The 72,089-nt window shown below is 33.4% G+C and overlaps 1 protein-coding gene across 1 annotated transcript; it reads right to left on the bottom strand.

Annotated features, from left to right (window-relative positions):
* Nucleotides 1-39,961: 39,961 nt before the first annotated feature.
* On the bottom strand, nucleotides 39,962-45,832 carry LOC119599719. Its single transcript, XM_037949616.1, has 3 exons — nucleotides 45,666-45,832; nucleotides 41,888-42,104; nucleotides 39,962-41,058 (listed from the first exon to the last, which is right to left on the bottom strand). The coding sequence occupies exons 1-3, from the start codon at nucleotides 45,830-45,832 to the stop codon at nucleotides 40,309-40,311; spliced, it is 1,134 nt and encodes a 377-aa protein (XP_037805544.1). The 3' UTR covers nucleotides 39,962-40,308.
* Nucleotides 45,833-72,089: the final 26,257 nt, after the last annotated feature.

A 72,089-nucleotide genomic window follows, 5' to 3' on the forward strand; every position in this document is an offset into this window, starting at 1 on the left:
TACATACTACATACATACATACATACATACATACATACATACATACATACATACATACATACATACATACATACATACATACATACTACATACATACATACATACATACATACATACATACATACATACATACATACATACATACATACATACATACATACATACATACAATAACAAAATCTCACTAAAAAATCATCAAAATGCTTAAATTTAAATCAATTTTAATTTAAAGAAAATATCTAAATTTATAAGTATAGTGATTTATAATTTTATAAATTTTAAATTAATTAAGAATTTCTATTAGCAATAATTATCAATTACTTTATTTACTTTTGTTAACTTTAAACACAAAAACATACAATATACTAAAACAAATTGCATACAATAACAAAGTCTTACTGAACAAACAACCCATTAAGTTTTATTGTTCAGTCGGCTTGATTTGTACTAACCAGTCAAACTATCAGTTTTTTTACGTCCCTTAGTAAGAAAACGAAACCAAGAACTAAGCAATACGTAAGCAGCAGTGCTTTGACACAGTTGACTGACTTGACTGGTTGTTTGTATGGCTTTAGAAATGAGCTACAAAACATTATTCTTTTAAATTTTTAAATATTGCTAATAATGCTGTACTAACTGCTAAATTAGACGGAAGCGTATTCTATTTTATCCCAAAATATCGTAACTGTACAAATTGGAATTGTGATATGGCAAACTTTGAATTATTTCTACAAGAGCTTAAAGCTACAAATTTCTGCATACTTGGTGACTTAAATGCTAGAATCGCTGAAGAACAAGTTTTAGATGACAACTTTTTGCATGGTTTATCCCATATTAGTCAATTTGGAAACTCAAAAGATAAAGAATTAAACGCCCAAGGTAAAAAACTGTTAGAATTGATTGGAAATGTCGGCGGCATATTGAATACAGCTTTTGTGGTGCTATGGGTAGTTCTGTTATTGATTACTTTATTTGTTCACATAGTCTTCTACTGCAATACGTTGAGGATTTTTCTATAGCATCCAAACCCTACTCTGATCATATGCCATTATGTTTAAAAATAAAGACTAATTGTCACAACGTAAACAGAAACGTAAATTCAACTTTACAAAAATTAAAAACTTACATCTAAATATGTAAAAAATCTCAATTCTCTTTCATGTGAAGTGGATCTCAAACAAATATATCGGTGGATGATCTAGTGTCTACAATAATACAGAAAATAAAAGATGCAAATCCTACTAAAAGAAATAAAAGCGTTTTTGAACCGAAAAAGAAATCGTTTGACTGGAAGTGTGCTCGGTCTCGTAAAAATATGCTCAAGAGGTTACGAATGTATAAAAAACATCACTCAAACGTGAATAACTCGCAATATTTTGCAGCTAGAGCAAAGTATATGAAAATTTGCAGCACAAAGAAATTAGAATTGTATAATAAAAATTTAGTACAGCTGAACTCTATAAAATGTAGCAGCGAATGGTGGAAGTTATCTAAATCGATGAAAACGCAAACACATACGATTAGGGGTACTGTGCTGTGTTGAGTAGAGGAAAATCTTAAAATTTGAAGTTCTTATAAATCCCAATTTTTTTTATTGTTTTATTTAATCACCTTTTTATTTAAATAATTAGTTTAACTTTTAACGGTTTAACAATTGCAATTAAAGTAACCATTATTTAAACTCAATTCCGAGTCCTGATTTAAGATGTAGTCGCGGCTTAGATTTTTTTCATTCAGAACGCTTACTATTTCATTCATGCTTTTTTGATATATAAAATTATCCCATGTGCGATCGGGCACTTTTGGTTATTTTCGGGTTGGAAAAAAAAAGTTCATTGATAATAAGGTTTAATTAAGCTACTATTTAAAAAAAAAGTTTAGTACAATATTTCGATATACATATTGATATATATATCCATACAACAATATTGGAAAAGGAGAAACCATCTTTCCTAACTTGCTATTTAATTATTTATAAAAGGCAAGTTGTGCCAACAAAATTGTATCCATTGGTGAAACTTTCGAAGTAATTTGAGCCGCTCCAGATTAAATTCTGTAAGATCCCACGTGATTGCTTCTTCAACTGAACTCTGCAACTAGATGAACTTGTTTCCGCATATTCGAAAAGGGAGTAAATAGTGCTCATCTAATTGTTAAGTACACTATATAAATATAAATTCTATAAATTTATCATTATTTTTCACTCCACGAGCATAAATAAATAACTTAATTAAGTTTTTTTTTGTATCAAACCTAGGAATGTAAATCTATTGTTAATCCTAATTTTTTTCTAAAATATATTCTTGTTGAACATTTTGTGTGGTAACAGCGAACATCGAATCAGTTGTTAAGTATTTTTGTTTTTGTAATTAATTGTTTAAATTTCATTAAGTTTTAAAACTTTAATCAAATAGACTAGCTCTATATTTTTAAAAGTTATCAAAAACCGATATAAAATAATATGTATGATAAGTTATGTAATAAGTCCCGTCTCTGATTCGCAATTCATTCATAAATAATTTTTGATTTTTCATTCATAAAAATTTACTTGTTTTAACTAAGTTAAAAAGAAACCAATAAAAATTAATTTAAGCAAAGAATAGAAAAACGTCAAACAAAAATATGTACCAAGAAGGAAGATATAGAATATGTTAAAATTTTTTTCTTTATTATATAAATTATTAATCCATAACTTCTAACTCTTAAGCTGTTCATCTACGGAGAAGAAGGCCTTCAATCCAGCGACGAATATAAAGAGAAGAGATTTTTTTATTCTTTGTAATTCTTTATTTTGCTTGCTGATAATTGATCAATATCAATTTTTGTTTTGATTACTATGTTTATCAATAAACTCTGAATTATTTTCATTTACTTTCATATTTACTTTACATCAATTATTCTTTAAAAATTATCATTTTTGTTTTGATTATTAATTTAAGTTTCCTTATTGTTTTCTTATAATAATTTCTCAATGAATTTCTTAAATACTATAAGTACACTTGAGACTTTATTATTTCCCTTGTATTAACACTTTCTTATTAACGAAGGAAATGTCTAAATTTCTATGTAAATTAACTTTTAAACAATGAATTTGTAAATAAAACTAGTTTGGTTCGAAACTATTTAAAAGGTTAATTGTTCTGATTTATAGTTTGGGTCTTTATGAACATCTTAAAAGACATGGATAGGGTAGGGTACAGAGCAGACACAAAATTCGTACTGCTGACTAATTTCTCTTCCCCCTTAATCCGTCCGCTTTCCTTGGTATTGTCTAAAATCTATGTTCTAGTGTGCATAATTATCTTAATTTTTTTGTTCGACCTGATTTTGGATTGACTGACTGTAAGCATAACTAACTCTCGACTGAAGCAGCCGGTAACCAGCAAGGTGCACACCATTACAGAAAGTCACAATTTCCATCTAATCCACCACACCAATGAAGACCAGTTCCATAACAGTACCTTAAAATCAGATGACTTTCTGATGCACTTTAGATCAATGTTACAAAATTCTGGAGATACGCCAACAGTAAGTTGGTCTATGCCATATTTTACGGACCCACTATTAGATTCTCCCATTGAATTATGTGAAATTTCGTCGGTTATCAAAACCTGTTGGAGGAGATCATATTTTTTGTCACCGACTGTTTAATTACTTGTTTGTTTTTTCGTTCGTACTTTCCAATACCCTTAATGTTGTTGGTATTAATATTGCGTCTGTTAATGCGTGTATTATTGTTAGTGCAAATTTTTGTCATTCTTCTTTCTGTCGTGTACGTACATGCATTTGTTATTTATTTAAATATAAGTAAGCATAATGTGTGTACCAACAATAGTTGAATATTTTTGTTTTTGGATAACGGACCACTTGATATTTATAATTTGTAAATTCTTTGTGGTCCATAAACATTATTTTTTAATTTTAAAGAAAAAATTTAAATTTAAAGAAAAATTTTTTAGTAGAACAAAATAAATTGCTTTATTTTGTAATTACAATAATTTGTGGCTCAAATAAATTAAATTTATTTGCTAAACAAAATTTGTGGAAGAAAACAAGTTAATTTTTGTGTTTCAATATTTTTGTGGTTCAAGAAATACTTGGTACAAATAAAACATACAAGATTTGTAATTTTTTTTTTTTTTTTTGAAGATTTCCTATAAAACATTTTGTTATAAATTTTCGAAAAGTTTATATAAAAAACAAGGACAAAGATATGCCAGAATTAAATGATTCTGGAAGTCCAGAATTGGCCTCTTTGAAACAACAAAGGGCCACAATGAAAAGAAACATTACTTGTTTAGAAAAGAAAATCGATAAGGATGGAGATACTGCTGCACAGTGGGGCAGAATCGGAATTTTTTGGAAATAAATCTGGCATTTCTAAACGGCTGATCCGATCGGTATAAAATTTGGCGTGAGCGTAGCCAAGGAGTATTCGAGTTTAAGTTTTGAACAGGGTTTAATATTTAGTTTTTAGTTTTATTTTTTTAAATGTCGACTGAACTGAAGAAAGTTCAAGTATTTATTTTTCCCTCACAAGCTAACTGAAGTCAGTCAACTGTGTCAACGCACTGCTGCAATAACTTGCAAGTGGTTTTGTTTTTCTTCAGCAGCCAAACACACAAGTAGCGGCCATTTTAAGTTTTTCAACTCAGCCGAACTGAACACAACGACTGAACAGTAAAAACAGATTTGCGTGTGCTGCTTACGTATTGCTTAGTTCTTGGTTTCGTTTTCTTACTAAGGGACGTAAAAAAAACTGATAGTTTGACTGGTTTGTACAAATCAAGCCGACTGAACAATAAAACTTAATGGGTTGTTTGTTCAGTAAGACTTTGTTATTGTATGCAATTTGTTTTAGTATATTGTATGTTTTTGTGTTTAAAGTTGACAAAAGTAAATAAAGTAATTGATAATTATTGCTAATAGAAATTCTTAATTAATTTAAAATTTATAAAATTATAAATCACTATACTTATAAATTTAGATATTTTCTTTAAATTAAAATTGATTTAAATTTAAGCATTTTGATGATTTTTTAGTGAGATTTTGTTATTGTATGTATGTATGTATGTATGTATGTATGTATGTATGTATGTATGTATGTATGTATGTATGTATGTATGTATGTATGTATGTATGTATGTATGTATGTATGTATGTATGTATGTATGTATGTATGTATGTATGTATGTATGTATATTAGGGTGGGTCGAAAATAGGCTTTTCGCTCGGATCAACATCTAATAGTGAAATTATGTTGTATTTTAACGTCAAATGGAAGACTGTAAGATATTATTCAATTATTTTTAGGGTAAGAGCCCGCGCATCGCCGCCAAAGTTTGTAAATGCGTTTATATGGGAAAAATGGCACTTTTTGGAGTTTTTTCACAAAATGATGATTTAAGTATTAATTATTGCACCATTTTATAGCAAAATCGTAATGTCTACAAAATTGTCTTTCCAAAAAGATGGAAAAACTCAAAATTCGTTAAACAAATTTTGAGTTATTAAAATTTCCCCCGAGAATTTTGTGATTCTGAAGACATATAAAAGTAAATATAAGAAAATTTTTGTTAGTTTTGAAAAATTTTACAAAAAATATTATGTTTATCTTTATAAGGTTCATAAATGTGCTAGTACGAATTTTTGTTCAAATTGGATAACGCTTACTCGGTTTAGTCTGTGGTCAAAAAAGGGCCATTATTTTAACAGCATCTCCAAAACTCCATTTTCAAACTTTAAAAAATTTTGTTACATGGATTATTAAAAATTAAATTTTTCTATGCTGGATATTATAAAGGATATATATAAGAATTAAATACCTCTCATAGTTTTGCCGTACCTGCGATGTGAATTTGAAGGATTTCGGGAAAATGGCAATTTTTGCCAATAGTTAAGTAAAAATTATATTATTACCAATTATTGCTTAATTTTGATCAATTAAATTGCGATTATTATTTCCGAGTCCATGAAAAGTTATTTCTGATAAAATTTCCGAAATTAAAAATCATTAACCCTCTAAAAACTGGGGTCAAAATCAAGTTTTTGTATATTTAATATTCTTCATTAAAAATAGCAAAATATTGTGTATTTAATTATGAATTCATTTTGACAAACTACACGAAAATATATCCAGAAATCTAGGAATCAAACTTCTTTAAAAATTAACCCTCTGTCATACTTGGGGTCAATTCAAGACCGATTTTTTAAACACTACAAAAAACACTTTTAAAAAGGAATTTTCTAAAATTAATTTTCTTAAAGATTTAATGGATATATATTAGGGTTGTCAATTACTCGTGTTTAAAATTATTCGAATAAAAATGTACTATATTTTTTTTATTCGAGTAGTCGATTAAATTTTAAAAATTATTCGATTATTCGAACGAATAACGAATAAAAGTTTTTATTGGAATAATTTAATAAAATATAAATAAAATTTGCAAAACACCTTCAAAATCTTAGATGAATCTCAACCTTTTTTAAATTTCTCAAAGAATTTAAAAGTGGAAGCTGAGGCCTTTATAATGATATATACGATGTTTAGCTAACCTGTTTTGCAGACATTTTTACAAACTGTTTTATATAAGAAAATCGTACTATTTATTAATGTATTAGAAACTGGCCACTATCGGGCCCGTTGTGCGCTGCTTTTCATGGAAGAAAAAGGTTTTTTGGTAAAAAAACAACATAGTGTCGACTGAATGTATTATCTTTCAATGTTCTGAAACTCAGTTTCCTGGCCGTAATCCCTAAGAATTTCCCAATCAAATGTTCCGCTTGATCAAGACATTCTATCTGGACTCAGTGTTTCAAAGTTTCTGACATATTCTGTGTCTGGCATGCGATCAGGAGACGATTGTTTATAGCTTTCCAATGTGTCCAGTATACATTGATGACGTGTCCTATAACTGATTTTGGACATTTCACCTAAAGTTATGTGACGTTCGGTTGTAAGTGCCGCCTCATATTTTAAATATGTTTCAATCGGTGGAATATCTAGCAACGTTTCTGGAGCCATGCTTGCCACTTGTACCCAAGCAGCAAGTATGCTGACCTTTCAGCAATGTCATAACAGAAACTTCTTCCTTCTGGAGATGCTGAATATGTAATGAGAAAAAGTCGCAATTCTCAAATATAAACAAAAGCAGAAGTATTAATGAAGAAGTCCTGTCTTTCGGAATTTCACCACTTCATGCCAGAATACGATTTTTGGATTACTTTTTACACATAGCATACGACCTCAAATATAGAAGTGTGCCAGAGAATCTTACTAAATCAACAAAAAATAATGAAGAATTGAAAGAACTGAGAGCTGCGGAAAAAAGCAGAATCCAAGAAGAATTTAAAGTTCAGATGGGATTAAACATCGACAAACCACTTCCAAGTTGCGGTAGTACAAATGACGGTAATACAGCGAGAAGGTTTTTTCGTGATTTTGAAATTACTTCAAAAATAACTGGAATCGACAAGGAGTTGCTTCGAAGAGTTAACACTATTTTAATGGCACTGAATAGTAAACATAAAATTAATGGAAATCGATTTGGGGAATATACATCTGAAATTTCTAAATTACTTGTATCTCTGTATCCATGGAGGGAACTAACACCAACAGTATACAAAGTATTGTGTCATGGTCAAATAATAATTGAATCGAATATTCTTCCACTTGGAGAGTTAACAGAAGAAGCCCAGGAAGCGAGGAATCGAGATTTTAAGCATGTTCAACTATTCAGCTCAAGAAAATGCTCCAGGCAATCACAGAATGAAGATATTTTTAATAGTTTACTTCTATCTTCTGATTCTGTTCTTTCAACTATGCGAAAAAGATGGATTTGTTATGAAACTCTATCATCTCAAAACAAGGAAGATTTAAAGGACTTATATTACCTTCTGGATATGTATACCGATATGACAGATTATTTTATAAAAATAAGTAGTGTTAGGAATTAACTATATAAGTAGGCTGTAAGAATTAATTGTATTATGTTTAAGATAAACAGTTCAAATAAATAAAGCTGTTATACTAACTGATGATATTGTATTAAATTGTGTTTTATATTTCGGTGGGCGGGAAAGGTGGTTTGTGTGGGGTGATTTAGGTGTTGTTGTGCGTGGCTCATAATAAAATTATAATTTTTTTATTGTATATACAATGTTACAGTCTTTAATAAAATAATTAACTAAATAATTTTTAAAAATTGTCCAAATATTTATTTCTTTCAGGGCTGGGAAAATACTTTTGGAGTAAATAGAAAACATATTGAGGTTTCCAAAACTGCTTTCAGTTTTCTGATCCCAGCTTTGGGATTTTAGAACATGTCGCCCAAAGTTGAAGTTTTGATCAAAAATAGGTCATATTCGGAAGGACGCAGTGGCCACATTTTCAAAAAATAGGACAAGTTTTTTACGCCAAAGCGTTCTGCGAAAAGATACCTTTTAGAAAACTATAAAATTGTTATATGTTCTTAAAGAAAATTTTATTTTATTAATAAAAGAGTTAAGACACATTTTTGGCAAAAAACGGCAGAAATCTAAAATTTTTGGAATTTTTGAATTAAAAAACGTATATTTTTGGATCTGTAAATGATATTGATCTGAAATTTTTTGTATTTTTTTTTTCTATCACTAAATTTTAAATGCCTATAACTCGGATATTATAAGAGATAAGTAGTATGTCCAAGCATGTTTTTTCAAGATCTCGTCGAGCGAGTGTGAAAAACAAAAAAATGGCACGAGTTTAAAAATTGTACATGTCGTAGGTACCCTACTTTGAGCCGCCACAGCGCCGTCCATGGGGCATCTGCGGGGTTCATCTTCAAAACTTAAACTCGAATACTCCTTGGCTACGCTCACGCCAAATTTTATACCGATCGGATCAGCCGTTTAGAAATGCCAGATTTATTTCCAAAAAATTTTGATTCTGCCCCACTGTGTGCTCCAAGAGATGTGTGTCCAGTTTGACATTGATGTGGCTCCAAATTAAAGCAGATTTGGAACATATTCATAAAATCACAATACCTCGATATGTTTTTACTTCGGAAAACATACTCGGCGAAATACATGGCTTCGCCGACGCTTCGCAACGCGCATTTGGGTGCTGTATTTACTATCGCGTCTTAGAAAATGGTTCTTACAAAACTACTTTGTTAATCGCCAAATCGAAGGTGGCTATAATAAAATTATAACATAAAATTATAGATAAACATTCGTCGTACTATAAAATTCTTCGGATACTTACATACATTTTTCGAATTTGTAATAGGTGCAAGGTAGACCCTTTGTTGAAAGCCAATAACATCGTTCATCTCCCACTCCAGGAGTTGGGGAACACATTTTGGAAATTAGTAGCACATATACAAAGTAAAAACTTCGTTTTGGAGTTAAATGCCATTTTAAACAATAATTTGGTACAACCGTCCTTGCAAAAACTGGCTCCATTTGTACATCAAATGGAAACTGACAACAAAACTATTAATTTGATTCGAGTGGGTGGAAGATTATCGAAAGCTCCAATCCCATATGATGCTCGCTTTCCCGCTTTATTGCCGAAAAATCATCGCTTTGTAAAGCTATACATTGAGCATTTACATCGTCTTCACTTACATGCTGGTCCCAAAGTATTGCTGGGAATACTTCGACAAAAAATATGATCTCCTCCAACATTCTCCCCCCGTTGAAAGGTCTGCGTTTCAAGATCCTATAAATTAGGTAAAGGCGCCACCTTATGTATAGGTCGCCGACAAGAACCATAGCAAGAATTGTTTTTGTGACTCTTACTCAAGCTCGCATTACATTTGAAGAACTACAAACTTTAATTGTCGAAATAGAAGCTATATTGAACTCTCGTCCTATAGCTCCAATGTCAGATGACCCTAATGATGGAGAAGCACTTACTCCCGGTCATCTGCTGATTGATTCATCGTTGATGTCCATACCTCAGGAAACTTTTGATTCTTCAAAGTTATCGGCATTAAATCGATGGCAACAAATTTCGTATCTCAAAAATCAATTTTGGCAACTGTGGTCCCGAGATTATCTTTTATCGCTACAACAACGTTCGAAATGGTCTAAAACACAACCAAATATCAAGATTGGACAACTAGTCATTATCCATGTAGATAATACTCCACCACAGAATTGGCTCCTTGCAAGAGTCACAAAAACAATTTTTGGTACTGATGGACATGTACGAGTTCTAATGGTTCTTGTCGGCGACCTATACATAGGTGGCCCCTTTACCTAATTTATAGGATCTTGAAACGCAGACCTTTCAACGGGGGGAGAATGTTAGAGGAGATTATATTTTTTGTCACCGACTGTTTAATTACTTGTTTGTTTTTTCGTTCGTACTTTCCAATACCCTTAATGTTGTTGGTATTAATATTGCGTCTGTTAATGCGTGTATTATTGTTAGTGCAAATTTTTGTCATTCTTCTTTCTGTCGTGTACGTACATGCATTTGTTATTTATTTAAATATAAGTAAGCATAATGTGTGTACCAACAATAGTTGAATATTTTTGTTTTTGGATAACGGACCACTTGATATTTATAATTTGTAAATCCTTTGTGGTCCATAAACATTATTTTTTAATTTTAAAGACAGTAGTAATCGAACCTGCACATGAGCAACAGCATATGTACGGCAAATCTCTCGCGCATTATTAAAATATTTATTTTTGTAATAAGTATTTTTTATTGCGACAAAACCCTAAAACTAAACAAAGCTTCTGGTCTAGATGGTATTAGTTATGAATTCTATAAGTATGCGCCAAATTGTTTTATTAAAGAATTATTATCTGTTTTCAACAAAATATTTTTATACGAAAAAATTCCATCAAGTTTTCGAACTTCAATTATACTACCACTTTTTAAGAAAGGATAACCAAATTTGCCTACTAATTACCGAGGTTTATCGCTGATCGACACACTCAGCAAGATTTTTAATACTATAATGCTGAACCGTATTACTGAATGGATTGACAACAACAACATATTAAACGAATATCAAGCCGGATTCAGAAAAAATTATTCAACTGTATACAACATCTTCAGCCTTGCAAATATTGTACATTTAAACCTCAATAACGGTAAAAAGACATACGCTCTTTTCGTTGACTTTTCTTGGGCATTTGATACTATACAAAGAAACTGTTTATTTTATAAACTCTCCTGCATGGGATTATCATCTAAAATTATAAGAATTTTACAATCTGCATATGATAGTACTTTTAGCCGTGTGTGGGATGGTAATAATTTGTCCGAGTCATTTCCTGTTGAAATTGGTGTCAAACAGGTATGTATATTAAGCCCAGTCTTATTCTCACTATACCTCAATGTTTAAGATATTCTACCTGGTGGTGTAAATGTAGCTGATATAAATGTGAAGATTTTACTTTATGCTGACGATATCGTTATTCTTTCTGAAACTCCAACTGGTTTACAAGATATGATTGATGCTTTGCATAGTTATTGTCTTACATGGCGATTAAAAGTTAACCTTAATAAATCTAAAAATCTAGCAATCAATTCAACCTGGTCCAAATACTTAAACCACCCAAAAATCTCGAAAAACAACAAACTTAAAATATTTGAAGCTGCTTCCAGATCCATTATGTTTTACGCTGCACAAATTTGGGGTTACCTAAAATACGATGAAGTTGAAATTTTTATTCAGATTTTTTATAAAAAAGATGCTATATTTACCATGTTCAACACCAAACTATATGTTATATCTGGAAACAGGTCAAGACCCTTTATATGTTTCTACCCTAAAATTGCACTTTGATTGCCTAAACAAAGTCTTAAAAATGCAACAAAGTAGACTGCCACGTATACTTGCGGAGAAGGTTATAGCCCTTAATGTGTATTGGGCACAAGAATGGTCAACTATATGTCAAACTCTACAATTTTCACCAGTACATCTTAGCTTGCTCTGCACACACTATACACAAATATTAAATCTATTAAAAATAAAAGAAAGAAATACTAATATTCTTAATGCATCAAATTCACAATTTCACGATCTGCATTCTAAACTTGATTACAATCTTATCCCATCACTCATAGAGAATTTTTCAGCAAGAGCAACCAGTTTAATTGTACGAGCTCGTGGTGGATTACTTGGATTACTTGATTAATGCAAGAGCCTTTACAAATGACTTAGTGGGCATATGCACAATTTGTAATTTGGATGAATCTGAAAACACTCAGCATCTCATCGGTACGTGTCCAATTTATAAAGAATTTAGATTTAAATATTTTGTTAAAACACAATTAAATAGTAATGAAGTTTTAAATTTACTAAATGGCATAAATCCATATGCTTTATATAAATACCTTGAAATTTGCTTAAAGTATAGGAAATTAATAATAAATGAATTTGATTTTTAATCACCCTCTGTTAAAATCAGTTTGTAATTATAATAAAAGAAATATGTTAAATTAATTATAATTAAAAAAGAAAATAAAAATACTATTACTAGAATAGTGCCAATCTGGCTAACAACAATATAGATTAGTAAAAACATTGTAAATTACCTGAAATGTACAAAATTTACTTATATCTATTAATAAATAATAATAATAATTTTTATTTTTTTTTAAGAGTTTATCTTTTTTTGTTAAATTTGAAATTTCTTCAAAGTTTGTTACATCACAGCATCTAATATAAAGTACTCCGAAGAATAATTAATACAGAGATCGATTCGTTTTTCGATTCCCTATCAATAACGTATTTCAGATTTAGTACTCAAAAAGGATTTTCAACTTTATTACCATATTTCAATATTTCACAAATAAATCAATGAGTTTGTTATGGTTTGTTTTCTTTTTGTTTACGTTTTTTATGTATATTTTGCTTTGTTTACATTTTTTATGTACTTTTCCACGTGGATACACAAAAAAGTACCATTCTATGCAACTCTGAAAAAAGTTTGACAAAAAACCGCTGTTTGTTTTCTTGTGCGTAACATAACCCTACAAGAACAGTGACAGTCATTTGATCGACTGGCACTACTGATGTATTATTTCTATCACAGCGTAGAACAAAGTTTCTATCAGATTCTTAAGGCAAATGGACAAAAGTGATGGAAACATTTGTGTAAATGTGATTTTTCAAGGATGACATAAATATTAGTCAGGATTACAGTTAACAAATTAAAAATGATGTATTTATCGGTCATTGTTGACTAATCATATTTGATGAATATATCCGTCAAATGTGACGGCTATACCAATTTATAATATAACACGATTTATTAATATTTTAAGATATATATTTTTTAATTTTATTGATATAATAAGCATATACATAAATTAACAATCATTTCACCATTTTACATACCTCGCAGGATCTTAAATCCGCTGATGCTCTTTTTAATTTGTGGAAATAAGTTGTCTGTAAGAAATACATACAAATATCGAAATATAAAAATTAAAAGTAAGTAATCATGTTACCATAGATTGATTAAACTCCGAAGTGTTTATCTTCAGCTCCACTTCCTGCACTATTTTTAAATTCTGTTTATAATAATTCTCTTTATTTTTAATAATTTATAGTCTTTGTAAATTTTTTAATTTTTCGCTTCTTGATCTTTGGCTTTTACAGAAATGATTAATTTATAACATCGAAAAATATAACTCCGAAACAAAATAACAGTCAAAAGTAGTTGTTTCACTCTTTCATATGCAAATGAAACCCTTTACCACACTTTGGGTACATCAACAGTCATTTTACCGGTCATTTGACTGTCATTATTGATGGAATTATCCATTAACTATTTTTTTTTTTGGCAATTTTATAAAGAAATGTTGCAAGAGTGTTAGTGAAATCATTTTGTATGCGTTAGTTTCGGTCATACATTTCTTGTAGGGAATTAACTGATTTTGAATTGGATTAAAATCCATGCAGAGAAAAATACCCATTTTGTTTTAAAATCCGTTAAGCAGTCAGTGAACTTGTTTTTTCCTTCTCTTATCAATGTTAAAATAGAGTTAATATTACTGATGTTAACAAAAATCTAATAAAAAATACTTTGGTTTCATCTAGGGCTTCGTTCCCGGAAAGCGTCGGGAAAAAATTCCCGGGAAATGTAGTGATTTTTAGGTAGGTAGGTAGGTCGATAGGAGGATGTATACTACAGAAATACACCTAGGCCACTATCGGGCCTGTTGTGCGCTCCTTATCATGAAAAACTGAAAGAATTATTTTTCAGTTTTCAGAAACTCAGTTTCCTGAACGTAATTCCTAAGAATCTTCCAATCAGTGTTAGTCAGGAATGTTATTTCCGGAATAACATCACTTCCAAGATACTTGGATCTAACTTCGACGAATGCCTGGCAGTGGCAAAGAAAGTGCTCAAGAGTTTTACTGTCCTCTCCACATGCTCTACATTCGTCTGAATCCGCACGTCCAATTTTGCTCGTAGTCCTGTGTGTCCACTCAGAATACGTACAATCATACTAACTTCAGACTTGCTCATTTTGAGGAGATTTTTCGTCTTGCTCTCATCAGGGTCACCCCATAGGATCTTCGTGGTTCTACCCACTGTTTCATTATTCCAAGAGGCCTTATGGGATTCTCTCACCCATATTTTTAGTTCAGCTTTTGTTGCGTCGAATGGTTTTGCGTTTGTCAGGTTAACTGCCTCGAGCTCCCTTCCCTTTAAAGCTATTACATTCGCCCTTTCGTTACCGACTACTCCCGAGTGGCCTGGTACCCATATGATGTGAACCTTGCCTCTGGGAGAGTATTCAGTTAAAGCTTTCTTACAATCCAATACGGTCTTAGATTTAGTTCTATCGCCTGATATCGCCCTAATTGCCTATATATATATATTTATATATATTTAGCGCTGTGGGCGCCATATTTATTCTAATCCAATTTACGCATTCCGTTATTGCTCGTACTTCTGCCTGGAAGCTTGTGTTATGATTTGGTAAACGGTGGTATATTTTTCTGTGTCTTCAATATAGAAACCCAGCCCCACTTTGTCCCCCAATTTAGAGCCATCCGTGTAACAACGGATTCTTAATGGTATTTGCTCTAATGTTCCGCTTGACCAAGACATTCTATCTGGGATAAGCGTTTCAAAGTTTCCGACATATTCTGTGTCTGGTATACGATCAGGCACGTCCGATGATTGTGTATAACCTTCCAATGTGTCCAGTAAACATTGATGACGTGTCCTATAACCGCTTTTGGCCAGTTCACCTAAAGTAAAGAGCCGTTCGGCTGTAAGCGCCGCCTCATATCTTAAATATGTTTCAATGGGTGGAATATCTAGCAACGTTTCCAGAGCTCTTCTACACAAGTAATTTGGATCCTTTCCCTTTAAAAGTATTACGACATCGTCTGCATAACAGACAGGGGTAAGTCCTTTCTCAGTTAGGGTCCTTAGGAGACTATTAATCGTGGTAACCCAGAGTAAAGGTGACAAAATGCCACCCTGTGGTATACCGCGAAATACCTTTTTCCTGATACTTATATTGTATATCTCGCAGCTTATCCATCTGTTCCTTAGCATGTGGTTGATCCAGTTACGGAGCACCCGGTCAACATAAAACTGGTCTAGGGATTGGATAAGAGTATCAGTGTGCACGTTATTGAAGGCGCCTTCGATGTCAATGCATACCGCCAGTGTATACAGTTTGCTTTCAAAGGATGCACCTATGTAGTGGACAACTTCGTTTAAAGCGGTTTCCACCGATCGTCCCTTTACATAAGCATGCTGCTTAAATTTTAAGTCTTTGTCGGGTATACTGCTTTTCACCATACTATCAACTATCCGTTCCAAAGTTTTAAGTAGGAAGGACGTAAGACTTATCGGTCGCTAAGACTTAGGTGTCGAATATCTAGGTTTCCCTGGTTAAGGTATAAATATTACCCTTGCATCCTGCCATTTAATGGGGGTATATGTGAATTTCAAGCATGCAGTGAATATCTGAGACAGTTATACGGAAACCAGTCCCGCCTCCATCTGTAAGAGTGCCGGGAAAATGCCATCCGGCCCTGCAGCTTTATAGGGAGCGAAGCTCTTGATTACCCCTTTAACCATATCAGATGTAATTACAATTTCCGTGTTAGCCTCCCCTTCCTCCAATATCGGTTCATCTATGTTATTCGATATACCGGGTGGAAAATGAGAGTCCATTAGGAGTTCCATTGTCTCCTTCATATCCTCCAGCCTCCTGCCCGTATCATCGACCATAGATTCCGGTTGGACATGAGTTTTGGATAGGAATTTTTTATCTTCGATACGTCATTTACGCTGTCTATCTGTTCACAGAAAAGTTTCCAGGAGTCTCGGTTGGCTTTACGAACAATTTTCTTATATTCACCAAGTTTACTACTATACTCATCCCAGTATACTGCGGTCTTTTTACGCCGTGCCCGGTTAAATAGTTTGCGAAGAGTCTTACCAAGGTTCCGGATCTCGCCGGTTACCCAGGGTTTCTCCTGGGCAGATCTCGCTCTCGCAGAGGGCAGCTGTCCTCGAACGATTCAACCAAGGCACTTGTGAGCATTTCTACTTTGGCGTCTATGTCCTCTTTAGTCCGACATTGAAAAGTGTTCTGACATAAACGGTTCTTTAGTAAGGAACCGAACATTGTCCAATTAGTTTTAGACTTATTCCGAAACTTTATCGGCTTTGGTGGCGGCCGTAGTATTTTGAATCTTATGTACCGATAGTCAGAAAAGGAGTGCTCGTCCGAAACTCTCCAATCCTGAATTTCGTTTATAAGCTCTTCTGAACATATAGTTATATCTAATACTTCTTCTCTGATTCTATTGACGAAGGTAGCTTTATTACCTAAGTTCGATGTGATCAAGTCTTTAGTATTAAGGTAATCCATAAGGGTTTGTCCCAAAGCTATATGGTGGGAGTTGGCATCACAACCTATTACAATTTTCTTATTTTGCATTTGTGCCTCTTCGACAAGTTTCATCAGCTCCGACGTTGGTGGTAGTGTCGGAGAATCGAAAGACAGGTAAACAGATGCAAGGTATATGTTGCCACGACCTTGCTTCAGTACCGTTGCATCCGATGTGGATAATCCTGTTGAGAGGAGAAAACATAAATTCTTGTGACATAAGATACATGTTCTCGGTCGAGACCCTATATCAGCGTAGAAAAGTTGGAAATTTACGTGATTTAATCCAGAAACCTTGTTGCGAATCGTCCAAGGTTCCTGGATTAAAGCTATATGTATCTTACCTGTGTTAATTTTAGCCATCAGAGCGTTGGTAGCAGTCTCGCTCCGATGGAGGTTTATTTGGATAACCTCAATCATTGTCATCCATTTAAACTGTCTTCCAGCGAGCTAGTGATCACATCCCCGCTCGTTAGATTTGACTCCTCCGGGTAACCTGAAGTGGCTATCCGGCATAGGAAGAGCAGTCTTTTTAATCGACATTTTCCCAATTTTGGACAGCACTGCTGTTCTGTCTTCTGGCGAGTGAGTGATTTCCTTCCGCTTTTAGGATTTGACTCCTCAAAATTACCAGTACTTGCTAATGATGCTTTGGGTACCGTCTTAGGTGTTTTAGTGTCCTTATCGGGACCGGTTTTGACATCCCTTTCAATCGGCACCTCCCCAATTTTGGAAAGGGCAGCTGCACCTCCTTTTGGCGTGTTAGTGGTATCTTCCTCGCTTTTAGGATTTGACTCCTTAACGTTATCAGTAGTTGCTACTGATGCTGTGGTCTTAGGTATTTTAGTGTCCTTTCCGAGGCTTGTTGTAACAGCCCTTCCAATACCTTTATTCTTGGCAAGACCAGCCATAGATTTCTGGTCGATACCTATTACAAATAAAGTTCCCTCAGGTTCTTCTTTCATGTAAAAGACGTCCCATTTTTCCATGGCCAGCTCAGCATTTTGACCACCAAGAATTTCCAGTATACGTTCATTAGCCAGTTTACTGCCCCATCCTTTTATGTAGACAGTGGACTTTAAGAGCACCGGAAGCTCGCTCTTCTTTGCTAGTCCCAGCTTAGCGCCGTCCCAGGGAGGAAGGATACTTTCCACCAAGTTCTTTAGGGTGCTCACACATTGGTGAGATACCAACCTCATCAACATCACGCCCATTCTGAACTCGCAGCTCACGCTCTCTAGTGGTTGTTGGCCCTTTGAAGCGATTGCGTGGTCCACTATCTTATTGTTCACCAGATCTTCTACCTTACTCTGTTGGTCTATTGGAATTTTGCCTGTCGGATTACCGGCATCGTAACTGCATAACGGTGTCTTCTTTTGGCAACTTTGGCGTAAGATGGCGGCTCTATTCCTTTTCCACTGTCAAGCCTATCTTTCCTCGCTTTTCGGGGTTTCTTTTGCGGTACCCTTACCTTCGAGGTTGATTTCGCCGACGTGGTCGTCTTCGGGATATCTATCTTAGCGTTGTCACCCCTACTCTCAGGATTCTGACTTGAGGTTCCTTTGAGTGAAGTATGGCTTGGCTTCGACTGTGTATTAGAAGACGGGGAGCTCTTTTTCTTCTTTGGTTTATTCTCAGTTGTCAACTCTTCGGGAGACCTGATCCTCTTTGCCTCAGATCTTGTGAGAGAGTCCGATTTTTCCTTTGGAGTGTCGTTGGATTGACTAACTATGATTTCCTGAAGCATCTCTTTCAGCTTCCTCCTCTGTGCTCCAGATAGTCTTTTCTTAGTAATATGTAGTTTAGCTATGCTATCACTCACCTGTTTCACCATTTGCCCTATTTCATCCTTTTTGGGATTTGCTATAATGGTGTTGTTATTATCTTCTGAGGATTCAGAGTCGGAACCCTCACCTATATTTAATGGCTGAGGTAGCTTAGAGCTCTCTCCGAGTACATCCTTCTCTTTCACCCCTATGTTTTTGCTAATGGCATGCTGTACACTTGACGCATTGTCCGCCACGGAGGCCAAGGTACCCACCTCCGTAGTAGTATTTTGCTCACGATTGCAGGATGACGACGACACGTGACTCGCGAGTGGATCAACACTTGCCGCCGGTACTGGGTTATTTAGGCCCTGCACCGTAACTTTCATCTTTTTATTTTTATTTTCCATGTTGTTTTCTTTTCTTTTTTTCCAGTTTTTGGTCCGCGGGGAATATAATATTCCCAGGTGGTGGACAATCTGCCCTCCCTCAGCTTGATTCAAACTAAAACTGGGGGAGGAAAGATGGTCCATCACCACCCCCTATCCGCCACCCGGGGACGCGCTCGGTAGGAAAAACGGGAAAGCTCCTCCGAGAGTGATTTTTAACTTCCTGATTCCCGGTAATTTTAGTCGGCAATCCCGGGAATTAAAAACTAGTAAAAATGCAACCATGCTTACCGCAACACATTTTATACAACAACAAGTGAGAGTGTTATATTCGGCTATGCCGAATCTCATATACCCACCATCAAACCGTATGGCATAAAAGAAATGCTTCCCTATAAACATCTGGGTGATATTACTCATCAAATTAACTGAAGAGGACTTTATATGTAATGATCGTTAAAGTTATTTTTGAAGAGCACTTATTTGGGGGGGGGGTAGGGTCAATTAATGGCCAATCCACATAAAACTTTATAAAGAAATTTTGGATTATATGAAACTTAGGTTAGGTTATTGAGGCAGTCGGCCATTTGACCGACTCACTTGGGTCCTAATGGTCCCGTTGTGATACCCAATAGAGGATCCTGTAAAAGAAAACCAACCTATGGGACATTACATGTCCGTGATTAACATGGTATTAAACCAGCCAGAGGCACGAATGAACGATTCTATCTTATATATGTCTATATTAGATAGAGCCGCAAGTTCATGCAATATTGGACTGCCTAGAAACTCAGTCCTGATATTAGCTAGGGCAGGGCAGAGAAAGTGTTCTACAGTTTCCTCTTCGTCCTCACTTTGACAGCTCCTGCAATAGTCATTGTATGGAAGATTTAGTCTTCTTGCATGCGCACCTATAGTACAGTGCCCTGTTAGGATGGCTACCAGTACACGTAGTCTCATCCTTGGAAACCCCATCAGACAGAAAGATCTTCACTCATCATAGAGAGGCCAGGTCATTCTTGATGTAGAGAAATAGGTCAATGATGACCATCTGGTCTGAGCAGACCCATAGAGTTCATGCTGAATCAAGGCCTTACAGCATGAAAGCGGAACGCCGACTAGTGTGTCAGTGTCCCCTAGGTGAAGGACAGCTTTTGCTAGTTCGTCTGCTTTACTATTTCCGGGAATATTAGAATGACCCGGTACCCAGAGTAGTTCCAGGCACGAATGGTTCGCCATCTCGTCAAGAGACAACCGACATTCGCGAAGCAGTCTGGATGTCGTGTAGACACCAGATAGAGACTTTATAGCAGGTTTACTGTCCGTACAAGTTCGGATATTAACATTGCATATCCTATAGTACCTCATCCAGTTAACCACTCTTTTTATAGCTGAGATTTTAGCCTGTAGGATGCTGCAGTTATCGTTCAGCTTAAAACATACCGCTTTGTTTAAGCGGGGAATAAAGAAACCACCACCTACGCATGTAGTGGACTTAGATTCGTCCGTAAAGATGTCAAGTGTTTCACCTTCTGAGAAGGATGGTACATTTGACATCCTAACTGTGAATCTTTTGTCCGGAAGGAGCGTGGGAGAGCAGTAATCTATATTGTCGGCGATGTAAGTCGTACTCCACAGGATAGAAGCATGACCATATCGGTTTGGCTTCCATATTCCTTCAGCATGAAGTCTGACTGCCGAGTTTAATGCCAGTTGCCTAGCCATATGAAACTTATTTGTGTTGAATTTCATCGCTATACTCGTTCTTTTAAAACAATAATGCCCGTTAAACTTATTTTTCGGGGGTCCACTTGTATGGGGGCTAATACCCGTTAATAAAACAACCTTTTGATAAAACAGCAAACCCTAACAGCTGTTTTTGATTGTTGTGTGGTGAGTTTCTGTAAAAACGTAAACAAATGAAATGAAAACAAATTACTAGACATATTTATTTTGTGCTAAGAAAAATTTATGTATTTTAATAATGATTTATAGCCAGTGCAAGTGTTCTTGGTGTACACCATCTACCCCAATAATAATCCCGGTTTCTTTAGAATCAAGCCTTTTTAAAAACGCCATATATAATGTGCAAGTCATTCTATATTCCATGACTGGTTGATAGAGTCACGGAATCCATCGGAGATCAACCTAAAAAAATTAAAAAACGGTGGCTTTAACTTCTTGTTCCGTTCATATGGGGCAAGATTCGAGCCTCATCGTGTCAGTTCGCCAGATACCTCATTTGTGTATATTGCAGGGTCCTGGTACCCAACACAGCCTTATTGTAAACGGTCTCATAATAACACAGATCTTTTCTTCGTTCTACGAATATGCAAGAATACGGCTACGACATATTAATGCTTTAAGTGCAGCATGACTATCAACCTAAAATCTTACAAGAGACCGGCGAACAATGTGTCTCACCACTTGGAAGACACAACCCATCAGGGATTCAAGGAACATTTTACACCGTTTGTAACACATCGAAATATTAGTATAATATCCATAAAAGTATATGCTGGGATCTTCTTACAGACTAAGACCATCTAGCCAATATTTGCCAAATTAATTTTAGTTGATGGAGTTTGTTATTGAAAATGGACAATATCGGTAAACGAAAAACTCATCAGGGAGTCAAGGAACTTTTTACACCGTTTGTAACACATCGAAATATTAGTCTAAAATACATTAAAGTATAGACTGGGATCTTAGCCAATTTTTGCCAAAATATTTTTAGTTGATGGAGTTTATTATTGAACTTCAATATTCCAGAATAGCGAAGAAAAACGACAAAAAAAGTTTTATAGAAACTAAAATCTTTTTGCCAAATTTTATGAGGATCGCTTCATATTTGACACTGCTCTCATATAAGGTACTTCTCAGGAAATTATTTTACAAGATTTATATGATGGGTTGGTCAAAAATTGACCCTACCCCCATATAAGTTCCCATTCAGAAAAATATATTAACTCCAATAATTGTAATAACAAGTAAGAGTGCTATATTCGGCTGTGCCGAATCTTATATACCCTTCACCATAGTGTATTTAAAAAATATAAATTTTATAAAATTTAAATTTATGTACTTATTTAATTTTCCCGATTACATCATTATTATAGCAATAGCAAAACAGAATGAACAACAACAACGCTAAACGAAATAAACACTCAAAAAACAAAATACACAAGGCAGTAAAACCAACAAACGAAACTGTACACCAACAAACAAAAACAATATACACAAGGCAATGAAACACACAGCCATCCAAACATACAAAACTGAATACACCAAGCAACAAAAACAATATACACATGCCAATGAAACACACAGCCATCCAAACATGTGAAACGAAATACCCAATGAATAAGCAGTGTTGTTGCTTATTAATCAAAGCATGAAAAAATTGTCTTTTTTAATGAAATTTTCAGAGGTTGTCTCGGATTTTTGCTTATATCTACGTCATTTATGGACCGATTTTGCTGATTTTAAATAGCGATCTTCTCGAAAGCATGTCTAACAGAATTATTGAAGATTCGGATCTCGCCGATATCTGGGGTCCTCTAAAAACTGATTTCAACAGACAGACGGACAGACAGACTGACGGACATGCCTTAATCGACTCCGCTATCTATAAGGATCCAGAATATATATACTTTATAGGGTCGGAAAATTATATTATAGAAATTACAAACGGAATGACAAACTTATATATACCCTTCTCACGAAGGTGAAGGGTATAAAAATACCAATATAGCAAAGAAATCACACATAAACAAGGAGTCAAAATCGTTTTGTCAAATTTAAGGGGATTGTTCCATAATTTAACCTATCCCCGATATAAGGTCCAGTTCGGGAAATTACTACCGCTCATAACTGGCTTAAAAAAAAATATAGCTAAAAAATTCGACATAACAACTTTTATATGAAACAAAATTTATTTGTTGAATTTTGTAAGAGTCGGTCCACAGTTGACCCTACCTAAAATCGCAAACAGATTTTACCATCCGATTTCTACACTTCCAACTTGAAGTTCTATATATGTTTTTATCGTGCACAAAATCGTCCGATAACACTTATATATCATTTTCTATATACTGACATAGTAACATTTTTTGTGAAAAAAAGTTTGTTGTTGTAGTACACCCCCTAGAACGATGAAATCCTGAAAAAAATGTATGCCATCCGATTTCTACTCTTCCAACTTAAGGTTCTATATAGGTTTTAATCGTGCACAAGATCGTCCGATAGCAGTTATATATAATTTTCTATATATTTCCATAATAAAAATTTATGTAAAAAAAGCTTGTTGTTGTAGTACACACCCTAGAACGATGAAATCCTGAAAAAAATGTATGCCATCCGATTTCTACACTTCCAACTTAAAGTTCTATATAGGTTTTTATCGTCCACAAGATCATCCGATAGCAGTTATTTATCATTTTATATATACTTCCATAGTAACATTTTTTGTAAAAAAAAGTTCGTTGTTGTAGTACACACCGTAGAACGATGAAATCCGGAAAAAAATGTATGCCATCCGATTTCTACACTTCCAACTTAAGGTTCCATATAGATCTTTATCGTGCACAAGATCGTCCGATAGCAGTTATATATCATTTTATATATACCGCCATAGTAACATTTTTTGTAAAAAAATAGGTTGTTGTAGTACACACCCTAGAACTTAAAGTTATATATAGGTTTTTATCGTGCGCAAGATCGTCCGATAGCAGTTATATATCATTTTCTATATATGACCATAGTAACATTTTTTGAATGTTTTTTATTAAAAGGCATTCTGTAACGATATAATCCCAAATATATTTATATTTTATCAGATTTGTTCCTTTCCACATTTATATACATATTTTAATTGATCAAAAATAATTTTTTTAAAGTAAAGAATGAAAATCAATTTTTTGAATCTTTTCCACGTGCATAAACACATATTGAAAATGTAAATAATGAACATGACTTTTTGCGTCTTTTCCACGTACAGAAACACATATTTGTAAACAAAAATAACTCACCACACAAAAAAAAAATGTTTATTTTGATAAAACAGCTGTTACGGTTTGTTTTATTTTTCGTCGGGTTGTTTTCTTTATGTGCGTTGGGGGCTATCCGAAAACGTGGACCGATATTGCCCATTTTCAATACGAAATAAACCTTGCCTATAAAGAATATTTCAATCTTCTAGTTCATTCCGTTCGGACTCTATCGTGCTTTCAGCAGACAGACAGACGGACGGACTAACAGATGGACAGACATGTCTAGATCGTATTAGAATTTAATAAGGACCCTGAATATACATATATACTTTTATGGTATATATGTGTTACAAACGGAATGACAAAATCAATATACCCCCATCTTTTTTAATGATGGGTATAAAAATGGACAGTATTCCTTTAAAGTTTCCCGCGGGACACTTTAATACATACATACTCATACATGCATATGTAAAAAGAAAATTTTATTTTATTTATGCTATGTTTCCACTGAGGCGTTTTGAGCAAATCTAGTGGATTTGATTTAAAACATGTCGAAAATATATTTTTTCGAACAAGATTTGCTAATACAACACTGCGTTGTGTCTAGGATAAGCAATTACAACTAGAGGCTATCCATTCAAGTTGAATGCTTTCATCGAAAAAGTGACTTTTCATTTTGAAATAAAAATAGAAAAAACTATAATTTTAAAATAAGTGGCATTTAATAATAAAATTTATATTTTTACAACTGTAATTTTATATTTTTAATGTTTGAATTTAAAGGATATTAACATTACTATCGTTGTATCAAAATAAAATGACGGGATTTGTTCGAAAATTCGAATATCGGAAACGAGTAAGCTCAGTGGAAACACCTTGAAGAGGTTTAAGCAAACCTAGTAGATTTCAAGCCAGTGGAAACATAGTATTACTTTATTTAAATAAAGCTTGGGTATCGTTTCCTCAGTTCTATTGCCGTTATCTCTATGGATGTACACAACACGCGTTGAAGCGGCAACGCGTTTACGCTTTTCAAACTTCTTTCGTTTTATAAGCTGCAATTTACACACCAAGCGTCATTTTGAATTTTCTTTTAATGTTTTTTAACACTATTACTGTTTTAAAAATTTAAATTTTTAGTTTTTGATTATATTTTAATATTTGTCTTTCATTCTTTGTCAAATTTATTTCACATACAAATACATCTTTCGGTTGGAATTTGTTTACATATTTTACATTTAAATCACGGTTGTTATTAAGACAAAGATGTCTTAACAAATGATCTGACAACTTTGTCAATAATAAATAATTTCCTAATCAATTTGCATAACAAAAATTTATCAAACACGAAAATAAGGTTTGATACGAAATTTTAGACAGCTTAATGGATTATATTTTTAATAAGCGCTAAGCGAGATATTATACATATGTCAGAATGACTCTATCAGAAATTACCCTTAGGGTACACGAGACTTTTGGTCCATTATTTAAGCTGAACGTACACAACACGCTTTGATGCGTCAACGTGTTTCACGCTTTTAAAACCTTTCGGTTGCAAATTACACATCACGCGTCATTTCGATCATTATGTTCATCCACTATGTTAGGTATTTTTTTGACATAAGCCTACAATGCGTTCCCGCGTTCTTTGCGATGCGCGTACAGCGCGATGCCTTGCGCCAACTTCCATTTAGCTATCTAAAATTTTGCAAACAAACAAAATTTCCAAGAATATTCTGTATTTTATATTTTAAACATTTCAAATAAAATATTAAATATTATTTGAGGAAAAACATTTTTAATTCAAAATAAAATACATTTTTTCTATTTTTATTTTCATTTTAAATAAATTTATTTGAAATAAGTCACAACTCTGCAATTAATATGTCCTACCACATTCCAAGGCGCTTTTGACGCAACACTCCTTAGTTCCTATACAGTTTACCAATGATTTTTCCATTTTGGAGGATTCGAATTTTCCAAAGATCTAGCCGATAGATTTTTATTAGGTTTAGGTAAGAATTTAAGAAGGTAAGAATTTAATTTTTTCCAGTCCTAAATTTTATAGTGTTGCCACTTAATACCCAAAAACACTAACTTTCGCAACCAACGTTGTAATTTTTCGTTGCTATCTTCGCCGATGCAGATTATTTTGTATTAATATAATTCAATTGAAGATTGTTTTTGTAAGTGATAATATTACAAATGTGGAAGTCAGATTCACGTGTTTTATATTATATTATATTAAATAAGTGGGAATAATTTAAGATATATATTGAAAAGTAAATTTTCTTGTATATATTTCGTACTTATGTATGTAAATGTAAAATATTAGTTGGAATTATTGGAGCACGATCCAATGAATTATCACCATGAGTTTAATAATCTATTCGTTAGTACTTCGGAATAAACCTTTTACCTTACATGTACAACAATGGAGACATAGCAATAGTGATCACATATTTCTTGTTTAAATGCGAAATTTGATAAAGAAGTGAAATTTCGAATAATTTAAAAATGCAGAATTTCAAATGAAGCCCGATCTCCTACACCAGTTATGAATATTAAGCTGATCATATGTCCTCTTTTTTAGAGGGCAATCATATATTGTAACTGTCTGTCATCTTTAAAATGTATGTCCTCTTTCTGTCATCTATTTCCATAATATGTCATCTTTTGCCATTAATTTTCAAAACCTTGATCAATGTTTATTTTTGTAAATTAAAACAAATGTTATTAATTCATAAAAGTCAAGTAGCTTAAAATACAAATATAAGATTTTTAGACATGACTTGCCGACTAAACGGCTGCGATTTTCATAATATTTTAACCAGGTGTAGCAAACTTAATTTAAAATTGTTTGGAGTAAACATTTTTTCTTGCTCTCATTTGGTTTAGGTGTTACAGACATTTAATGATTTATAATATAATGTAGAATATCTTCCGCATTATCTATCCAAATTTTTCTATATCATTCGAAAGGTTCGATTTCGATTTTTTAAATTTTTTCTAACATACTACGTTTTTTAGCTATATTTTTTCGGCTCATTTGATTAGGTTCATTCTGAATAAAATCCGGTAATGTCCCGATCCTAACCGATAGGGCTGTAAAAGAATGGATTCAATGATAGAATGTGAAAATTGTGGAGTGGCCTCCATAATCTCTCCTATTTATTGCCATAATCTCTCCTTTTTATTGCCATTACTTAAGAATCTTTACTTTATAACTTTTTATCACCTCGAATTTTCGAAGTTATATCAAGTAACAGCGGATATATTGCTTACTAAATCTTTTCTAAAACCTTGTAAAAATGTTTATAAATTTTAAATTTTATTTATTCAGTGTTTATTATGTCATTAATAAATTTTTATTTGGCTTGGTACAGTAAAGAGGTTAGGAACTACGTTCATTTTCTATTTAGTAATTATTTCAAAATTTAATATATCGTTAGCTTAGTACGCAAACGTAACAAGTCCACTTTTTATAGAAATTGTGATTTTAATGCAGAATGGTAGTACAATTTGAAATACACATGTAACAATAAAATTACCTTATTTTTACTTTAAACATGTAATTTTGCTGTGGTATGCAAACGTGCTAAGTCCTCAAAACAAAAAAATATACAATGAAAAAATACTAAGTCCTTACAATTTGCTATTATAAACGCATTAATTAGTCATATAAAAGGAAATATCAAACATTTTTATACATCAACGTCTAGGAAATAGTTGTAGTTTGTAAAATCGATTTGATTGAGTATGAAATCATGGAATACTTTTTAAAATAAAATAAAACAAGTAAATATTGCCAAAAAACTGATTCTTTTAAGAGGGATGATTGATATAGAGTATAGCGTAAATTATGGACCGAATCTCATAGTAATTAGTAAGGAAATTTTGGTTCCTATAAAACTTGTTAACGTTGAATTGCATCGCTATACTGCTATTTTAAACCAGTTGTGCACATCAAAATCGTTGGGCGTAGGGTCAAACATTGCCCTATCCTCATAAAATGTTGTAAATAGTTTTTGGGTCCCATAAATCTTGTTTATGAAGAATTTCTTCACTATCCTGGTATTTTAAAAAAGTTATAAGCTTTAGAGTATTTTCAAGGGTAATTTATATGGTCAAATATGGACCGATACTCATAAAAATTAGTGTTGCGATTTAAGTTCATTAAAGTTTTGTCTAATAAAATTTCAAAGCTTTACTGATATGTTTATGAGCGCTAAAATATTTTTCTGAAGGGGATCTTATATGGCGGCTAGGATCAAATAAAGCCCGATGTCCGCCATTCTTCACTATATAATTTTTGAATACATAAAAATAATTTGGTCCAAATTTGCTCACGATTACTAGCTACTCATCATATTTATTTCTGTTTAATCTCTTTTCCGAGGAGCCATTTGTATGGGAATCATGAGAAATCGTGAATTTACATTTACTAAATTTTATACACTTCGTCCGAAAGGCACAGCAAAACACTTGTGTCAAATTATATCAAGTTATTTTTTTTATTTTATTTAATATTTAGTTACATATAATTAAAATTATATGTTAAAAAGCACTAGCAACGAAGGCTTTCGGCTTGATTCGTTTATAAATAATACATATATACTATGTTATATTTTGCTTTTTAGATGTGAAAGTTCCACAAATTTGTTTATTAATTCGATGTTTTTCATTGTTGGCAGTTTAAGGATATCAAATCTCCGAATATATTATTATTGTTAATGGTAATCGACAGGAATTGCAGATTGGTTGATTAGATCTCTCAATTATGTAGTTGTAAGTCGTGTGTGGCCAAGTCGTAATCGGGTGAAAACATTGTTCATGTGAGAGGTAGTATTAGTTGGAAGAGTTGTAGGATTAAGGGTAGGATTGTTTTCTTTATAAGGATGAGAATATAATTCCCAATGTCGTTTGTTTTCCAAAATGACATCTGATTTAAATTTTTTTATTATTGATTGTTTACATTGAGGTATCTTACACAGTAGTGGAGACAACACGGCGTTCTTTGCTGCACCATCCGCATGTTCGTTACCTTCAATACCAACGTGACCTGGTATCCATAACATTTTTATTCTATCAGAATTATTAAGGATATATTGTTGCATAGATTTAATCATTTTTGGATTCAGTATTTTGAGGAGCTTGGAATAGACTTTGACGTGACCTGGTATCCATAAAATTCTTCTTATATCAGAATTATTAAGGATATATTGTTGCATAGATTTAATCATTTTTGTATTCAGTATTTTGAGGAGCTTGGAATAGACTTTGACAATCTGTGGCTATTATGAATTGTTCTTTATTTCCTTTATTTAATAGTAGAAATCCATATATAGCTTGAGCTTCGGCGTCGAAAATTGATGCTGGTTCAATTAAAATACCATGGATTATTAAATTACCATCTTCATCGAATAATGCAAAAGAAGTTCCGTGTGATGTTTTGGAACCAATGATTTTTTATATCCTTATATAGTTGTTTATATATTAAATCTGAAGTATATTCCTTTTTAAGTTTAGTGAGATCATCTAAGAAAATATTCTTGTTTAGCAACCATGTGGGAAATGTTAGAGTTGATTCGATTTTTAATTCCGTTTTACGCTTATTTAATAAGTTAATTATATGTTGTAGCCAATTGTTTCCTTGGCAAATTTTTGAGATTAGATTGCATTTTAATATTTTCATTCGTTCTTCAATATTCACTATTCCAGCTTCGGCTAGGAGGTTTTTTAGCAGGTGTTGTCCTAAATGCTCTTAAACTATTTCTAATGGCTGAATTGTATACTGTTTTTTTTTATTTGTATATTTGTTTTAGAAAATAGTCCATATATTGTTAATCCATAATCAATCTTAGATCCAATTATTAATTATGTGGCATTAATTAAACAATTAACATGCATTTGACTTTTATGTGATGAAAGGTATTTTATGCCATTTAATCTTTTTTGGTGATTAGACTGTAAATATTCTCAATGACCTTTAAAGGTATATTTGTTGTCAAAAATAATGCCAAGAATTTTAATATTTTTAGTATTTTTTATCTGGCAATTATGAATAGAATTGTTGGCTTCGTTACAATTATATGTTTTACATACATATGTGAATATCTTGACATTTTTCCGTTGAAATTTTTGATCCGGATAATTTTGACCAATAATCAATGACGTTTAATGAGTTTTTAAATTCCTCTTCAATATCTGTAATAGAATTTTTTTTGACTTATTAGATAAAGATCATCAGCATATAAACAATATTGTATCTTTTGATTGTTGATGACATCATTGAGATTTTCAAAAGCAATAAGAAAGCAAAAGTGGCGAACACTGAGGAATATCGCTGTATAGAGATTTTGTATTTGAAACAATGTTATTCACCTTAACTCGCAATTTTCTATGTGTTAGGAATGATTTTATATAATTAAATTTTCCAATCGTTTAATTTTTTTAAAACAAGATGTATACCCACTCGGCCAAAAGCCTTTTCAAAATCGACTGATAATATTGATATGTGGTTTTTTGTGGAGAGGTTTTTAGAAATCGTGTGATCTATATATAATAACGCATCCATAGTACCAGATCCAGGTTTGAAGCCAACATGATTGGGAGAAATTTTATTGTCAATTTGAAGATACCATAATAGCCGTCTAGAAATTATTTTTTCGAGAAGTTTTCCCAAACATGGTAAAAGCGAGATTGGGCGATAATTGTTAATGTCTATTGAATTTTTGTTGGGTTTCTTTATTGGAACTATTACTGCAGTTTTGTATATTTGAGGTATGACTCCGGTTTTAAAAATTTTGTTGTATAATGTCAGTCTTTTGTCTTTGAGTGGTTTTGGGCTATTTTTAATTAAAGTATACCTAATTCCATCAAAGCCAGGTGATGATCCTGTAGTGTCATGTGTCACATTTAAGTTTAATACTTTGTTAAGATGTAGTTTGTATTCGTTTGATAAATTTTAAATTTTTGATAAGTCTGACAAATATTCGCTGAAACAGTCAGCTATTTGCTGACTTTCCTCCAATTTTTGGCTGTTGTATTCTATTGCTCTAATTATTTTAGATGCACAATTACCAGTTAATCTGCGGATTCCTGACCATAAAGTTTTTATGGAAGATCGTGGATTTAAATTTTTAGTATTCTCAAAGCACTGCCTTTTAGATATTTGTTTTTGTCTGTTGAATTTTGCATTTTTCTTTTTATATTCAATGAGATTGGAAATGGTTCTATTTTTTCTAAATAGCTTCCAAGCATCTTGCTTGTCTTTTTGTAATACATATTTTTCGATCTTGGTTCCACCATAGTTCACATTTTTTAAAATAAAATTTTTTGGACGTTCGAGGTATATATACATTACATGCTATTTTTTGAATTATAGCTGCCTCTTTGTTTGTATTTGTATTGGAAGTTGATTTATTTCTTTCTATTAAAGTTTCTATATCATCATATGAAATCCAAAAAGCCCTAAGTTACAAAACAATCAAAATCGACTTTTTGATTGATTATGATGCACCTTATCAAAATACATGTTCCTGCTAAATTTTACACTAAAATTAAAATTCATGAAAATTTTAAAATTCTTTTGAGTTTTTAACTTCGAAACTGTGAAACGTTATAAGTTGGCATCAAATAAAACAAAAATGGCACTTTTAGCGAATCATTGTAATTTAGAAATTATTTTACTGTTTTAGAATTTTTTCAAAGAAAAATTTCAGAAAATCTTTATGAAAGCAAAGAAGCCTTCCATGTTTCGGCATATTTGACCAACAAAAACCGATTTGAATTTAGTTGAAATTGTTAAAACTTACTATTTTTAATGTAACTTACGCCCTTTTGGGTTTCAGAAAAAACAAATTCTCAAGGGCGTAAGTTTCATATCTCCGTAAGTGTTTAAGTTAAAATTGATTTAACTACCTTTTTGAAATACTATTTATAACAACGTTAGAATCCTATAAAGCTTCTAACAACGTTAGATCCTATAAAGCTTCCCTTTTTTTGCAACTTTGTTGGAAGATTCTAACGAGTAACCGCTAACGGTGCTTAAATATTGTTTGCCACTAAATTTATGCTTGTTTCGTTTGACATTATAAATCACTTTTGATTTGTCTACGACATAAGCACTACGTGCAATTACATTTACAAAACCATCTACTTCTACGAGGTAATATTTGGTTTATATATAAAGAGATCTTCATCTCTAATAAATTTTAAATATACATTTGTTTTATTTTTATATAAAATCTTGGGAATCTTGTTGGAGCTGAACATTTGGTCCTAGCGAACCGGATTTCTTAGATCATTTATCGGATTTTTTGGATCTTTATATCAGTACCGGATCTTCTTTGGCACCTTCAACTCCATTCCTATAATACAGTCCACCGGAGATATCTTTATCATTTATTTATTTCTACGAAATAAGGTACGTAAATATATTTCAATTGTGAGCAAGTGATAAAATTCGTTTGTTTTGTTTCGCGAACATATACACACATTTCTTTTGTGAATTTTTGTTTTATTTTTTTTTAATTTGTGGATACATCTCACTAATTCGAACTCTAATTTATATTTAAAATTTTTTTAATTTATTTTTGGCTCCTACGGACAATATATTAAATTAAAGTAAATTTTATTAAAATTTTATTACAAAAATCAGTGGTTTTTCTTTTGTGCGTTATTTGTTTACAGATTTAGATCTGTAAAATAAAACAATAAAATACATAAACGGTTGATTCTTCTTCTACCTTTATATTAGTCACCCTACGCTCGGCCAGTTTGACTATTATCACATTTGTTTATATACATTTTGTAGTCAAGTAGTATTATTAATTTATTTATTTTAAACGACTTTTCATATATTAAAAAATGTCGGTTTCGCCACTAAACTCGTTTATTAGAGCATCGGATGCTCTTATTGCATTCGGGGCTATGTTTAGTAATTTTGACGAAGAAATTCATACGGTTTATACTTTGGAGATTCAGAGTCAAGAGTTAAAAACACTTTGGGGTAAAGTTAAGACGACGTATAATGAATGTCTTAACTCTTTAGAGTCCGAAGAATTTGATGTGGCAGCGGCTAAATATAAAGCTACCTACACAGCGTATATCTAATGCGGAGGATCTATCCATGAAAAAATAGATGAATTCAAATCTGCTTTGAAAAGCAATGAATCTCCAACGGTAAATTTGAACTCCGGTAATACAGATCATAATCTAGCACTACCTCCTTGTGATATTGATTCATTCAGAGGTGATTATGTTTCTTGGCCCGCTTTTAGGGATTTATTTACCGCAATTTTTATTAATAGCTCGCGGCTTAGCAATATAGAACGGCTTTGCCATTTAATAAGAAAAACCGAGGGTGAAGCAAAAGAAATCGTTTCTAAATATCCACTTGTTAACGCAAGTTTTGAAGTAGCCTGGCGCGATTTAAAGGAAGCATATGAGAATCCTCGTATGTTGGTACATAACCAACTAAAAGTTATTTTTGGCCTTCCTTTCCTTGACAAGGAATCGATAACAGCACTCAAAACACTACAACGCGGAATTAATAGTTGCCTTTCGGCTCTTTCTATTTATAAAGTGCCTACGGATAATTGGGATCCAATTATAATTTTTATGTGTATTCAACGTCTGCCTAGATCTACAGTTATTTTGTGGGAACAGGGTGTTAAAAACAAAACTGTTTTGTCTACATGGAAAGATTTCGATAACTTTCTGACAGAAAGAATTCAGACATTGCAATGTCTTCAAGATCTTAAAGGTACGAACTCGACTGACGTCGACTCTTCAGTGCATTCAAATAGTTCTACTATTACTAAACCTTCATGTATCTTATGCCCTAATCAGTCACACTATTTGCGAAATTGTCGTCGATTTAAAAATCTTTCAGTATCTGACAGAATTTCTACTGTGAATGATTATAACTGCTGTACTAATTGCCTTTCGAGGACACATGAAGTCAGAAGTTGTACAATCAACAATAACTGTTTTATTTGCAATAATCGACATCATTCTATGCTTCATCTGCAGCATACAGATAATTCTATAGTTGAAAGACCTACTGTTTCTACTGAACGGAATTCCAGTGAAGTTCTACGACCCACTAACTCTCACACTCGACAATCGCATACGTCCAATAATGTTACTTCTAATCCACAAGAATTTCATACTAGACAGAATCAGTCCGTTTTGTTAGGGACTGCAATGGTAAACATAATTCATAACAGCCATAAGTATCAGGTCCGTGCTTTAATAGGGTTCAGAATGTTCTTTCATTTCTGAACGTTTACGAAAAAGATTAAAACTTCCCACTCATTCTTCGAATTCTAACGTTTCTGGCGTTAATAATGTGGTTTTTGGAGTTTCAAAGTTTTGTCCTTTGGAAATTAGTTCAGATTTAGATTCTTCAATAAAACTATCAACTAACGCATTTGTTTTACCAGAAATAACAGGAAATTTGCCTTCGACTTCTGTAAATGTCGATATTGGAAAATTATTGCCAAATCTTTGTTTGGCTGATTCGAATCTTTTTACCAGTAGGCCTGTAGATATTCTTATCGGAGCAGATTTATATCCGCGCATTATTTTACCGGAAATACAACAAAACGTATTAGGGTCGTTATTGGCACAGAAAACTATATTTTGTTGGATACTGACAGGTCCAGCTAATCCTAGGGATTTTGAAACATATATCGACAATTTAACGTATTCTACGTGGTCTAACGCTTTTTAACCTTTAATTTATTATCACTTTAAAATGCTCACAGAAATATATTTATGTTCCTACTACCTTATTTATGTTTTTACCTTATTATTTATTATCTTTATATATATTATATTACTTATATTAAATAATAATCCACTTCGGTACTGTGGGAAAAGTCGAGAGACTTTCCAAAAATCCACCTGCGGGACTTCGGTTCAGTGGGGAAAGTCGAGAGAATTCTTAAAAATCCACCTGCGGGACTTCGGTTCTGTGGTGAAAGTCGATAGACTTCTTAAAAATCCACCTGCGGGACTTAGTTTCTGTGGGGAAAGTCGAGAGACTTCTTAAAAATCCACCTTCGGGACTTAGGTTCTGTGGGGAAAGTCGAGAGACTTCTTAAAAATCTACATCGTTTTAAAATCGTTTGCAATTCCTAAGGTATAACTACCTTTTTGAAATACTATTTATAACAACGTTAGAATCCTATAAAGCTTCTAACAACGTTAGATCCCATAAAGCTTCCTTTTTTTTGCAACTTTGTTGGAAGATTCTAACGAGTAACCGCTAACGGTGCTTAAATATTGTTTGCCACCAAATTTATGCTTGTTTCGTTTGACATTATAAATCACTTTTGATTTGTCTACGACATAAGCACTACGTGCAATTACATTTACAAAACCATCTACTTCTACGAGGTAATATTTGGTTTAAATATAAAGAGATCTTCATCTCTAATAAATTTGAAATATACATTTGTTTTATTATTATATTAAATCTTGGGAATCTTGTTGGAGCTGAACAGTAAGTAAAATAAAAACCGCAAATTTTTGTTCAAATAATAATTTGTCAATAAAAAAAAAGCTTAACTTGAGAAAATGTTGAACATTTTTGGTTTATTTATCATTTTAGACGGTTTTTTGCTTCTCTTGAAAAATTTGTTCAATGTAACTTAGGGCTTTTTGGATTTCATATGACGATATGATTTTTATACTCGTCCCAATTTGCTTGATTGTATTTATATCGTGTTTTTATTATTGATGTAGGTGTTGAATATACTATTTTGCTTTTGTAACATGTACGAATAGGAAAATGGTCACTGTTGTAAAGATCATTAACAACATCCCAAGTTAAGTTAGGTAGGAGCAATGTTGAGCAAAAAGTTAAATCAATGTTTGTAAGGGTATTGTGAGTGGAGAGATGTGTTGGGGATCCATCCAGGTATTTTACTCTTTTGTGGTAATTGGTAGATCCCCAAATTGGGTTCCACGTATTGAAATCACCTGCCATAATCAGGTTTTCATTGGATGGAATTAGTCTTTCTATGTCAATGTTGGAAATATGATTCTCGGGTGGAATATATACCGAGGAAATTCTAATATTATATTTTGCTATCAAAGAAATTAAGATATGTGGAATATCTTTAAGTATAAGAATGCCACAGCCTTGTCGTGATGTGAAAGTATCCTGTATACTGTTTCGGTAATATTGGAGTTTCTGTTCTTTTAATATTAGTTTCTTGAAAACAAATGATATCTGGATTGTATTTTTTAATTATCAGTTCTATACTTGTATAATTATTTATTAATCCGTTAATACTCTATTGAATTATAACTATATTCATTAAATTAAGATGATTTTAAAATCCATTGTGAAATATCAAGGAATCATTTATTATTCATTAAAAAAAAAACGATTTCTTCTTGTTCATTATAATTATTATGAGTTGTTATTTATTTAGGTAAATTTAAAGTTTTATTTATTTATTTATTCGTTTATTTAATCTTAAGGAACTTAATTCTAAGACTAAATTATAGTTAAAGAGCACTAGCTGCTATGGCCATCAGCTCTAATGTTGTACATATTTACTAATATTTATGTATATGCATATTAAGCATATTATTTATATTTTAAGTTTGGTTAGTTTAATGAAATGGTAAATTTTGTTAATGTTTTCTGTTGATGGTTCCTTTAAAAGGCTGTTGTCTTTGGGTTGAAAATGATCTACATTCTGTGAGAGCATATTTTATTGTTTGAGCGCAATTACATCTATTAGGAGGCTGTGAGTTTTTTTTCAGAATCCAGTCGTGTGAGAAAATGGTGTGACCGAGTCGTAATCTTGAAAATGTTCTAATTTTGAATTTATCAGTGTCTGTTGGGTAAGAGGGAGGGATACATTGTGGATTTATATTGGAATAATGGTAATGATTGATTGATTTATTTTTGGTTTTGTCTATAATGACATATTTAATGTGTCTGCGAATATAAATTTTTTCCAATGTGCTATCCATTGTTAAAGGTGCGTATGAGGCGAATTTTGGTGCCAAGTCAGCTTTTTCTTTGCCAATGATACCAATGTGACTTGGTATCCAGTGCAATCATATTAAACTTTTGTTGTCAATTAGAGCAACCCTAATCAGGTTTATATATAGTATTCCATTTAAAGTTTAACGGGTTATTTATTGCTTTTAGCACAAGATTCCGCTGGAAAATAGATGCCTGTTCCGGGTGCAATCCTAATAAGATATTATCTCTATTTTCGTTTACCACAGCGTACGCTGGTATGTTACTTTGTGATTTAGTGCCGTCTGTGTAGAAGAATCGCCAGTTATTGTTTTTAAAAAGCATTTTTTGTTCTGAAAAATGGCCGAGGTAAGTGTCTTTTGGAGTATCGGATTTGTTGAAGTTTGCCAGTGAAAAATTAAGGGATATAGTTTCAAATTTCCATGGGGGATTTTTAAGTATTTTTTGGAAAACAAAGGCAGAATGTTTAACTCAGTGCATAAGGACAAATATTGGGCTTTTGCTGATTTGATGCGCTTGATTTTTTTAGCTTTGATAATTGAGGAGATATCCTTGTCAATAATGGAGTTTGTACTGTTAAGGAGTTTAGGTATAAGTCTAGCATTTAATTCATGTATTCTGTCTGGTATTGATGGTAGATTCGCTTCACAAAGTATATTGTTTATAGGGCTGTCCTCAATGCGTAGACCATATACCGGCGTATAGAGAGGCAGATAAAAAAAATTACCACTACTCGCACACTATTGGCATTTTTTCAATTAATTTGCACTGAAAAAAATATTTGGTTATTTTTAATTTTGAAGATTAAATTGCATTACTGTAAAATGCGAATATTTATAAACAAAATGTAATCAATGTACATAAGAACGATAATTTCTTCACATAGAAACAACATTTCAAATTAAAATGTACAAAAGAAGTATGAAACAAGATGAACTTATTTACTTTCATTGTTATGTATTCTAGAAAATTATTTAGGGTGTACGTTGTTTTTGTAAATTATGCTCTTGTTTTTGTTTTTTCAAGTTGTGTTTGCAATTTCTTTAACAAAGCGATATCAGCCTGCTTTGTTGAATGCTGTTTTTTTTTTGAAATATATTTTATAAAATTAGTATTAGAGATCCACGTTTCGGCTTCGAGAGATTTCTCGACGAGGGGTGGTACAAAGTAATCATTATTACTGATAAGAGATTGTGTTATAAGAGAAAAAGGTGACATGTTATTATTGTTTGTTGCTGAGGGATTGTTTTCAGTTGTGTTGTTTTTCTTTGTTGATATTCTTTTTGGTGTTTCGTTATTTTCCGCTGTTTTAGTTGATATATTTTGTAATAGTTCTTTAATATTTGATTGTTTGTTTATCGAATTAAATTGGTTTTGTTGTTGTTGTTGTTGTTGTAACAGCTTAAACTATACAATTTTAATCCGGGGGTTCTGTATTTAGGTCCAAGCCAAGAAATTGGGCTACTTCAACAGGGTTAGTCCATAAATCCATTGGGCTAAGTGAAGTAGGGTGGGCTGGACAGTTGAATATGTGGTGGGTATCATGGGGACCCTGTCCACAAGATGGGCATATATTGGGGACGACACGGTCTATGCGGGACCAGTAGGCGTTGAGCCTGTTGCTCCATCCCGATCTCAGTTGTGCCAGAGCAACTCTTGTTTTCCGCGGCAAGTTCTTCTCTATTTCTGCTATGGGCGGTGGGCGACCTCCAAGAACGACATTCATCCGGTAACCTGAAATCGCGGTATTGATGGCGTCTCTATGAATGTCGTTCAAAGCTGCTGTATACGAAGTCCGATCTAAGGGATCCTGAACATAACTTCGTATGCTCTCTTCGTATACACGAAGGTCCTTCCTGACATGCCTCGGGGGAGCATCCAACTGTGTGATGTTAAAGTTGGGATGACTCCTCCGGTGACATCCCAGGAGGAACTGTTTAGTCAGCATGACATTATGTTCCTTGACTGGGAGGACCTTCGTTTCCTCACGTAGATGGTGTTCTGAGGTTATTTGCATGCAGCCCGTTACAGTCCTTAGGGCAGCATTTTGGCAGCTTTGAATATTTCTCCACTGGGTATCACTCGATGGAGACCACACTGGAGCAGCATAATTGACCACTGACCGGCCAATTGTTTTATAGGTAGCCAACAAGGTTTCTTTGTCCATTCCCCAAGTGCTGCCGGCTAGCGCTTTGACGACCTTGTTTCTACTTCGCAATCTGTGCGTAATTGCAGTGGCATGAGCTGAGGAAGTAAACAGGCTGTCAAAGGTGACCCCCAAAATCTTTGGGTGGTTCACAGTCGGAATTTGGTTTCCATCGACTACGACGCCTAGGTTCAAGTTTACCTCCTTCGTCCAGGTGGTGAAAAGTGTAGCTGAAGATTACGCTGGTGACAGTTTCAGGTTACGTCCAGTGAAGAAGTTGTGTATTTCTCCGAGATAACTATTCACTCGATCGCATAGCTCATCAACGTTTTGGCCCGTCGCCATAATGGTACAGTCGTCCGCATAAGATATCACTTCCACACCTTGTGGAGGTGTGGGAAGTTTAGAGAGGTAGAAGTTAAACAATAGGGGCGATAAGACACCGCCCTGTGGTACTCCCTGTTTAACTCTACGGGTTTTGGAACATTTGTCTCTAAACTCAACGAACGACTGACGGCCACTCAGATAATTTACAATCCATCTCTTCAAGTTGTTGGGCATGGTGGACTGCAGGATGTCCTGGAAGAGTGTGGCATTGCTGACTGTATCGAAGGCTTTCGATAAATCTAGCGCCACAAGGAGTGTCCTTTCACAAGGTCTCTGCTGGTTTAAGCCTTGTGAGATCTGAGTGGTTATGGCGGTTAATGCTGAGGTGGTGCTGTGCATCTTACGGAATCCATGCTGGTGGCGAGATGCTGTAAGATGGCAGGACAGCTGGGGGAGGAGGAGCGCCTCAAGAGTCTTCGCGACTGGTGACAGGAGGGAAATCGGCCTGTAGGATTGACCCTCTGTCGCGTTCTTCCCTGGTTTCAGTATCGGGATGACTCTACCCTTTTTCCAGGCATTGGGTATTATCAGGCTGCTCATTGACAGGTTAAAGACTATTGTCAAGTACTCGACTCCCCGTTCGCCAAGGTGTTTCAGCATCAGCATGGATATGCCGTCGGGGCCAATCGCCTTAGATGGTTTGGCTGCGTTGATGGCCTCTGCAACTTCAGAAGGGGTGAAAGGTTGTGGAATGTCCGAGACTGGAAGGTTGTGAGGTTTGCGAACAACACTTCATTTCGCCTTATCTCTCTCTGGGTGCTCAATAAAAAGTCGGCAAAATACACGCGAGCACCGTACAGGGTCGGAAATAGTGGTATCTGCAAACTTAATCGCGACCCTGTCATCCTTCTTCGTCGGGTTGGGGAGAGACCGAACCGTAGACCACAACTTACTAACACCTGAGCTCAAGTTGCAGTTCTTCAAATGATCTAACCATTTGTTCCGTTTGTCCTCATTTACCAACCTGCTGATATCATGATTCAGCTGGATAATACGTGGGTCGTCGGGGTTGATACTTCGGAGGTCATCGCGCTCGTCTGCTAGTCTCGCTGCCTCTGCTGGGAAGTGCGGCCGCACTAAGGATAGTCGACCAGCAGGAATAAAGCGGGCTGCTGCTGCGATGACAGTTTCGCGGAACTTGCTCTCTGCTTGGTGTACGTTGCTAGGAGCTGGAAGATCATTGAGGATGCGATCAGTGAATTCTCTGAAGCCGGGCCAGTCTGCTTTCTTTTGGTTTATGTAGAGACGGCGTTCAGAGACGATGAAGTCATTGGGTCGATCCAGACAAACGATTATGGGTAAGTGGTCTGAGGCTAGAGAAACTACTGCTCTCCAAGTTGCGTAGTTTATCAGACCAGGGCTCGCTATTGTGATGTCTGGAGAGCTGGCGCAGTTACCCATAATCCGTGTGGGGGCATCATCATTTATTGTGCAGAAGGTGGATTCGTTGTTCCGCCAGTGACGCGCCTCTCTGGTCTTCCACTAGACTAGAGTGCCAGAGCTGATGATGCGCGTTAAAGTCCCCAAGGACTAGACGCATATCGCCGTCTAATAATGTCCTAATGTCGGGACGGTAGCCTGATGGACAACTGGCTACTGGTGGAATGTAGACATTATAGAGCTCTAGGTCGGTGTTATGAATTATAAATGCAATGCCCCCACCGTTGCTTCTGGTGCGGTCTTTTCGGAGAACGTTGTAACCGTTACAACTGTGCAGACTGGAATTACTCGTCAGTTTTTTTCTCCTGGACCGCTGCGACCACGATGTTGTTTTGCTGCATAAATCTGGTTATCTCGGGTAATTTACTCTGGAGGCCATTGCAGTTAAACAGCAATATGGATATCACCCCAGGTCTCTGGACCGCAATCGATGGAGTCAGCGGCGAGGGTTGTTGTTGCTGCTGAAGATGTTGTGTTTGCTGCGGTTGTTGTGATTGCGGTGGGGAGGGTGGAGATGTGGCGTATGATGACGATGTCGATGATGCCAATGAATTCCGTCGCTGTTGTTGGCAGCATGGGGCGACAAAAGTCTCCGACCACTCCCGATGATGATTTAGTCCAGAGCAGTTTCTGAGGTGACACCAGCCCAAACAAGCGTTGCACCGTAATTGGGTGGACATATGGTGCAACCGGTTCTGGCAAACTGTACAGAATCATGGTCCGGGATTTAGTTCGATTCTGGCACGGACCAAAAGGATACGGAGCAGCAATGCCGGAAGATGTTGCTCCGTTGGTAAAAATGTGTAGTTGTTGCTGAGGTTGACAGCCCTTGGCCGAAAAATTTCGGGTCATTCCGGTACGTAGAACCGGCTGTCGGGGAATGATAGGTTTTGTTGTTTTTTGTTGTTGCGGGTTGTTTGTTTGAGTCAGGGTTTTGCGCAGTAGGATTACTATTTATTTCTGTTTGCTTATTTGAATTATCTTTGCGTTTTGTTGGGGAGTTGGTTACTGTTGCTGTATAAGAGTTGGGTTGATTGGTTGTGGGTATTGGATTATTTTCCCGGTACTTGCGTCTAGCTTCACTTATGCTGCAGTATTTTTTTTTTTTTTAATTTTAAGTATTTCTCTAGTTTGAACGTATCGTGGGCAGTTTTTATCGGCGGATGAGTGTTCACCTGAGCAATTTGTGCAGAAAATACGCGAGCATTCTTCTGAAGCATGTGGTGGAAGACTGCAAGTCGGGCATGTAGTGTCTCCTTTACAACGGTTTTTTGTATGGCCTAGTTTCTGGCAAGTTTTGCATCTCATTGGATTTGGTATGTAGTGTTCTACTTTACATTTATACCAAGCGACATCTACCGAAGTGGGTCGAATGTTATAATCATGTTATAATCATTTTACCGGTTGGACATCGGGTTTTGCCATCATCGCTGAGTTTTTTAAACTTGCATACTTCTATGACTCCTTGAGTTTTCATTTCTTGGATTATTTCATCTTCTTGGACTATTTCATCGCCTTTAACGGAATTAAGAGTGTCATGTAGTTTGCAAGTGATTGAGCATATATTAGAAAGTGTTTTATTTTTTAAGAATTTTTCAGCAACACGTGCGTTACGTGTTAGGATTAAAAGATTACCGTCTCGTAGTAGAGATATAGAGTTAATTTCAGTGCTTATGTTTTCCACGCCTTTCTTAATAGCAAAAGGGCTTATTTGTGATAATTGTTTTTTAGGATCACTAGACGAGATTATTACGTATTTTGGGTTGTTTTTATTGTTATTTGGTGTTGGTAGATCTGGGTATTCATTGGATTTTCGTTTTTTAGAAGGATTTTCTATAAAATCCCTAGTACAGAAAATCTATTGTTGGACAATTTGTCCGGAGGCCCCGGAGCCATGGTGCTTGTTATTTTTTTCCCTTTTTTATGTATAGATTCCTTTATTTATATAAAGTTTTTATAAATTTAAGAAATATATTAAAAAAACACGCGGTTAATAATTTAAAGAGATGAGCTATGAATATCGATGACTACGAACTTAACAGTTGTTAGAAAAATAGAATATCAATAATAAGAACCTTACGCTTTAAAAGCAAGACGATGACTGAAATTTAAAGTTTTATTTTGAGATAAGTTGAGAGTTTCTTTTGTTTTCTTTAAATTGTTTGTTGTTGGATTGTTCACATGACTTTTAGTCATTGCACGTGTTAATACAGAGGTTTTTGGAGTATTTTTGATGTAGATTTTTGTGTTTTAAAATCATTTGAAAGTGTTTTTGTTGAGTTAAGAGGTTCACTTATATTTTTTGTGTTTTCCTTGTTGTTGGTTGGATAGAAAGTTATTTATTTAATAGAATTTATTGGTTTATTTTCTGCAGTTAGTGGAATTGTTGTTTTTAAATTGTTGATATTGTTTGACTTGTTGTTAGTGACATTTGAAAAATATTGATCTAGTGGTTTAGTTAACGTTTGAGCACAATATTTTTCTTTTGCGACCTTTAAAGAGCAGTTTTCCTTCGTTTTTATTTTCAATATTTCTTTTTGTTGCTTAAACATTTTACATTCTTTTGTAGAAGAAGGGTGTTCTTCGGAACAGTTAACGCAAAAAGTTCGAGTACATTCAGATGGTATGTGGGGAGGTAAACCACAGTTTTCAAATTTTGGGGTATTTTTGCACCATTTGAGAGTATGACCAAGCATTTGACAATTTTTGCACAGCATTGGATTAGGGAAGAATTGACTAACTTTGATTTTTTGCCAAGATATTTCCAGTTTATCAGGTATAGAATATCTGTCAAATATTATTAACATTACGCCGCAAGGAACCATTTTTCCTTCAGGATTTTTTCTTTGATACTTGTAGATATCGACTACACCTTGTGATTTAAATTCCTGAATAATTTCGTTCTCGGGGATGTTTATAAGATAAGGTTCATATATGTATAGTACCTTTAGATAAATTTAAATTCGAATGGTATTCACATTTAATACTGCATATTCCAGGAAGATTTTTTGTTGAAATTAGGTTATCTGCGTTTGTTTAGTTTCAAATTAAAAGAAGTAGATTTCCGTCTCTTAATTCTGATACAGAAAGCATATCTGAGCAGATGAGTTTTAATGAGCGGTGGACTGAAAAACAGGAGTATTGTTGTAAGGTTTTATTGTCGGAAGTAGCTGACATTACAACATGTTTTGGATCAGGTTTTTGAATAACCGGAAGTTCGGGAAATACAGCGAAAATGTTCTGATTTGGTCGTTTCTTTTTGGCGCAAGGGCCATCCGCTACTAATGTTGTTGTCTCCCAGATTGGGTGTACCGGACATAATTACACTATTATATAAGATATTAACTTAAACTGCTGTCTATACGAAAACTTTTGATGCTCACTGTCCTTTTACTGCAAAATTTACAAAAAACTCAAAACTAAGATCTGTAATAAACACTACCGCACGGCGCAAGAGTTAGTCAAAGACTATGTATATCAAATTATCATCGAAATAGAACCTGTATGTAAGGAAAAAGTTCTAAGAAAATGTCCAGCAAAAAAAAAAAAAAAAAAAAATCAGAAAAAGAAAACGTGCTAAATCCTAATAAATTAAGATTGTATCAGATCATTTAAGTGATTATACTGGGAATATTGACATCTTGTGTGGAAATTATTAGTTAATCTTTCAATTTTAACATGTACGAGATCAAGGTTGGCGAGAGTATGTAAACGTTGCGTTGAGTAGTGCCAAGGTAGATTATAAATTAATTGTAATAGTTTATTATGAGCAATTTGGAGTTTATTTATGTAACATTTTGCAGAAGTCGACCATACTGGGGCGCCATAAAACAATAATGGGTGAAAAATTAATTTTTTGTTGTTTAAGCCAACTTCAGATTTTCTGTTTATAATTGGTCATCACATCAATTTTGTTGAACAAATATGAAATATGTTCATTAAAAAAAAGTTTGGTGTCGAGGATTATGCCAAGATACTTAACTTTATCTTCCCAAGAGACTTTGTGGTTCATAAATTGAAGTGGGATTTGAGGTGTAAAGCAGTCCTTTCTCTTTCTTTTAAAGTAAATGGCTTGTGTTTTTTCTGGATTTACCATTATATTCCATTTGCTAAAATAGCTGTGCAGCTCAGTTAGTGCTATTTGTAAATTAGTTGTAATACTAGTGGCGAGTACATCTGAGCAAAGTATAGATATATCGTCTGCGAATATTGATGTATTGCAATTTTGGAAAGTAGGTATATCTGCAGTGAAGATGTTGTATAAAATGGGTGACAAGCAAGACCCTTGAGGAAAACCTGCGTTTATATTTGTTCGTTGGGAGTGGACCGAACCTAAATAAACTTTAAAGGACCTGTTATTAAGGAAAGAAACTCTTTATAATTTTAATTATTTCTGATGGAAAATTTAATTTCTTTAATTTATAAGGTCATTATGCCATACGGAATCAAATGCGGTTTTTATATCTAGGAGAACCATTCCAGTAGATTATTCATATTGAAAGTTATTTTTCACTAGATTGCGTATTTTAATCAGAGGTTGAGTTGTGTTCTTTTCTGAAATCGAATTGTTGTACAGGGAGAATATTGTTTAAGTCTGGAAAGTATGGTCAATTTCCATCTTGTCAAGTATTTAGAGACCAACAATTTACTTAACGACCGCCAGTATGGCTTTCGTAGAGGTCGCTCTACGGGAGACTTTCGGAGAAATGGTGTCATTCCATTCACCATTTTGGCGAAAGTAAAGTGGTGGCTCTAGATTTTTCAAAGGCGTTTGATAGAGTGTGGCATGGTGCACTTGTATCAAAACTAATTGCATTTGGTGTCGGTAATAACTTCTCTCGATTTATTTCGAGCTTTCTCAGAGATCGCACTATACGAGTTGTTATAGATGGGATCACATCAAACGTGTTCAAGATTAATTCAGGGGTACCGCAAGGCTCCGTTCTTTCCCCTACCCTATTTCTTATCTTTATAAATGACCTTCTATGTCAAACTTCCAACTCTATCTACTCTTTTGCGGATGACAGCAGTATCTGCCATTCTTATTCATTCAATCATAGGCCACGCCCTCTAGAGATTGGGGCAATGAGGCGCAATATGAATGAATCGCTTCTTAATCACGACTTGATAAAAATCTCTGAATGGGGTCGTGTTAACAGAGTCGATTTTAACGCCCGTAAGACTCAATATTGTTTTTTAACACATAAACGCTTGGCAAATATTATTGTTCTATCTATATATGGGTGGTATAAATATTAAGGAATCAGAAACTCTTGATGTTCTGGGCATGAAAATTCAGTGCGATGTCTGCTGGACTAAACACATTTTTCAAGTGTCGAAAGAAGCATTCAAGTGTCTCAAGTGCATCTTACGGAATCCATGCTGGTGGCGAGATGCTGTAAGATGGCAGGACAGCTGGGGGAGGAGGAGCGCCTCAAGAGTCTTCGCGACTGGTGACAGGAGGGAAATCGGCCTGTAGGATTGACCCTCTGTCGCGTTCTTCCCTGGTTTCAGTATCGGGATGACTCTACCCTTTTTCCAGGCATTGGGTATTATCAGGCTGCTCATTGACAGGTTAAAGACTATTGTCAAGTACTCGACTCCCCGTTCGCCAAGGTGTTTCAGCATCAGCATGGATATGCCGTCGGGGCCAATCGCCTTAGATGGTTTGGCTGCGTTGATGGCCTCTGCAACTTCAGAAGGGGTGAAAGGTTGTGGAATGTCCGAGACTGGAAGGTTGTGAGGTTTGCGAACAACACTTCATTTCGCCTTATCTCTCTCTGGGTGCTCAATAAAAAGTCGGCAAAATACACGCGAGCACCGTACAGGGTCGGAAATAGTGGTATCTGCAAACTTAATCGCGACCCTGTCATCCTTCTTCGTCGGGTTGGGGAGAGACCGAACCGTAGACCACAACTTACTAACACCTGAGCTCAAGTTGCAGTTCTTCAAATGATCTAACCATTTGTTCCGTTTGTCCTCATTTACCAACCTGCTGATATCATGATTCAGCTGGATAATACGTGGGTCGTCGGGGTTGATACTTCGGAGGTCATCGCGCTCGTCTGCTAGTCTCGCTGCCTCTGCTGGGAAGTGCGGCCGCACTAAGGATAGTCGACCAGCAGGAATAAAGCGGGCTGCTGCTGCGATGACAGTTTCGCGGAACTTGCTCTCTGCTTGGTGTACGTTGCTAGGAGCTGGAAGATCATTGAGGATGCGATCAGTGAATTCTCTGAAGCCGGGCCAGTCTGCTTTCTTTTGGTTTATGTAGAGACGGCGTTCAGAGACGATGAAGTCATTGGGTCGATCCAGACAAACGATTATGGGTAAGTGGTCTGAGGCTAGAGAAACTACTGCTCTCCAAGTTGCGTAGTTTATCAGACCAGGGCTCGCTATTGTGATGTCTGGAGAGCTGGCGCAGTTACCCATAATCCGTGTGGGGGCATCATCATTTATTGTGCAGAAGGTGGATTCGTTGTTCCGCCAGTGACGCGCCTCTCTGGTCTTCCACTAGACTAGAGTGCCAGAGCTGATGATGCGCGTTAAAGTCCCCAAGGACTAGACGCATATCGCCGTCTAATAATGTCCTAATGTCGGGACGGTAGCCTGATGGACAACTGGCTACTGGTGGAATGTAGACATTATAGAGCTCTAGGTCGGTGTTATGAATTATAAATGCAATGCCCCCACCGTTGCTTCTGGTGCGGTCTTTTCGGAGAACGTTGTAACCGTTACAACTGTGCAGACTGGAATTACTCGTCAGTTTTTTTCTCCTGGACCGCTGCGACCACGATGTTGTTTTGCTGCATAAATCTGGTTATCTCGGGTAATTTACTCTGGAGGCCATTGCAGTTAAACAGCAATATGGATATCACCCCAGGTCTCTGGACCGCAATCGATGGAGTCAGCGGCGAGGGTTGTTGTTGCTGCTGAAGATGTTGTGTTTGCTGCGGTTGTTGTGATTGCGGTGGGGAGGGTGGAGATGTGGCGTATGATGACGATGTCGATGATGCCAATGAATTCCGTCGCTGTTGTTGGCAGCATGGGGCGACAAAAGTCTCCGACCACTCCCGATGATGATTTAGTCCAGAGCAGTTTCTGAGGTGACACCAGCCCAAACAAGCGTTGCACCGTAATTGGGTGGACATATGGTGCAACCGGTTCTGGCAAACTGTACAGAATCATGGTCCGGGATTTAGTTCGATTCTGGCACGGACCAAAAGGATACGGAGCAGCAATGCCGGAAGATGTTGCTCCGTTGGTAAAAATGTGTAGTTGTTGCTGAGGTTGACAGCCCTTGGCCGAAAAATTTCGGGTCATTCCGGTACGTAGAACCGGCTGTCGGGGAATGATAGGTTTTGTTGTTTTTTGTTGTTGCGGGTTGTTTGTTTCAGTCAGGGTTTTGCGCAGTAGGATTACTATATATTTCTGTTTGCTTATTTGAATTATCTTTGCGTTTTGTTGGGGAGTTGGTTACTGTTGCTGTATAAGAGTTGGGTTGATTGGTTGTGGGTATTGGATTATTTTCCCGGTACTTGCGTCTAGCTTCACTTATGCTGCAGTATTTTTTTTTTTTTTAATTTTAAGTATTTCTCTAGTTTGAACGTATCGTGGGCAGTTTTTATCGGCGGATGAGTGTTCACCTGAGCAATTTGTGCAGAAAATACGCGAGCATTCTTCTGAAGCATGTGGTGGAAGACTGCAAGTCGGGCATGTAGTGTCTCCTTTACAACGGTTTTTTGTATGGCCTAGTTTCTGGCAAGTTTTGCATCTCATTGGATTTGGTATGTAGTGTTCTACTTTACATTTATACCAAGCGACATCTACCGAAGTGGGTCGAATGTTATAATCATGTTATAATCATTTTACCGGTTGGACATCGGGTTTTGCCATCATCGCTGAGTTTTTTAAACTTGCATACTTCTATGACTCCTTGAGTTTTCATTTCTTGGATTATTTCATCTTCTTGGACTATTTCATCGCCTTTAACGGAATTAAGAGTGTCATGTAGTTTGCAAGTGATTGAGCATATATTAGAAAGTGTTTTATTTTTTAAGAATTTTTCAGCAACACGTGCGTTACGTGTTAGGATTAAAAGATTACCGTCTCGTAGTAGAGATATAGAGTTAATTTCAGTGCTTATGTTTTCCACGCCTTTCTTAATAGCAAAAGGGCTTATTTGTGATAATTGTTTTTTAGGATCACTAGACGAGATTATTACGTATTTTGGGTTGTTTTTATTGTTATTTGGTGTTGGTAGATCTGGGTATTCATTGGATTTTCGTTTTTTAGAAGGATTTTCTATAAAATCCCTAGTACAGAAAATCTATTGTTGGACAATTTGTCCGGAGGCCCCGGAGCCATGGTGCTTGTTATTTTTTTCCCTTTTTTATGTATAGATTCCTTTATTTATATAAAGTTTTTATAAATTTAAGAAATATATTAAAAAAACACGCGGTTAATAATTTAAAGAGATGAGCTATGAATATCGATGACTACGAACTTAACAGTTGTTAGAAAAATAGAATATCAATAATAAGAACCTTACGCTTTAAAAGCAAGACGATGACTGAAATTTAAAGTTTTATTTTGAGATAAGTTGAGAGTTTCTTTTGTTTTCTTTAAATTGTTTGTTGTTGGATTGTTCACATGACTTTTAGTCATTGCACGTGTTAATACAGAGGTTTTTGGAGTATTTTTGATGTAGATTTTTGTGTTTTAAAATCATTTGAAAGTGTTTTTGTTGAGTTAAGAGGTTCACTTATATTTTTTGTGTTTTCCTTGTTGTTGGTTGGATAGAAAGTTATTTATTTAATAGAATTTATTGGTTTATTTTCTGCAGTTAGTGGAATTGTTGTTTTTAAATTGTTGATATTGTTTGACTTGTTGTTAGTGACATTTGAAAAATATTGATCTAGTGGTTTAGTTAACGTTTGAGCACAATATTTTTCTTTTGCGACCTTTAAAGAGCAGTTTTCCTTCGTTTTTATTTTCAATATTTCTTTTTGTTGCTTAAACATTTTACATTCTTTTGTAGAAGAAGGGTGTTCTTCGGAACAGTTAACGCAAAAAGTTCGAGTACATTCAGATGGTATGTGGGGAGGTAAACCACAGTTTTCAAATTTTGGGGTATTTTTGCACCATTTGAGAGTATGACCAAGCATTTGACAATTTTTGCACAGCATTGGATTAGGGAAGAATTGACTAACTTTGATTTTTTGCCAAGATATTTCCAGTTTATCAGGTATAGAATATCTGTCAAATATTATTAACATTACGCCGCAAGGAACCATTTTTCCTTCAGGATTTTTTCTTTGATACTTGTAGATATCGACTACACCTTGTGATTTAAATTCCTGAATAATTTCGTTCTCGGGGATGTTTATAAGATAAGGTTCATATATGTATAGTACCTTTAGATAAATTTAAATTCGAATGGTATTCACATTTAATACTGCATATTCCAGGAAGATTTTTTGTTGAAATTAGGTTATCTGCGTTTGTTTAGTTTCAAATTAAAAGAAGTAGATTTCCGTCTCTTAATTCTGATACAGAAAGCATATCTGAGCAGATGAGTTTTAATGAGCGGTGGACTGAAAAACAGGAGTATTGTTGTAAGGTTTTATTGTCGGAAGTAGCTGACATTACAACATGTTTTGGATCAGGTTTTTGAATAACCGGAAGTTCGGGAAATACAGCGAAAATGTTCTGATTTGGTCGTTTCTTTTTGGCGCAAGGGCCATCCGCTACTAATGTTGTTGTCTCCCAGATTGGGTGTACCGGACATAATTACACTATTATATAAGATATTAACTTAAACTGCTGTCTATACGAAAACTTTTGATGCTCACTGTCCTTTTACTGCAAAATTTACAAAAAACTCAAAACTAAGATCTGTAATAAACACTACCGCACGGCGCAAGAGTTAGTCAAAGACTATGTATATCAAATTATCATCGAAATAGAACCTGTATGTAAGGAAAAAGTTCTAAGAAAATGTCCAGCAAAAAAAAAAAAAAAAAAATCAGAAAAAGAAAACGTGCTAAATCCTAATAAATTAAGATTGTATCAGATCATTTAAGTGATTATACTGGGAATATTGACATCTTGTGTGGAAATTATTAGTTAATCTTTCAATTTTAACATGTACGAGATCAAGGTTGGCGAGAGTATGTAAACGTTGCGTTGAGTAGTGCCAAGGTAGATTATAAATTAATTGTAATAGTTTATTATGAGCAATTTGGAGTTTATTTATGTAACATTTTGCAGAAGTCGACCATACTGGGGCGCCATAAAACAATAATGGGTGAAAAATTAATTTTTTGTTGTTTAAGCCAACTTCAGATTTTCTGTTTATAATTGGTCATCACATCAATTTTGTTGAACAAATATGAAATATGTTCATTAAAAAAAAGTTTGGTGTCGAGGATTATGCCAAGATACTTAACTTTATCTTCCCAAGAGACTTTGTGGTTCATAAATTGAAGTGGGATTTGAGGTGTAAAGCAGTCCTTTCTCTTTCTTTTAAAGTAAATGGCTTGTGTTTTTTCTGGATTTACCATTATATTCCATTTGCTAAAATAGCTGTGCAGCTCAGTTAGTGCTATTTGTAAATTAGTTGTAATACTAGTGGCGAGTACATCTGAGCAAAGTATAGATATATCGTCTGCGAATATTGATGTATTGCAATTTTGGAAAGTAGGTATATCTGCAGTGAAGATGTTGTATAAAATGGGTGACAAGCAAGACCCTTGAGGAAAACCTGCGTTTATATTTGTTCGTTGGGAGTGGACCGAACCTAAATAAACTTTAAAGGACCTGTTATTAAGGAAAGAAACTCTTTATAATTTTAATTATTTCTGATGGAAAATTTAATTTCTTTAATTTATAAGGTCATTATGCCATACGGAATCAAATGCGGTTTTTATATCTAGGAGAACCATTCCAGTAGATTATTCATATTGAAAGTTATTTTTCACTAGATTGCGTATTTTAATCAGAGGTTGAGTTGTGTTCTTTTCTGAAATCGAATTGTTGTACAGGGAGAATATTGTTTAAGTCTGGAAAGTATGGTCAATTTCCATCTTGTCAAGTATTTAGAGACCAACAATTTACTTAACGACCGCCAGTATGGCTTTCGTAGAGGTCGCTCTACGGGAGACTTTCGGAGAAATGGTGTCATTCCATTCACCATTTTGGCGAAAGTAAAGTGGTGGCTCTAGATTTTTCAAAGGCGTTTGATAGAGTGTGGCATGGTGCACTTGTATCAAAACTAATTGCATTTGGTGTCGGTAATAACTTCTCTCGATTTATTTCGAGCTTTCTCAGAGATCGCACTATACGAGTTGTTATAGATGGGATCACATCAAACGTGTTCAAGATTAATTCAGGGGTACCGCAAGGCTCCGTTCTTTCCCCTACCCTATTTCTTATCTTTATAAATGACCTTCTATGTCAAACTTCCAACTCTATCTACTCTTTTGCGGATGACAGCAGTATCTGCCATTCTTATTCATTCAATCATAGGCCACGCCCTCTAGAGATTGGGGCAATGAGGCGCAATATGAATGAATCGCTTCTTAATCACGACTTGATAAAAATCTCTGAATGGGGTCGTGTTAACAGAGTCGATTTTAACGCCCGTAAGACTCAATATTGTTTTTTAACACATAAACGCTTGGCAAATATTATTGTTCTATCTATATATATGGGTGGTATAAATATTAAGGAATCAGAAACTCTTGATGTTCTGGGCATGAAAATTCAGTGCGATGTCTGCTGGACTAAACACATTTTTCAAGTGTCGAAAGAAGCATTCAAGTGTCTCGGTTTTTTGAAACGGTGTAAGACATACTTCACTCCATCTGATCTTCTTACTATTTAAACCACTTATATCCGACTGAAAATGGAATACAACTCTCATGTATGGGCCGGAGTTTAGAGCTACTCGACCGCGAACAGGAGAGGGCGAAGGTACTTATCGGTGACAGTAGAGTATCCAACTCTATTGATTCACTGGAGCACCGTCGCAACGTGGGGTGTATTAAAAAAAGTCAATAAATTCATTTAGTTTCTCCTTTATCATCTTTTCCAAAATTTTGCTAATTGTAGACAGAAAACTAATTGGTCTATACGATGTTGGACATTCTGCGCTCTTATTTGGTTTGAGTATTGGTATAGTTTTTGATAATTTCCAAGTAGTAGGAAAGTAACATAATTAAACATGTTGGTAAGATAAAAGTAAAGCCTTTATTTGGGAGCATTTTTAGGCATTTGTTGATTATCAAATCTATTCCAGGTGATTTTTTGTTCTTAAGTTTTTTAATTATATCGCAAACTTTATTTCGGGAAGTAAAATACGAATTTGTTAAAATTGGCACTTAATCGATATGATTTATGATTTGACTCAAAAACTTTTGCCAAAATTTCACATTTTTCTTGCTGAGTGTAACATGCTAATATTGGCATAAATTTTGATTTATTTTTCATCAGTTTTGCCACTTTCCAAAAAGGAGAAGATGCTTTATCCATAGACGACAGAAAATTATTCCACCTTTCTTTTCTGAACTGTTCTATTTCCTTTTTAATTTTTATACCCTCCGCCACCATCAGTGGTGATAGAGGGTATATATAACTTTGTCATTCCGTGTGTAACACCAATAAATATTCATCTGACACCCAACAAAGTATATATATTCTTGATCCTTATGAAATTCTGAGTCGATTTAGCAATGTCCGTCCGTCTGTCTGTCTGTACAGTTTGGTATAGACAGACAGACAGTACAGTTTGGTAAAAATCAGTAAAATCGGTTCACGACTTAAAAAGTTATGAGTAAAAATTTCAGACTACCTCGAAAAAAATAACGTTTTTTCCCAATTCTTAAGTAGTTTTCTCAGAAACTACCAAAGATGTTTCGATGAATTTTGCCAAACATTTTTTTTTGTGCCAGGGATCAAGTATGTTCAAACTCATAACAATTGAAATTAGTTTACCGTTAATAACTCCCTCAAATATATCGGTATCAACACAAAATTTTGTACGTACAAATATAATATGAATAGAAATCTTACTACCAACGTAGATCTCAGTCGGTCCACAATTGGTCATAGCTGCCATACACTCCCGCTCACTTAAATAGGTCAACTATTTTGTTTACATTCAAATTAATTTTTTGCAAAAAATAAAGGACTAATTAGTAATATTAAAATTTTAAATAATAACATGATGTCTTAGGTATCACTAGTGAGACAAAACTTAGCGCAATACCTAATAGCGGATTTTTAATAATGTTTTTTCTAGTTATATTTTTTTGGCTCACTTGATTGGGTTCAATCAGAATAAAATCAATTTACTGCTGGCAGTGAGTAAAATCCATTCATATTCTAGTATCTGTGAATAAAGACAATACATTTTTTTAAAAATAGGTTGCGGTAAGCCATTAACTAAAGAATAAAATGACAAAATTCAAGCGTTTTTGGAAACTGTCCAAAATCACAGGAATTTGGCAAAAAAAATTGGGCAAATTCAGAATGTTATTCGCAATTTTATAAGAAAACAGTTTGAATATTAAGAAAACATAAATGGAACTACATATAGAGTCAAAACAAAAGCGGACAGAAGAGATTTCATAAAATTTGCCTTCAAGTCCAGTGATTCTGTAGCAAAAATTTGGAGAAAAAGTTGGTGTTATAGAAAGCTAGCTACAGTAAAACGAATTGTAAGAAGGGCCAAAGCTTTAACAATATTAAAAAATTTATAAAAGCCACCCCAATTGCCACTCGTAAAGAGAAATCCTCTTCAGTTTGTACGTGAACACATGGTTATAAAAGGCTATATCAACATCTTATTTTTCGGATGATAAAATGTTTAATTCAGAAGGTCCAGATCGATGTAATCATTATTTTTATGATTTTTGAAAGGAATAGCTCTACCTGAGTCGTTTGCATAGCCGTTGAGGATTTGGGATGTAGTGGGGGGCAATTTCGTATTATGAAACATGTGAGCTTAAATTTCTTTCATCTAGTAAGAATTGTAATAATTGTAATGTCATACTGGAAACAGATTTTTTCACATTTTCGGATATCTTTGAACCATTGCCGTGAATATTTCAAAAATGTAATGCCCCGATCCATACCGCCAGGGCTGTAAAAGGGTGGATTCGAAGCCAGAATGTAAAAATTTTGAGTGGCCTCCATAATCATCTCACCTATTTATTATTGAAAATATTTCGGATATTCTTTCTCGTAAAGTGTATAGGTCGGGCAGACAGTATGACACAAAAGAAGCCTAAATTGAAGGAACTAAAAAGGCTTGGACCGAAATTTCCTTGTCATTACTTAAGAATCTTTATAACTCTTTATCACCTCGAATTTTCGATGTTATATCAAATAATGGCGGATATGTTCCTTACTTAATCTTTTCTAAAACCTTGTAAAAATGTTTATAAAAATAAAAAAGTTTCATGAAAAATGCATTTTGTTGTTGTTTTTGTCAATTAAAGATGATGAACCTATTCAAATGAGCAAAAAAAAAATATTCAAAAACGTATTGTTTTAGAAAAAAAATATTAAAAATCGGTTATTAAGTATTGCACTAATGTTAGTCTATCTAGTGATACATAAGGCATTATGCTATTGATTCTAATTTTAACATAACCAATTAGTCCATTATTTTTTGCAAAAAATTAATTTGAACGTAAATAAAATAATGAACCTATTTAAGTGAGCGGGAGTGTACAAGGTCCATCTATTTCACTGTCAAATAAAGGTATCTTGATAAAATTCGACACAAATATGTTTCGTCTATATATGAATCACTCTACGAAATTTTTTTCGGATAGGACCTTATTTGGTCATAGCTTCCATATAAGGTCCAATTCCGAAAATCACTTAAACGCATGTGTTTCATTGATAAATAAAGCTATCGGTACAAAGTAGGGGAGACTGGGGCAGCTCCGGCATTGGGGTACTTTCGGCAAAGACGTTATTGATGTAAAGCTCTTATTGTACATCACTAGGTTTGATGTATATGTATCGAATATCAAAATAAATAACTGCCGCAAAGTTTGCCACCTATAGCTAATATGCTTATTTAGCTGAGCGTGTTTTAATATTTTTACAGGTGTTTTTGTAATATTTCATTTCATTTGGTAATTATTTCTTATATGAAATTTTTAAACTTTTAAGACAGCGTTATTAAAAAGTCATTTTACAAAAATAAGTCAAATCATAATGTTTTTTGAAGACTAATAGAAAAAAAAGAAAAACTAAAGAAAGTGCTTTCGGGGTAGATTCAGCGTTTTAATTCCTATAATTATTTTTTGGTTTGTCATTAAAAAATCCTTTAACATGGTTCGAAATTACAAGCCTAAGACCTAACGCGCTTCTATTGACGAAAATGCGATGGAAAAAAGCTGTTTCTAATGTTTTGCGTGGCCTTGAGGCGCCAACGTCTGCCGCTAGAATATATAGCCTTAATAATCAAACAATTGAATCGTGTACTAAAAAAATATATCCCTTAGAGAATCTAAATTCCAACCAGACTGCAAGCAATGATATTTATAAATCTAAGTTTACTTCGAAGGAAGTATTTACCAAAAAGGAAGTGCTTGAATTGGTCGAATACATAAAGAAATGCGTCTGATGACGTGGCTTTCCGGAAATTAGCTTATGAATATGCCAATCTTAACGAAACGTCTTTTGCTGAGAAATGAAACATTATGAAAGAAGCAGGCGAAGATTGGCTTTATAGTTTTATGGAGCGAAACTCAATGTTGGGTTCGCTTCGAAAACCAGCTTAGCAAGACAATATATTTTACGTTTAAAGAAAAGAAATGTGTTCATTTTATATTAATTTTCTTCAATTTATAAATAAATACTGAATTACGTGTGTCTAATTTTTTATTAAATGGAGTTTTACTTTATAATCCTCTTTGGGAATGTGGGCGACGAATGTGCCCCATCAAATGCCACAGCTAACCCGGTTAGTGGCACCTTCGGCGAATCTGACTGTTTTGACAAACTCTAAAAATATGTAACTAATACTAATTTATTATAAGTTTTTGGTACGAGTTTTTATCATTCATTACACCGTCCAACACCACTTTTCACACACGAACCAAACCATATACATACGAAAGCACACAATTTATGTGGTATAACTGCGTACTCAGTTTTTCATTTTCTGATCGTTTGTCCTTTTTAAAGGACTTTAAAATTTGAGGTACATACAATTTTCAAAAAGAGGACAATTGCAGTATTTATATCTCGTATTTTGTTTTATTTTTCAGAATAAAAAGATGTAAAAAATATCCTTATAAAAGTTTATCCTTTATTATCCTTGAAATTTTATACAAAATTGTTCAACAAAAAATATTCATAATAAAGACATGGAGTACAAAAGTCTGAAATTTGGTCTTCATAGCTAAATTTGTTTAATTTTTATAATTTTTTTTTAAATATCTCAATAAATAAATTAATGACATTTTCCCCTCTGAAAATTTCAAACTCCTTTTTTTGTTAAAATATTATGTAGAAAAATGAGAAATTTGATATTGTGGAACCGAGTTTCTTTATCTCTATGATAAAAAGATAAAAAAGTGGGAACTTTGAAGAATATGAAAGGATAAAAATCGATTAAGGATATCTTGCATTTTTTATCCTTTCATTTTAAAGCTACCTTCTTGGGAAGTATATTTTCCTTTTTAATTTAACACAATTATTCCGAACTCTATAGTTATTCTAAATTCTGTATATCTTTTAAAAATATCTTTGACGTCCCAATAATGTTTTCAAAGTAGTTTATTATATAGTTTTCATTAAAAATACAAAAGGGCGAAGGTATATCATGTGCCATTAGTAAACCACGATATACATAAATATAGGAAAGTATAACCGGACTGGGCCGACCATATGATACCCTACACCAGTTGTGAGTTTATTTAAAATGTGATTTACTTTAGCAATATTTATGTTGAATTTTATTTCAATTGCGACATTTTGAAGAAAAACTAATTTTCTGAAAGTGGCTTCATATAGGGGCTAGAGTCAAATATAGATTAAAGGCCTGCACCAGACAACAATAATGTGACAATTTTTTTAAAAAAAAGATTGTGTTTATAAGTCAATTATGGAAGTTCAAGCCATATTTTACTATTATAATTTATATTTATAATAATATTGCGCTTATCATATTATCCTGAAGTGGATTTAAGAGTTCGGAACATGCATGTTTTAATCACTAAAGCGTCATAATCACACGAAATAAAATTTTATATATTTTAAGGCCTGTTATCTCAACCTCCGGTTATCGTTTAAATGATAGATATTCTGCCTGAAGACTGTCAATTTAACGTTATTACAAAAAATTAACAGACATTGAGATAACAACTCCATTAAGCAAGTGCTATAAATAATAAATTTACAAAATATTTTCAACAAACATATTTTTTAATTTGAATATAACATAACTTTAAATTTTTTTTACAAAAAACTAATTATGATAAGAACATGAAATTATGGATTCTGGAACTCCATATTAGTAAATTTGTCATATATTTTTTTCTAAAAAAACTGACTATAAAAAATAAGGATATTAAAGGATTAACATTTTAAAGGACATTTTTTGGTTTTTTTATTCTAACATTTTAAAACTATTTTATTCGTAAAAATACTGTTGTTCTCCTCTTTCAGTGTATACCCATATTGACCCACTACACCAAACCAAATTTTAGCTAAATATAATTATACTTACTCTTCCTTTCAGACTTTAAAGTCCTTTTAAACGAAGAAACGATCAGAAAATAATAAACCGAAAATGTAGTATAAATATATCAAGTATGTAGTTTCGAACGTATATGGTCTTGCTCATGTGTGCAACGATTTTTCCCAATTTGTTGTACGGTGTTATCTTAGAACAATAACCAGCGACAACATTTTTATATCTGTTGAATAAGTACTAAGATATAGAGCTCTAAACAAAAAGTGCCGAATCTGCCCCAATCTCCCCTACAACCTGAATATGTTTTGTGTACATATAAATCATAATACCAATTTTTCCCCGGATCGGTTTATCATTGGTCATAGCTCCCATATAAGGACCTCTTCCGAAAATAATTTAAACTCACATATTTCATTGTCAAATAAAGCTATCTTGATAAAATTCGACACAAATATGTTTTGTGTACATACCAGAGATTGACAATGAGTATGTATGAAAGAAGTAACACAACTATTTACTCAAAATTTTTGATTACAATGTATGTCCACACAAGTTTCATGTTGAGTATCTTCATGTACGTATTCGCAATGATCGATCAATACGTATATTCAATGCGCATATCAAACATGTATGCTCTTATTCACTATTCAAAAGCATAGCTAGTATGTGTGATCTCAAATGAATAAAAACAAAGAATATGTTGGGAATTTCTTTTATTCAAACATTTGAGAATGAATACCCAAACGAAAGAACGAGTATTGAGGATATGATGCTTTACACGGTGTACTTTAAGTAGTTGCGTGCGAAAATGCACAAAGACGTGTAAATAAAAATGTGGAGAAAATGCAATGTAATGAGCATGTTCTTTTGGAAAGGAAAGTTAACACGTGGTGCATCATATATATACAGTGTCTCTCATAAGTATTCGAATTTAATGTATTATGAAAACAGACATCATTTTATAATAGATTTTGTGGGAAAAATAAATAAATTAATTTATTATGTTGTCCAGACAGTCCTTAAATTTTATACCACATTTTAAAAATTAAAAAAAAAAAAAATAATTTACTTAAACTAATTTAACTTTTTTAAAAAAAAGTGCAAAAAATAGCTTCACAAAATTATTCGAATTTTTTGTGTAAATCATATTTAGATTAGCATTGTGAAGTAAAAATAAATAATTAAAATGAAATTAATGTTTTGTATAGTAGCCTTTGTTTTTAAAAACAAGTTCCAAGCGTCGTGGGACCGTTTCTACCAATTTATGGAATAGTTCTGGCGTTATTATGTCCCATTCTTCATGCAAAGCAACCGTATGGTGGTTTTAGAGGATAATGAGTGATTTAAAAGTTGTTCTTGTAAATATAACCACAAATTTTCAATGGAGTTTAAGTCCAGACATTAACTCCATTGAAAATTTGGTGAAAGAAGATACTTAGTGTTGTAAATGATCAACATTTTCACGTACCAGGTCGTGTATTTTGGATCGTTTTTCTGTTGAAAAATAAATTGAATGGGTTGTAGACCCATTTTGGTGGTACTAGCATGCAAATTGTACTCTAAAGTGGACCTTCTAGTCTATAATTACACTAATAAATTTTAGCAGTCCAACACCGTGGACGGACACAGAACCCGAAAATATGGCAGAGCAACTTGGGTCCTTTACAGTTGGTTTTAAGTTAGATAATTCCAAGGCATCTCCAAGCTTTCGCCATATCATTTGACGACCATCTGAGCCAAAAATATTATATTTGTTCTAATCGTCGAAGATAACTTCCTTCCAGAATCCAATATTCTTACTTATGAGTGTATTTGCGGAGTCAAGACACTTAACATCGATTAACTTCGATATGAGCGGTTTCCACCTTAGTACTTGACCATGCAAATTATTGCTCCCTAGTACTTTGCGCACAATTTCGACACTAATTTTTATTCACAGGACTGTCATGAGTTCGTTGTTAATTTTTGGAGCTGATAGATGAAGGTTCCTTCGGTATTTCCTCAGTATTTCTCTTTCGTCTTGTATTGATAGCAGTTTTGGACGACTTGATAATGGTAAATACTCGATGGAATTCTTTGTTTCATGCGTGTAATGACAAAATATATTGTCGATGGGAATCTATCAACCATTTCCTATATGTATTTAATTGATCGGCCTTGATTATACAGATATAAATTAATTTTTTAATTTGAATTGATCAACTCTTTTTCTTTGAACATTTTAAGCGCTTACACAGGAAGGATTTACAACATAATTATGCAAATTTCCAAAAAATATAATGTTAAATATTCCATATAACCACTACCTGCATAATGGGTTAATTAATGGGCAATAAAACACGTGTTCAAGGATTCTAAAAAAGTTCTTAGAAAAAATTCGAATATTTTTGCGCAGTACCTGAAATGACCCTTTTTGGGTTTTTTCCATTTTCTTGGAAACCATTAATGAGTTTTTATTACTTTTTTCTTGTATTTCGTAGAAATAATATAAATTAATAAAATTTCATTAAAAAAATTTAAATACTATTATTATTTTTAAAGTAACATCATAAAATAACACAGTAATTCATAAAAAATAATACATTCGAATATTTATGTGAGACACTGTATGTAAATTCTAAGAATTTGAAATTTATTACGGCCGTTTTTTTATATTTAGAAATAGAGGATTGACAAATACAATTCAAAAACTAACAATTCTAAAAACTAGAAAAAACTTTTCATTCAGTTTTAAGTAAAAACATTTATTTAATTTTTATTGAAATTAGTAATATTTAGTTAATTTTATTATCTTGCTTAATAAGAGAAAAAAAACAAAAAAACAACATACATATAAGATATAATTCATTATATATATTCATTACTTTCAACCAGTTGTATAGGAAAGAAATATGTATGAATATACAACACAACCAAATGCCGCACAGTGGTATAGGAAAAAAAAGAGGGAAATAATTCGGTAACTTCTAAACGGTTAATCCGATTTTAATGAAATTTGGTATGCACAAAGAGGAGGTGTTGCCGAGTTTAGGATTTGGACCTTATAGGCCAACCAAGGGCCCGGCGGGGGGTCCTCAAATTAGGACACCTCGGCTATGTTAAATTTTTAAAACGATCCTATTTCTTCATTTGAGTTGCGATTAAAAAAAATTTCGTATATAGAATCTCCTCATCGAGCACTATAAAAAATGTCGTAGCAGTAAATTATCTCTTATAGTTTAGGAGATATTCGCATTTGAAAATTAAAATTTTAAAATTTTACCGTCCTTACTTTAGTTTTTTGATAATAGCGGGTCCAAATATTCCCGATTTTCGATTTATTCGCTTAACAACAAGTTTATATATCAAGCAGTGAAAGAATTATGTAAAAATCATGACTGAGTCCAAAGTTATAGGCATTTTAATTTAAAAAATTAAAAAAGGCGATTTTTTGCCATTTTTTGGGAAAAAAGTATCTTTTTCTTTTTAAGTTATCTAAAAAGTTTCTAAGAAGATGTATATAGAATTTATACTTTTTGGAAAGCTGACTTTACATAAAATACGATAAATGAAACAAAACCTAAAAATGTTTGATACCGAGGGGACCAGGTCCATCCAAAAAACCCTATTTTTTATGGAAAATTCAATTTTGAGCAAAAATTCTCAAATCGCATAGTCGATATCAAATTATAGTGACCTGTTTTATATGACCCAATATGTTCTTAATCATTTTGTAACGGGTTTCGATAACCCCGCCCCTGGTATGGATATAATAGACAAAAAACCAAAAAATCCCATTTTTGGGATTTTTGAAAACTTTTTTGGAAATTCCGGGATTTCTAATAAGAAAATTCGAAATTTTTATTTAATTTTGGATTTTGAGTAAAAAAATCTACCTAACTGTAAAATTTCATCAAAAAATATTCATAAATAAAATTTTTATTGCAATTTAAAAAATTTGTATCTTCGCAAAAACTGAATAAAAAACATTTTTTAATTTTTTTTTAAAAAGTATTCCGCGAATTTTTTAGTTTTTAAAAATTATATACAGTTTTGACAAAATTACCTTTCCATTGATATATAACATGCCTACCTAATGTTTTTTAAGTGACAAATTAATTAGGGAAAACTCAACATCTTTTAGAAAATTTACCTAGCACTATTATTTTCATCCATATATGTAACAAATTTAAGAGTTAACCTTATGGATGAAAATAATAGTGCTAGGTAAATTTTCTAAAAGATGTTGAGTTTTCCCTAATTAATTTGTCACTTAAAACACTTTTTTTATAGTGCTCGATGAGGAGATTCTATATACGAAATTTTTTTTAAATCGGAACTTAAATGAAGAAATAGGATCGTTTTAAAAATTTAACATAGCCGAGGTGTCCTAATTTGAGGACCCCCCGCCGGGCCCCTGGTTGGCCTATAAGGTCCAAATTCAAAACCTAAACAACACCTCCTCTTTGTGCATACCAAATTTCATCAAAATCGGATTAACCGTTTAGAAGTTACCGAATTATTTCCCTCTTTTTTTTCCTATACCACTGTGTGCCCACCATACGTATATTTATTCGTGTTCAAGTTGGTATGATCAAGATGAATATGCTTGTGCGCTTTGTGTTTCGCGATACATACACATACACGTTTATTATACCCTACACCACTTTAGTGGGGAGGGTATATTGGATTTGTTCTGATGTTTGTAACATACAAAAATATTCGCCTTAGACCCACCTTAAAGTATACCAATCGGCTTAGAATCGTTTTCTGATCGATTAACCTTGTGCGCAAGGTACAGGTCGCAATTTTCAAGATAATTGAATGAAATTTGACACGCACGTTTTATTTGACCCAAGGACGAAGCCTATTGAAAATGGTTAAAATCGGTCCATTATTCCATAGAACAGTACCCCCGAAAAGGGCTTCTGAGCTCATAATTATGTTAAATATACAGATATATCGATAAAATACGGCACAACTAAGTTTTATAGAAGTCTTGATGACCCTGTCAAATTTCATAAAGATCGGGCCACATTTGACCCTAGCTCCCATACAAAGTCCCCTTCAGAAAATTACTTGAATGTCCCAAATTAGCTTATAAACACAAATATCGCGATGAAATTCAGCACAATAAAATATTATGTAAATATAAATATATTTACAAAATTTTATCGAGCTTGGTCCATATTTGCTCCTAGCCCCCATATAAAGCCTCTTTCAGAAAATTAGTTTTTCATCCATAAATTGCTTAAATGTATCGGAACAAGAGAATATTGAAGATAAATGCTTTATTATGAAAAATAAATCACATTTAATATTCATAACTAGTGTAGGGTGAATTTTACTTTTATCATTCTCTGGTACATACATATGAATCACTCGACGAAATTTTTCTGGAGAGGCCCGTAATTGGTCATAGCTCCTATATAAAGTCCACTTCTGAAAATCACTTCAACGCACATATTTTATTAATTAATAAATCTATTAGAGTAATATTCGACTTGAATTTCTTTTTTTGCATATAAATCATTATACGAAATTTTTTCTTGACAATCAAAGTCATCGGGATAATATTCGACATAAATGTGAATTTTGTATATATAAATCGTTATACGGAATTTTCTGAAAATCCCTTAATACCACTTAATTCATTATTAAATGATTATATCCAGATAAAATTCGACATGAGTATGTTTGTGTATAGATAAATCATTATATAAAAATGTTTACAACTGGCCTATTAATATAAAATTTTATGAACCTAATCAAAATTAGTTCCACATATGCATAAATGTTAGTACCCTCACTACGGAAACAACAATTTTGTCAAGTTATCTAAAGATTTGATAGTTAAATGGGTCTTAATAAAAAGAAGTTTGCTGGTGGAGGGTATTTAAGATTCGGCACAGCCGAATATAGCACTCTAACTTGTTTTATTTAATCGGGTCATTTGGCGATGATCTTCTAATTTGATATTGTGGAACCGAGTTTCTTTATCTCTATGATAAAAAGATAAAAAAATGGGAACTTTGAAGAATATGAAAGGATAAAAATCGATTAAGGATATCTTGCATTTTTTATCCTTTCATTTTAATGCTACCTTCTTGGGAAGTATATTTTCCTTTTTAATTTAACACAATTATTCCGAACTCTATAGTTATTCTAAATTCTGTATATCTTTTAAAAATATCTTTGATGTCCCAATAATGTTTTCAAAGTAGTTTATTATATAGTTTTCATTAAAAATACAAAAGGGCGAAGGTATATCATGTGCCATTAGTAAACCACGATATACATAAATATTTAACCAAGTAGGAAAGTATAACCGGACTGGGCCGACCATATGATACCCTACACCAGTTGTGAGTTTATTTAAAATGTGATTTACTTTAGCAATATTTATGTTGAATTTTATTTCAATTGCGACATTTTGAAGAAAAACAAATTTTCTGAAAGTGGCTTCATATAGGGGCTAGAGTCAAATATAGATTAAAGGCCTGCACCAGACAACAATAATGCGACAATTTTAAAAAAAAAATATTGTGTTTATAAGTCAATTATGGAAGTTCAAGCCATATTTTACTATTATAATTTATATTTATAATAATATTGCGCTTATCATATTATCCTGAAGTGGATTTAAGAGTTCGGAACATGCATGTTTTAATCACTAAAGCGTCATAATCACACGAAATAAAATTTTATATATTTTAAGGCCTGTTATCTCAACCTCCGGTTATCGTTTAAATGATAGATATTCTGCCTGAAGACTGTCAATTTAACGTTATTACAAAAAATTAACAGACATTGAGATAACAACTCCATTAAGCAAGTGCTATAAATAATAAATTTACAAAATATTTTCAACAAACATATTTTTTAATTTGAATATAACATAACTTTAAAATTTTTTTACAAAAAACTAATTATGATAAGAACATGAAATTATGGATTCTGGAACTCCATATTAGTAAATTTGTCATATATTTTTTTCTAAAAAAACTGACTATAAAAAATAAGGATATTAAAGGATTAAAATTTTAAAGGACATTTTTTGGTTTTTTTATTCTAACATTTTAAAACTATTTTATTCGTAAAAATACTGTTGTTCTCCTCTTTCAGTGTATACCCATATTGACCCACTACACCAAACCAAATTTTAGCTAAATATAATTATACTTACTCTTCCTTTCAGACTTTAAAGTCCTTTTAAACGAAGAAACGATCAGAAAATAATAAACCGAAAATGTAGTATAAATATATCAAGTATGTAGTTTCGAACGTATATGGTCTTGCTCATGTGTGCAACGATTTTTCCCAATTTGTTGTACGGTGTTATCTTAGAACAATAACCAGCGACAACATTTTTATATCTGTTGAATAAGTACTAAGATATAGAGCTCTAAACAAAAAGTGCCGAATCTGCCCCAGTCTCCCCTACAACCTGAATATGTTTTGTGTACATATAAATCATAATACCAATTTTTCCCCGGATCGGTTTATCATTGGTCATAGCTCCCATATAAGGACCTCTTCCGAAAATAATTTAAACTCACATATTTCATTGTCAAATAAAGCTATCTTGATAAAATTCGACACAAATATGTTTTGTGTACATACCAGAGATTGACAATGAGTATGTATGAAACAAGTAACACAACTATTTACTCAAAATTTTTGATTACAATGTATGTCCACACAAGTTTCATGTTGAGTATCTTCATGTACGTATTCGCAATGATCGATCAATACGTATGTATATTCAATGCGCATATCAAACATGTATGCTCTTATTCACTATTCAAAAGCATAGCTAGTATGTGTGATCTCAAATGAATAAAAACAAAGAATATGTTGGGAATTTCTTTTATTCAAACATTTGAGAATGAATACCCAAACGAAAGAACGAGTATTGAGGATATGATGCTTTACACGGTGTACTTTAAGTAGTTGCGTGCGAAAATGCACAAAGACGTGTAAATAAAAATGTGGAGAAAACGCAATGTAATGAGCATGTTCTTTTGGAAAGGAAAGTTAACACGTGATGCATCATATATATACAGTGTCTCTCATAAGTATTCGAATTTAATGTATTATGAAAACAGACATCATTTTATAATAGATTTTGTGGGAAAAATAAATAAATTAATTTATTATGTTGTCCAGACAGTCCTTAAATTTTATACCACATTTTAAAAATTAAAAAAAAAAAAATAATTTACTTAAACTAATTTAACTTTTTTTAAAAAAAGTGCAAAAAATAGCTTCACAAAATTATTCGAATTTTTTGTGTAAATCATATTTAGATTAGCATTGTGAAGTAAAAATAAATAATTAAAATGAAATTAATGTTTTGTATAGTAGCCTTTGTTTTTAAAAACAACTTCCAAGCGTCGTGGGACCGTTTCTACCAATTTATGGAATAGTTCTGGCGTTATTATGTCCCATTCTTCATGCAAAGCAACCGTATGGTGGTTTTAGAGGATAATGAGTGATTTAAAAGTTGTTCTTGTAAATATAACCACAAATTTTCAATGGAGTTTAAGTCCAGACATTAACTCCATTGAAAATTTGGTGAAAGAAGATACTTAGTGTTGTAAATGATCAACATTTTCACGTACCAGGTCGTGTATTTTGGATCGTTTTTCTGTTGAAAAATAAATTGAATGGGTTGTAGACCCATTTTGGTGGTACTAGCATGCAAATTCTACTCTAAAATTGACAAGTGGACCTTCTAGTCTATAATTACAATTATAAATTTTAGCAGTCCAACACCGTGGACGGACACAGAACCCCAAAATATGGCAGAGCAACTTGGGTCCTTTACAGCTGGTTTTAAGTTAGATAATTCCAAGGCATCTCCAAGCTTTCGCCATATCATTTGACGACCATCTGAGCCAAAAATATTATATTTGTTCTAATCGTCGAAGATAACTTCCTTCCAGAATCCAATATTCTTACTTATGAGTGTATTTGCGGAGTCAAGACACTTAACATCGATTAACTTCGATATGAGCGGTTTCCACCTTAGTACTTGACCATGCAAATTATTGCTCCCTAGTACTTTGCGCACAATTTCGACACTAATTTTTATTCACAGGACTGTCATGAGTTCGTTGCTAATTTTTGGAGCTGATAGATGAAGGTTCCTTCGGTATTTCCTCAGTATTTCTCTGTCGTCTTGTATTGACAGCAGTTTTGGACGACTTGATAATGGTAAATACTCGATGGAATTCTTTGTTTCATGCGTGTAATGACAAAATATATTGTCGATGGGAATCTATCAACCATTTCCTATATGTATTTAATTGATCGGCCTTGATTATACAGATATAAATAAATTTTTTAATTTGAATTGATCAACTCTTTTTCTTTGAACATTTTAAGCGCTTACATAGGAAGGATTTACAACATAATTATGCAAATTTCCAAAAAATATAATGTTAAATATTCCATATAACCACTACCTGCATAATGGGTTAATTAATGGGCAATAAAACACGTGTTCATGGATTCTAAAAAAGTTCTTAGAAAAAATTCGAATATTTTTGCGCAGTACCTGAAATGACCCTTTTTGGGTTTTTCCATTTTCTTGGAAACCATTAATGAGTTTTTATTACTTTTTTCTTGTATTTCGTAGAAATAATATAAATTAATAAAATTTCATTAAAAAAATTTAAATACTATTATTATTTTTAAAGTAACATCATAAAATAACACAGTAATTCATAAAAAATAATACATTCGAATATTTATATGAGACACTGTATGTAAATTCTAAGAATTTGAAATTTATTACGGCCGTTTTTTTATATTTAGAAATAGAGGATTGACAAATACAATTCAAAAACTAACAATTCTAAAAACTAGAAAAAACTTTTCATTCAGTTTTAAGTAAAAACATTTATTTAATTTTTATTGAAATTAGTAATATTTAGTTAATTTTATTATCTTGCTTAATAAGAGAAAAAAACAAAAAAACAACATACATACATATGTATTTATGTATTTCATTAATTTTTGTTTTATTATTTGCTATTGCATTAGTGAAATACGTATATGTATACTCAAAAGATACTTATATTTATATTCATTTTGCAAAGAAGATATAATTCATTATATATATTCATTACTTTCAACCAGTTGTATAGGAAAGAAATATGTATGAATATACAACACAACCAAATGCCGCACAGTGGTATAGGAAAAAAAAGAGGGAAATAATTCGGTAACTTCTAAACGGTTAATCCGATTTTAATGAAATTTGGTATGCACAAAGAGGAGGTGTTGCCGAGTTTAGGTTTTGGACCTTATAGGCCAACCAAGGGCCCGGCGGGGGGTCCTCAAATTAGGACACCTCGGCTATGTTAAATTTTTAAAACGATCCTATTTCTTCATTTGAGTTGCGATTAAAAAAAATTTCGTATATAGAATCTCCTCATCGAGCACTATAAAAAATGTCGTAGCAGTAAATTATCTCTTATAGTGTAGGAGATATTCGCATTTGAAAATTAAAATTTTAAAATTTTACCGTCCTTACTTTAGTTTTTTGATAATAGCGGGTCCAAATATTCACGATTTTCGATTTATTCGCTTAACAACAAGTTTATATATCAAACAGTGAAAGAATTATGTAAAAATCATGACTGAGTCCAAAGTTATAGGCATTTTAATTTAAAAAATTAAAAAAGGCGATTTTTTGCCATTTTTTTGGGAAAAAAAGTATCTTTTTCTTTTTAAGTTATCTAAAAAGTTTCTAAGAAGATGTATATAGAATTTATACTTTTTGGAAAGCTTACATAAAATACGATAAATGAAACAAAACCTAAAAATGTTTGATACCGAGGGGACCAGGTCCATCCAAAAAACCCTATTTTTTATGGAAAATTCAATTTTGAGCAAAAATTCTCAAATCGCATAGTCGATATCAAATTATAGTGACCTGTTTTATATGACCCAATATGTTCTTAATCATTTTGTAACGGGTTTCGATAACCCCGCCCCTGGTATGGATATAATAGACAAAAAACCAAAAAATACCATTTTTGGGATTTTTGAAAACTTTTTTGGAAATTCCGGGATTTCTAATAAGAAAATTCGAAATTTTTATTTAATTTTGGATTTTGAGTAAAAAAATCTACCTAACTGTAAAATTTCATCAAAAAATATTCATAAATAAAATTTTTATTGCAATTTAAAAAATTTGTATCTTTGCAAAAACTGAATAAAAAACATTTTTTAATTTTTTTTTAAAAAAAAGTATTCTGCGAATTTTTTAGTTTTTAAAAATTATATACAGTTTTTATACAAAATAGACAAAATTACCTCTCCATTGATATATAACATGCCTACCTAATGTTTTTTAAGTGACAAATTAATTAGGGAAAACTCAACATCTTTTAGAAAATTTACCTAGCACTATTATTTTCATCCATATATGTAACAAATTTAAGAGTTAACCTTATGGATGAAAATAATAGTGCTAGGTAAATTTTCTAAAAGATGTTGAGTTTTCCCTAATTAATTTGTCACTTAAAACACTTTTTTATAGTGCTCGATGAGGAGATTCTATATACGAAATTTTTTTTAAATCGGAACTCAAATGAAGAAATAGGATCGTTTTAAAAATTTAACATAGCCGAGGTGTCCTAATTTGAGGACCCCCCGCCGGGCCCCTGGTTGGCCTATAAGGTCCAAATTCAAAACCTAAACAACACCTCCTCTTTGTGCATTCCAAATTTCATCAAAATCGGATTAACCGCTTAGAAGTTACCGAATTATTTCCCTCTTTTTTTTCCTATACCACTGTGTGCCCACCATACGTATATTTATTCGTGTTCAAGTTGGTATGATCAAGATGAATATGCTTGTGCGCTTTGTGTTTCGCGATACATACACATACACGTTTATTATACCCTACACCACTTTAGTGGGGAGGGTATATTGGATTTGTGCTGATGTTTGTAACATACAAAAATATTCGCCCTAGACCCACCTTAAAGTATACCAATCGGCTTAGAATCGTTTTCTGATCGATTAACCTTGTGCGCAAGGTACAGGTCGCAATTTTCAAGATAATTGAATGAAATTTGCAACGCACGTTTTATTTGACCCAAGGACGAAGCCTATTGAAAATGGTTAAAATCGGTCCATTATTCCATAGAACAGAACCCCCGAAAAGGGCTTCTGAGCTCATAATTATGTTAAATATACAGATATATCGATAAAATACGGCACAACTAAGTTTTATAGAAGTCTTGATGACCCTGTCAAATTTCATAAAGATCGGGCCACATTTGACCCTAGCTCCCATACAAAGTCCCCTTCAGAAAATTACTTGAATGTCCCAAATTAGCTTATAAACACAAATATCGCGATGAAATTCAGCACAATAAAATATTATGTAAATATAAATATATTTACAAAATTTTATCGAGCTTGGTCCATATTTGCTCCTAGCCCCCATATAAAGCCTCTTTCAGAAAATTAGTTTTTCATCCATAAATTGCTTAAATGTATCGGAACAAGAGAATATTGAAGATAAATGCTTTATTATGAAAAATAAATCACATTTAATATTCATAACTAGTGTAGGGTGAATATTACTTTTATCATTCTCTGGTACATACATATGAATCACTCGACGAAATTTTTCTGGAGAGGCCCGTAATTGGTCATAGCTCCTATATAAAGTCCACTTCTGAAAATCACTTCAACGCACATATTTTATTAATTAATAAATCTATTGGAGTAATATTCGACTTGAATTTCTTTTTTTGCATATAAATCATTATACGAAATTTTTTCTTGACAATCAAAGTCATCGGGATAATATTCGACATAAATGTGAATTTTGTATATATAAATCGTTATACGGAATTTTCTGAAAATCACTTAATACCACTTAATTCATTATTAAATGATTATATCCAGATAAAATTCGACATGAGTATGTTTGTGTATAGATAAATCATTATATAAAAATGTTTACAACCGGCCTATTAATATAAAATTTTATGAACCTAATCAAAATTAGTTCCACATATGCATAAACGTTAGTACCCTCACTACGGAAACAACAATTTTGTCAAGTTATCTAAAGATTTGATAGTTAAATGGGTCTTAATAAAAAGAAGTTTGCTGGTGGAGGGTATTTAAGATTCGGCACAGCCGAATATAGCACTCTAACTTGTTTTATTTAATCGGGTCATTTGGCGATGATCTTCTAATTTGATATTGTGGAACCGAGTTTCTTTATCTCTATGATAAAAAGATAAAAAAGTGGGAACTTTGAAGAATATGAAAGGATAAAAATCGATTAAGGATATCTTGCATTTTTTATCCTTTCATTTTAAAGCTACCTTCTTGGGAA

This window comes from Lucilia sericata, unplaced genomic scaffold (assembly GCF_015586225.1).
Source record: "Lucilia sericata isolate MDLA Ls3-8-SP2 unplaced genomic scaffold, ASM1558622v1 Contig000086F_arrow, whole genome shotgun sequence".
Classification (NCBI taxonomy): Eukaryota; Metazoa; Arthropoda; class Insecta; order Diptera; family Calliphoridae; genus Lucilia; species Lucilia sericata.

Coding starts and splice junctions, on each gene's coding strand:
- LOC119599719 (XM_037949616.1), bottom strand. CDS start 45,832: ATGCAATTAGTTTTGATACAAGTGCACCATGCCACACTCTATCAAACG. Junction 42,105..45,665: donor GCCATACTGGCGGTCGTTAA/GTAAATTGTTGG, acceptor AAAATACTGCAG/CATAAGTGAAGCTAGACGCA. Junction 41,059..41,887: donor AAACCTATCATTCCCCGACA/GCCGGTTCTACG, acceptor ACTCTAGTCTAG/TGGAAGACCAGAGAGGCGCG.